The sequence below is a fragment of the Nomascus leucogenys genome, chromosome 5 (assembly GCF_006542625.1).
Source record: "Nomascus leucogenys isolate Asia chromosome 5, Asia_NLE_v1, whole genome shotgun sequence".
Lineage (NCBI taxonomy): Eukaryota > Metazoa > Chordata > Mammalia > Primates > Hylobatidae > Nomascus > Nomascus leucogenys.
In genome coordinates this window covers 110,303,850-110,375,938 of record NC_044385.1, presented here as the reverse complement: position 1 = coordinate 110,375,938, position 72,089 = coordinate 110,303,850, and positions in this window count along the sequence as shown.

Here is a 72,089-nt window from a genome sequence, read left to right as displayed (position 1 = left end):
ATAAGCTACTGAAATTATTTATCATCTTTGTACTACACCAGAACCAAGCATGCATGGTGTTCTTGTTTCTAAGTCATATCATATATACATATATGTATATATATATACTATATATACTATATATATATACTATATATATATACATATATGTGTATATATATACGTATATATACATATATGTGTATATATATACGTATATATACACATATATATAAAATCTCATATATATGAGATATAATGATATATATATCAGATATATATGAGATATATATCATTTAGATGTATGTATGTATATATGTATATATTACACACATATACATAATACATACATATGTATTTCTATACATCATTTGAATTGTTTTTTCAATTACTTTTTGAATTATGACTTCAATTCACTAAGTGTTATTATTTTCAAATTTTCAGTAATATAATATGACAACTAAAGATCTTAATGTAAAGCAATTTAATACAACTTTAATGTGGGGTATTTTCCCCCATTGGACTCCAGGAATTTATAGATAATTCTTGTCAATGACCAAGTTAACATTTATTAAAAAAAGTGAATCCTTCTTTTCTGGATAGAACATAAACTACATGCCGTCTTCAGAGAGCTAAACTTTAATACAAATATTGATTCTCTAATAATAAAACATTTCAATGAACTGTAAGATAATTCCTCATGACTGCTATCTAGACAAGAAAAGAGAGAAGAATTAAATAGTTCTCATAGGTTTTTATTAATAAATTTTACATAATTATTTTGTTTGTTGGGCATTTAGTAGATTTCACAAGTGAAGTTAACCAACTGGATTATTTAACTTATATAAAGCTGTGCTTAACTTTGCTATAAAACGTAGCACTATTTTTGTTCATCTCTGTTGACTTTACACTTTACTAAATTATTTAATTAACAGAAAGTAAAATGTTAAAGTTAAATGAAACAAATTATACCTTTGGTGAATGACTGACAGGTTAATTAAAAATCAATGTTTATGGTTGATTTACTCAAAGCTATGAGCATCCACACTTTTCTCCACTCAATGTACATATAAATTAATTGTTAAATGTTACTTGAAAAAGACAGCAGGTAAAAAACAATGATTTTATCGTTTCAATATTTCCTCTAGCATTCTTTTGAAAACTTTCAACTGTAGATATAGATCATGTGCTTTCCTATTGAAACACATTTGATTTATAATCATTTAGTATTATTTCTTCAGCATGACAAGTTTTTTGGAAAAATAAAGATAATTATCTGTACCTCAGTATCCTTCATAAACTTCCTCTATCCTCCTTTTTATAACATTCATTAAGCTGCAATTAATTATCTTTTATACTAATATCCTGCCACTAAGATCTTTGTCTGTAGAAAATGTCTGTCATTCAATGTTGAAATATTTTATTATGGTAATAAGCATGTGGTAGAAATTCAATAAATGAGTGTATTTTACAGAACTGCCCAGGTATGTAATCACATTTTCAGACTACTTGTAAGATATTGTGTTGCATAATGAGTTCAAATATTGGTTTCCAAAAATATGACTATCTTATAACTTACATCCAAGGCTTAAGTATGTCTCAGACATGCCCCAACATATTTTTATTTCTTTGTTTCTTTTGGAAAAAAACAATAAAATTTCAGCCACTAGCTACGATCAGACAGACAACACCCAGCTTTAATGATTACATATGTGAAAATACTCCGCATATTCTGTATTCTGAAGCTATGTTATTTTTGAAATGTCAAATGACCTGATTAATTGAATTAAAATGAATATGTATCCCTATATTTTTTAGTTATAAGATAAATCTAAAAGAGTTCATATTTAGGAAGACAATAATGAACTGAGTACAGGAATAAATTTACATGTGTCTATTACTTCATGCTATTATAATTTTGTTTTAATATCAATTATGTTACACATATATAAAGTGTTTCAATATTTATATTAGCATCATCATATAGATTTAAAGTCAACCAAGATTATTTAAAACATAACAATATATGATTTGAATTTAGTTAATAACACAAAGATATTGCTTTATATTTAAATCTGTATTTTTCTATGTATAACTATAGCTTAAAAATTGCATTTCAAAAGTCAACTTTTTACATAAAATAAATAATCAGTGCTTTATTCTTCTTTTAAAAAATTTACTTAATTTTTAAAAAATTATGCAAATTATTTTTTAAAATAGCTAGTAGTTTATTCTCTATTTTGATTATTTTTTTCTTTTATGGTACAGTTTTTATACTTCACATCTTATGACAGGTATCCTAAATTTAGCATCATGATTTCTTTAGTAATATTTAATAGCTAAATAATTGTAAGCAATTGTAGTTTCACTGTGTGTTTTAATATTTTTAAACACTTACAAAAAAGGAGCACTTAATATTTTTTTCAGAAGCAAAACCATAGGAAAATGATATACACCAACTTGATAATTTTATACATTAAGAAGGTATCCTATCCTATTTGATATAGCTGACAAATTAATTGGAAGCAAATATTTTCCCAAAACATATTATACAGACCATAGCTCAACTTTTCCAAGAAAAATTAGGTATTTTACATGTTATTATAATTCTGCCATGGTTTATACCTATTTTTGCCATATTTTCCAATTCTTTCAATATCCTTAAATCTGTTAAAAGTAATTTGGTAACACAATTAAGAGATTTAAGTAAAGAAAATATGGTGTACACAGAAGGTATGCCAAATATAAAATGACTATTTTTTATAGTCAATGTGAAATATTAAAATTCAATTTTTTTCAATACCCATAAATACTGAAAACTTATTTTCTTTCAGCAAAACATCCCATTTGATGGCTGTTTATATGTCATGGTTTCTGTCATTTGGAGTGCTCCCCCGTAATCTCATCACTGCATGCTTTTTGAAAATTCTGAATGGGAATTTCAGTTTATTGGAGTGTGCAGTTTCCAGCTCACATCTCTCATTTCTCTACTTCAACTTGTGAATTATCTTCTCCAAATTTTATTTTCTCTTTCTGCCTCAATCCAATATTACTCAATATTACATCCTTATATTTTCCCTATTATAGTAAATTAAGATCAACCATTCAATGATTATTCAATGAATGTCTGTCAAATGTGATGCACTGTTCTAACATGTAGGATATACTAAACAGGTCAATAAGGTGTCATGCAGTTTATATTCTTAATTACCAATTCAATTTCAATGTATTGCAAGGCTTAAAAAATATATAATAACAGACTATTTTCTTTGAAAACATTTAATACAACCTATTAAAATCCAAGGAATAGGCTAGGCACTAAAAACTTAAGTATTAAAAGCATGTTTTGCGTCTAAATAGTTGTTGGTCTACTGGCCAAATCATAAAACTTGAAACAAGATAGTGTGATATTTCTGAATCTGGAAGCTCTAGACTCAAATGCTGTTCTTGACTCTGAGTTCTGCTACTTACTGGATCTTGAGAGAGTTCACTTTACCCTCATCAATGAGTATAATATTAAGAAACATACAGAGAATGTAACAGTGGAATTTAACTTACAGAATTACTGTGAAGATTAAAGGCATAATAGAAGTACTGCATATGGTCTGGCACATAAAATGCGCTCAATAAATATATTTTTGTTGGAATGCTATTGTTAATGTGTTATAATTGTATATATGTAAAATAGCATGCTAGTATCTGTGAGAAATTAACTTACTTCTGTCTTGGCAGAAAGGTAAAGGTTAATAACTGAGTTCAGCATAAATTACAGTGTCTTACATGAACCTTAGTTTTCTCACTATAAAATGGCAGTAACTTAGTATAATAATTAGCAGAAATACTAAAGAAAAGAGTTTTGTGAAAGTGGAATATAAACTCTAAGCACAATATAAATATACAGTGTTACTAATATACTATAATAAAACTGTTAACAAACACCAAAAGGCATTTGAAGATGAGTTACCTGAAGGTTTGGTGTTTCGTTTGCCAATTAGGTGCCTACAGTTAAATGATAACACATTACACATTTTATGAGATAGCGGTTAAAAAGTAGAGAAATTGAAATGTTGGTGCCAGAAACTTAAAAAAAAAGAACTCTCTATATTGTCAAATATTACATTTAATAAACTAAGTCACATGGTCATGCCATCATCATTTATGCCTCTTTGAACCCCAAACCCCCCCATTTATTAATAAAAGTTGAATATCCACTCATTTGATTGATTCGATGAGTGAGGCTTACAATGAGATGATCTACTCTGAACATCAGCTAAAACCCTTGCCTCACAGCAGACACTATAAATATTGTCATACCTCCTTCATTCATTCTTTACATCATCTTGTTCTGGGGGGACAAAAAGAATGACTAGGATACGAAACAGGTTTCATGGAGCCACTTGATTGCTTTCTCAGTACATCACTGTATTGCCAGTATCGAAAGTGCCTTTCTTTTTCTATAAACAAATAATTATTTTCTCACAATAATGTAAAAAACTCTCATAAATTTTGTTCATATTATCTGGAAGTCAAAAACATAGAGAAAAAGTAGCCTGTGGGGAATATGATAAGCTTTATGTGAGAATATATTGCCATTAAAACAACCATCACCAGCCAATATACCTCCAAGGTGAATCTCAGAATAAAATAGTCATTTTTCTAGAGAAATTGGGTTAAGTTAGTTGTTTTCTGAAAAACCATTAATTTTCCCTAGAATTGAAGAAATATCACAAAAATTTATGACTATAGACATAATTGAAATTTATTATTTGTATCATAATATAGCTGGGGCTTATAAATATTTATTTTCTTTGAATTTCTCTGCTCTACAAATGATCAGTGTATGTAATACACTGAACGTGTACTACTGATAAGTCAGGATTACGATGGTATTTGGCAAATTATATGCAGCAGATAACATTTGTTCATTTCTAAGTGCTTGTAGTTTATGAAAGCCCTTTAGTCAAGGTTTATTTTAGTATATAAAATTTTAAAAAAAATCTTTTAAAGCTAATATATATTTTCACCAACTAGAAGACTAAAAGACAATTCACTAAAGGATTAGAATATGTCTGTAATTTTCCTGCAGAGTCTTCACAGTAACCCTTGGAGGCATATACTATCTCCATTTCACAGATGAGTAAATAAATGACAGGTAATGTGGAGATTAAATACATATAGTTGTTCAAAAGAGTATTTGGTTTTTGCACTGAAAATATGTAGTAATTAAAATGACAAAGTTAGGAGAAGAGAGGCAGAGACTATATTCCCTGTAATAAAAGCATACTGAGAGAAGAATCGAAAACAGTATTAAAAGTCACCTTGTCAATAAAACGACAACTCAGATGAACTAAATGTATCATAATGTTTTCACATGCAATTAATAGAAAGCTCAACCAAAACTTTGGATAACAGCAAATGGAAAATAGATGCTACTACTTTTGAATAATTTCATTCAGTACATTTGGATTATCTACACTGGCATTTTGCCAGGCCCCAAATCTCTTATTTTGTCCACTGGCTTGCTGGCTCATGATTAAAATGGCTACTTCAGTATGATGTTAGCTGTAGGTTTGTTGTATGTGGCCTTTATTGTGTTGAAGTGTGTTCCTTCTATATCCAGATTGGTGAAAGTTTATGCACCCCAAAGAAAACCATAAAGTGAAGAGAGCCTAGGAAATGGAAGAAAGTATTTGCAAACTATGCATCTGACAAGGGGTTAATATCCAGAGTATATTAGGAACTCAAACAACTTAAGAGCAAAAAAGAAAAAAACAACCTGATTGGTAAATGGGCTAAAAACCTGAATAGACATTTTCCTAAAGAAGAAACACAAATGGTCTGCAGATACATGAAAGAATGCTGAACATTAGTAATCATCAGAGAAATGCATATTAAAATTACAATGCCATTATCCTTTATCTTAGTTAGAGTGGCTATGATCAAAAAGACAAAAAATAAAAAATGCTGGAAAGGACATGGATAAAAGGGTCCCCTTATACACTCTTGGAGGGAATGTGAATTAATACAGCCATTATAAAAAGCTATACTGAGGTTTCTAAAAAATATAAAAATAGAACCACCATACAATTCAGCAGTCCCATTACTGGGTATATATCCAAAGGAAATGAGAACGAGATGTCAAAGAGACATCTGTACACCAACGTTTATTACTATTTATTTATTACTATTTGACTATTCATGATAGCCAAAATATGGAATCAACCTAAATGCCCATTACAGATCAATGGATGAAGAAAATGTGGTCTATATGTACAACGGAATACTATTCAGCCATAAAAGAGAATGGAATTCTGCTTTTTGCAGCAACATGGATAAAACTAGAGGACATTATGTTAAGTGAAATAAGCCAGGCATAGAAGGACAAATACCATATAATCTCACTCATATGGAAATTTAAAAGTTGATTTCATAGAAATAGAGAATAGAGTTGCGGTTGCCAGAGGCTGGAGAGGGGTGGGGACAGGGGGAACAGTGAAAAGTTGTTCAATGGGTAAACTGTTACAATTAGGAAGAATAAGTGTTGATGTTCTATTATACAGTAGGGTAACAATACTAGCAAACAACAATGTATTATATATTTCAATGTAGCTGCAAGAGAAGGTTTTGAATATTGTCACCACAAGGAAATGATGTTTAAAGTGGTGGATATGGTAATTACCCCATTTGATCATTATGCAATGTATACATGCACTGAACCATTGTGTCCCATAAATATGGACAATTATGTGTCAATTATAAATAAAAATACATAAATAATAATAGTTCTAAACAGGTAAAAATAAAATACTATGGCTACTTCATCTGCAGGACACCCTTGCTTACATAACTTCATCCAAACAAAGAAAAGAAGAGTGTCTCTCTATACATTTTTTAGTCATAGTAGAAAACATTTTCCATCAGACCACCCAGCCTAACAGCCTAATATATCATTGGCCAGAACTGCGTCACTTGTCAATCCCCTTAAATCTATTACTGACACAGGGTAATAAGATTGTTGTACTTCATTTAGTTCAACCATCACTCATCTGTGGGACTAGGAAGAGGCCCATTTTTCCTGAACATAGCGCCTTCAGGCATACCTGAATTACATCTAGATTATTTTTGGCAAGAAAAAAAAAAGAAATGCTATCTGATTAGGCAACTAACACTGTCTGTCATGTTAGGTATGAGTGACTTAGAGGGAAAATATAATATTGAGTTGAGATGTTTCTGATTTTATTCTGTTGCAAGCTGACTAGATTCAGGGACCACTGCATTATACTACTTCAGTCAGCACCATCCATATTAAAATCTATGTGAAAGATGTTTCCTAGACTTTCACACTGTTAAACTTGCGTGGCCATGTGCATCAGCCCTGGTAAGTCTAGTGTCTTGCAATGATCTTGAAAGAGATCTACAAATTATCATGGAACAAAACAATTGCTATTATATATTAGGTACTGAGTGCCACAATACAGCAACAACTGAGTATTGCTAACATACATTAAACAGAATGTGCCACAGACTGAACTAACCTCTAAATATATTTTCTAATTTAGTTCTCATAACAGCCTTATGAAATAAGTACTTTGATTTTCTCCATTTTTTGATGAGATTGAGTGCTTTATAAATCAAGTATCTTTCCCAATATCCCATTTAGTAATTAATAGAGATAAGGCTAGAGGTAATTATCAAATATACAAATCAATTGCTATTAAACAGCATTCTAAGTATCTACGAAATGTAAGTGGAAGAAATGAGACATGATTGATGAATCAGAAATATCAGAGCTGGAATATAAAAATAAAAATGTCGGGCAAATAAATGAGAAATAAACATAAAAAAGTGCACAGCCAAAAAAAACCCCAAGGAATACTTATATATGCAATATTAGCACTGATTATGAAATATTGTTTTCTCTCAATTATGACATGTAAAAAGGTCCAGAATTAGGCATAAAGTTTTCTTAATCCAAATGTAATCAGTCAATATGAACACAATGTTTATGATTTAATTACTTTCTATATTCTATGTGATTACCCCAGAAACAGTGATAGCAGGAGTAGAAGCATTTACTATTTTGTCACATAAAACAACTTATATTAGCAAGGGTTGGGGAATTACAAAGTATATTATCATATTAATATGTTTTCAGATATAAATGACAAAATTCTAAAACACTTGAAGTAGGCTACTGATACAAACTCAAAATTTTTTAAATTGATGTCTGTAAGAATCATTACGTTTGTAGGTTTGTGGTCCTATGTGGAATCTTTTCTTTGTCACATCTTAGCTATGTTATAGTGCAGGAAATTAATTAATCTCCTGAGTTTCAAATTTTCCAACTGTTAAATGTGGGTTAATATATATTTGTCTTGGTAATTTGAGGTTGAAGGTAACAAGTGCCAAGTTGTCTGGCTGCTTGGCACATTCCAGTTACTTAATAGAAAGAAGAACTATTAAAAAATTAACAGTAGTCCTTATCTCTCTCAGTGTATATATTCCAAGACCTCCCATGGATGGCTGAAACCCTGGATAGTAGGAATCCATATATATATATATGGCTTTTTCAATCTGGTAACTAAGATGGCTGTTAAGTGACTAATGGGTGGGTAGTGCATACAGTGTGGATAAACTGGACAAAGGAGTAATTCACAGCCCAAGAGGGATAGTGCAGGATTTCATCACACTACTCAGAATGGCACGCAATTTAAAACGTATGAATTGTTTATTCCTGGAATTTTCCTTTTAATATTTTCAGGCAATAGTTCAAAATTTTTCTGTAGTAACTTCCCGTACGTAACTGAAACTATAGAAAGTGAAACTTTGGATAAAGGGGGACTACTGCACTTAAATTTCTATTTGTGTTTGGTTTTTCTTTAACTCTACATGTAACCTGAATTCAGAAATCAGTTTTATAATTCACGGCCCCTATGCAATTATTAATTCATTAACTTTAGCTCTTTTCAACAGACTATGGTTGCTTGATATGGAGAAGGACTTTTATGTAATTTTTTCAAAAGCATCAGAGCCAACACATGCACAACTCAGAGAGTTATGCTAATTTGTGTCAAGATGGCAGATAATAGCATCAACCCTTGCAGTTTAAAAATCTTTTAAAAATAGCATTTTCAAAAAGTTCTATTTGGTTTGGGGTTTATATTGCTGACCACTTTATTTGATAAAATCATTTTAAATTTCAAACACATTTTAAAGTTTAATATTAAAATATAAACAATGTATATTTCAAATGAGTTATCCCCATACTTTTCAATTTTACAAAAGAGAATAAAAAGTTTTTTTCAAAAAGATATTCTAATATATGAAGTACAACTTCTTATTTTTTGCAAAGCAAATGTTTGAAATGGGGCAAAACAAAGAGCAGCCTCTCAAATCTAATATACAATCTTCTATATAATTCACCACTAAAGAGTTGGCAAGTCATGATCTCAGAATAAGACTTCTAAGATGTAACACCTTAAATACATAAAGAATTAACTATGTCACCATTAACTTTCTCGTTTAGCTTCATAAAAATACAAACTGCAACACATTGGCAGCAACTCCTGGGACTTTACTGCAGCAAAACACTAAGGTGTCCACCATACAAGAAAAGACACCTTTAAAGTTGTAGTGAATGGAGCATATAGTCTTAATAGTGCTTATATTTGAAAGATGATATAAACAGACAATGGCAAAATCAGGTTAAATAGCTTTTGATTAAAATTTCATAGTTTTCTCAAAGAGAAGGATCAGAATTAGTATGTATATATTAATAATTGCAAAATTGAGCAAAATAATATTGAGTAAACAAACTGTTATATTAAACACACTACTGAAAATCCTAATAGATTTGGTTAATTTCTTGCGTGGAAAAGATCTGTTTGTATAATAAAGGAAAAACCATAACATAGTCATCACTATCAAAATGGCAGTGGCCCAGTTTTTGGAAGCAATGATTTTTCTACTTTGTTAGAAGCAGTATTGTATTTTAAGGGTAATAAGTAATAAGCTTTGAGTTCTCCTTGATATAAAATTTAAAGAGTTGAAATTTTGGACAAAGTATATTGGCTGCATTTCAATTCTACTGTATAACTGAAGGAATTAATGTTATTATAAAAAGTTCAAATTCAAATGTCTTTTAAATTAAAAAAAGTTTTTTATAGAGAAGTAGCATCAGTATAAAACTGAAACAAACATAACATATATATTAAATATATTTATGTTTGACATATAACATATTTATATAAATTTATTTATTTTGAGATGGAGTCTCACTCTTCTGTTGCCTGGGCTGGAGTGCAGTGGTGTGATCTTGGCTCACTGCAACCTTTGCCTCCTGGGTTCAAACGATTCTCCTGCCTCAGCCTCCCGAATAGCTAGGACTACAGGTGTGCACCATCACGCCCAGCTAATTTCTTTGTATTTTTAGTAGAGACAGGGTTTAGTCATGTTGACCAGGCTGGTCTTGAACTCCTGACCTCAAGTGATCCGCCTGCTTCAGCCTCCCAAAATGCTGAAATTACGGGCATGAGCCACCACACCAACCCAGAAAAAAATGTATTATAAGGAATTGGCTCATGTGACTATGGAGGCCAGCAATTCCAAAGTCTAATGTGGGCAATTTCTGGTCCAGTATTTAAGAAGCTCAGAAGTAGCTATTTCATCCTAACAAGTAAAATGCTGAACAAACTGAAAAAAGCAACAGCTTTTCTTTAAATGTAGGAGACTTGGAGGTCAAAGGAAAAACTGCTGCCCCATAATTAGAGAGTTCAACAGAGAAATACAGAGAATCGCAACCTGACAGAGCAGAAACCCACAAGCACAAAATTCCTTGGGTACCAGTGCTGGGGTAGAGAAACCTAAATGTAATTGATGACTGGCTAGACGTTCAGTGCAGACAAGAGAGAAAAACTCAGGGGGTCTGGTGATGCCATTGAGGAGTACACCTTTTTGAGTTTTACCTCCTGGAGCTCGAGCAGTTTCTCACAATGAATATCAAAGAAAATTCTTCATGTGCTTCTAACAGATAGAAGGAAAAAAGAAACCAGTTTGAAATATGCCAGAACATTCTGTTCGTTTTTACAAGGTCTGCCCTCAGGAGAAACTCACCAAAGCTTATCCTGCTAGGGTTTTTATTAGAGTCTAACTGACCTGGGGGGAAGGGAAATCTTCAAATCCAGCCCACTCTAGCTATTCTTTCCCACCCTCCACCTGGGAAACAGAAGAACTGAGAAGCAGGGGCACAGGGTCAATAAGAGACTGAGACCTAAACATAGAACTGTAGAATGCTTGCCTTTCCCCGAGACCTTATCACCACATTACTTACTGAAGGACTATTTACAGCACTCCCCTTTTCCTTGTACATCATGTCTAGCATCACACACACACACACACACCATACACACACACAATTCCAGGACATGCTAAAAGGCAAAAACCAAAGTTTGAAGACATAGTGCAAGCACCAGAACTAGACTCAGATATGGTAGGAATGTTGGAATTGTCATGCTGGTAATTTAAACCAAGTATTGTTAATATGTTACTGAATAAAGCAGACAGCATGCAAAAACAGATGGACAATCTAAGCCGAGAGATGGAAATTCTAAGAATGAACAATAAAGAAATGCTAGAGAAAAAAATCACTAGTAGAAATGAAGAGTGCTTTGATGTGATTATTAGTAGACTGGACAAAGCTAAGGAAAGAATCTCTGAGTTTGTGGATATCTCAGCAGAATGCTCCAACACTGTAAAGCAAAGTCTGTAATGTGGGTCAGCAGGAGGATGAGAAATGCCAGTGTCTCAGCTGTGGTCCTTCATAAGCTGTCTCTTGGAGAATTCCCTCTGGATTGGGAAGACCTGTCTTTTTGTTTTAGTCAGGGGTTTAACTGATTGGATGAGTTCTACCTATATTATGAAGAGCAATCGCTTTATACAAAGTCTACCAATTTAAATGTTAATCTCATCCGAAAACACCCTCCAAGAAGACACATAAAATTAACCATTACAGAAGCTAAAGGTTTCAAGTGCAGGAGAGCAGAAAAAATGTATAATTTATTAAGATAAGAACATAAGAATATAGTGGAATTTAATTTTTGCAATAATATAATTGCATTAAAATATCAATGTTGATTTACTTTTTTCCAAAAAAATCTTTATTGTATGGCTCATGATTTAGCTTTTAGTTACAATAAAAACTTCATTATCTTTCTACACACACCTCAGTGAGTGAAGTAATAAAAGGAAAGAGGGTGAAATTTGAATTCACCAACAACTGCTTTTAATGCAACTATGGATTCAGAAAAGCAAATGGCAGTTATTGGCTAAAATAAGATTTGGTGTTATGGTAGATTTTATATTAATCTTACTTTAATAGCCTTAATCATTTAAAAATAACTATTTAACTCTTGTGTTGTCAGGAGATTAAAAGTAGAGAAAAATTCTCTACATATTCATAAACTAAATTATACAATAATATAAAACAACATCTTTACAATGTATTTTAAGAAATGTGAGTTTAAAATGAGAAACCAAATTATGAAATGTCTGGGTAAAGATAAGTGAAGAAACGATGTTTCATCTAAGATCAGAGAAGGATTTCACAGCAAGCCGGATGTCCACGGCCTTCACAGTACTCTTCAACCTTGGATCCTTGCCATGTTATAAATAATGGCAAATCGGAAAAAGAGTGACCTTTTCTACCCTTTTCCAGTGCAGCTCTATATTTCCCTTCTTAATAACAGCTCTGGTAACATTCCTGTAAAACAAAACAAAAACTTCTTATGGTAATTATATTTGAAGGGCCTTGAAGACAAAAAACAACTTATTCTTGGAGAATTTTTTCATGTTTTTATAAAATTTCTCATTGTACAAATCAGGTGGGTGTAAAGAGACCTTATAAGTATTTTCTTCTTACTTTCTTCCTCCTAACTTAATTACTGTTTCTTGAAAGAAAGATATTTTGCCAGAGAATGCATAACACCTGCTTATGACCCTAAGTGGGGTTTGCAGATGGTCAGAAATAAAAAAATGGCTCCCAATGCCCTTGAAAATGGGAGAAATACAGCTGTGTAAAGCCATCACAGGTTGTTATTTTGTGATGATTGTTTGTTTGTACTTCCCCCTTTTGGAAAATTAAGTTATAAAAACAAACACCTGTTTCAATAATTCACAGTGCATCATTAATTCAAATGACTTCAGGGGAAAAGCTATGTTCATTCTTACGAACTGAATTTCCTAATGATAACACAATTCAATCAGTAACAAAACTAAAAAATCATTATTAAAATATAATTTTCAGGTTGCATAGCCTGATAATAGTCAATAGCATTACAATGAAAATGATTATTCAAGTGTCTTGAATATACAACAAATTTTCTAGTACTTCTAGGTAGGGGTTACAGTTATTAGAGTCTATTCTTTGAAAGAAACTGAGCTACTGCTTACATTTGTAGGGTACCCTAATGGAAACCCTTCACATTATTGTATTTCATCTAAATTTTCCAAAAAAAAATGTATACTACTAATCTAAATACACAAGAACAAATGACTTTTAAAGAGGCAGGTGAGCTGTCTACAGATCCTATTGAAACATTGGATGGGATTTGACATTAAGTGATCCAACCAAACCTGGATCTCCACAAAGTTATTATTTCTCAATACTTTCAGAAAACCTTCTAGAATTCTACAGCATCATGTTAAATTTCATTATTTGTATACCATTTATACTTTAAAAATCACAATAGGTAACAAACATATAAAATAGAAGCATTTTTTAACTAAAGATTTTCACTCAAGAACAGGAAAGTTAATAAAAAGTATAATTGTAATTGAAACTTAAAAGGTGATGCTTAATCATTATTTTTGTTTATTTAAAGTGTATAGTGTTCATTCTCCTCTCTAATTTTAAAAGTGGCACCAAAGACTTTTTATGTATGAGTTTCTCTACATGCATAAGTTGGAGTTTTGAGTGGTTAATTTTGCATAAGTCATACTCAGAAATTTCATATTTTCTAAAAAATTGAGAATGAACATAAATTTATGACAAATAATCTGAGTCTACAATCCTTTTAGTCTTTTACAAGCTGCCACCCTTTTACAGTCATCTCATCCACTCATAACCACCAAGAGACTTTAGTAATTTCCCCTTATTGTTTTTTCATGGTCTTCATAGAAAAAATTATTATTTTATATGGTAATTTGTTTATAAAATAGTTAACTAACGTATGTGAATGTAAAAACGAGCAACTGGCATTAACAGGAGAAAACCCAAGCAACCAACCTTAAACATTTAGTTCAGCTGGGAGGAAGTGATTGCAGAAATGTTGAGACATTCTGGAGGAACCTTCCACCACCAGCATCCACCTCCATATAAAAATCAGTTAACATGTTGGGAGAAGCATTGGAAAATGGCTGAAATTTGATAAACAGACTTTCTAATGCATCTTGATCACTAACTGTTTTTTCAACGTAGACTTTGATATTGGGGAATCCAAATAAAGCAAATGAATTATGATCACTTGCTCTTCTTTGGAGCAATGCTTACCAGAACATATTTCAGTAATTCAAGAATATATTGATTATGGCATTATGCAATATGTTTTTTTCTAGTGTGAATAAGTTAGTCATTCACAATCTCTCATTGATGCATTCTTATTCATCCAACCAAATTCAGCTCCACTGTATCTTTCCTGACCCACTCAGGCAGAGACCAGTGAAACTTCCATTTGCTCTAATTGCACCTCAAATATGATACCCTTTAGCAGAGGTAAATCTGTTGAAATGTCCACCTCCAAAATCAGAGATGAGCAGCTCATTTGAATCTTTTGTGGCTGATGATGGAGGAGGAGCACCATCACTGATAGAGTATATTACCATAAAAAATTAAAATATAGTAATCTTCCATGTTGCTCTGTATGGTAACTTTTGTTCAATTAGTTTCATGGCTTCACTGGAGCTTCCAATCAAATGTGGCACAAACTAATAGTGTAAGCTCATATGTTCAAAATGTAAGAATACACTAAATTCTAATTAAATCAGGTTAAATTATAAAAAGATATAATTTATATATATAAATTATGTATATATACGTATATGTGTGTATATGTATGTGTATATATAAGTTTTGAGGCAGAGTCTCACTCTGTCGCCCAGGTTGGAGTGCAGTTGAAAAATCTCGGCTCACTGTAACCTCTGCCTCCCAGGTTCAAGTGATACTCCTGCCTCAGCCTCCCAAGTAGCTGGGATTACAGGCACCCACCAATTTTGTATTTTTAGTAGAGAAGGGATTTCTCCATGTTGGCCAGGTCGGTCTTGAACTCCTGACCTCAAGTGATCCACTTGCCTCGGCCTCTCAACATGGTGGGATTATAGGTGTGAGCCACTGTGCCTGGCCAATATTTTATAATTATAAAGAATGGTATGAGAAAAATTGTGTTCTTAGGTTAAAATTATCCAGTAAAATATTCTGGTTTTAAGTCAATATAAAAATTTGAAATATATTTGAAAAGTTATTTTCTTTTTCAATTTCTGATGTAAGAATAGTATGAAAAAAATAAATGGTAGGATACATAAGCAATGGATTTTTAACATAAGAAACAATTTCAAATATGGTGATAATGGCTCTCCTCAGATCTGAAGAACTGATTTGGAAAAAGTGCTTTTCTTCATATTAGTGGGACCAAAGTTATAGAAGTTGGTGGAGACATTGGGTAAAGTTTTAATACTGTCAGATAGAGGTAGTTCTGAGAAACAATTTGAGAGCTTCCAGGAAGTTTTCTCTAGAGTAGTGATACTCTCAGCCAAGATTAATTTGGCACCTTCAGGTGACTTCTAGCAACGTCTGCAGATAATTTGATTGTCACAATGGGAGGAGATCATGCTTTTAGTATCTAAGTGGATAGAAGGTAGGGAGGTTGCTAAACATCCTATAATGCACAAGATAGCCAGATACTGCAACTTGTAAAATAATAATGAGAACAAAGTGTCAGTAGAGCCCAGATTGAGAAACTCTGCCACAGAGGTGATGAGGATGAAAATAATGATTACCATTATTATTGATTTTACCTCAGAAGACCATGTTATGAAGTTTTCCTACTACTATGGTTATAATGTTAAAAATGAATTAGATTTTAAAATTTATTATTCAAATATGAATTCAAATTTATTTACTATTATTCCATAAGAAAATATTTTTATACTCAGATTCTAATAACATTTTTTGAGTGAGAAGCAAATAAGTGAAATTGTAAACAACTTATCAGGAATTGTACATAGTCAAAATGTACTCTTCAGTCCTGTGAACACTACTTGACATGCAGAAAACAATTTGTTTTATATCCCTTGTTACTTGTTATTTTCTATGAATTATGTTAAAAATTTGTAAGAGTTTCTATTCTTCTGCAATCAGACTTCTGAAAGATGGCTGGATTCAGAAGTCACCTAACTCTACTTTTATACACCATTTTTTGACATAGCTTGTCTTCAGCGTATACCTACTGTGATATTTCTTCTCTCCTTTAACCCTGTTCATGTTACATCTGCCAGTGTGCATCTATTAAATACTCCCAGGCTCCATGTTAACAAACCCGTATAAGTGCTTTGTATACAATGCTTATACATTTGAAGATTGTAGAACTTCTTAGGAGATAAAAAAAAATTGATGCTTTGAAATAACAATTTTGTGTTATAATCAGACTTTTGTGTCATTTTTCTTGAATTTTAATATCCCTTATTAAATTAATATCTTTTATAATTGAGAATAAAAGAAACAAGATTGATGATTTTTAGCATTACGTGGGGCACAGTATTTAGGATACACATATTCAGCAAGAGATTACATTCTTTTAAATACCTACTCCATAAAATTATATCCAAATTTTGTGCTTACATATGATTCAACTTAAAAATTCAGTTTATTAGAGGTACTATATGTAGTGTGCTGCAACGAGTCATTTAAAGGTTCAAAATCAATGTTAAAATATTTTATCATTAACCTAATGAGGACGTTATGAATGTTTTTATTGATTATCACATAATTTTGGCTGGATAAACATAGACATGAGATTTGAGTAGGCTAGTGCCTACTAGTCAGACTGGAGTCTGACTTTGTAACTGCAGGTCAGCCTTGGCTGAATGCATTCCTAACATACAGGTGAAGATGTTAGGGCATTTGAAAAGCAGTCAGGAAGTGAAGTAACAAGGAATCTGCCTCAGTGGAGTTTACAAATTTCCCCAAGAGGCAGAGACAACTCTTAGAATAATGAGAAAAAACATGTCTTTGGTCTTTATCATTGTAACATCCAGGATAATTCCTCTTTTTTTTTTATTTTTGAGACGGAATCTCACTCTGTTGCCAGGCTGGAGTGCAGTGGCATAATCTCAGCTCACTGCAACCTCTGCCTCCCAGGTTCAAGCAATTCTCCTGCCTCAGCCTCCCGAGTAGCTGGGACTACAGGTGCATGCCACCACGCCCGGCTAATTTTTTGTATTTTAGTAGAGACGGGGTTTCACCATTTGGCCAGGATGGTCTCGATCTCCTGACCTCATGATCTGCCCGCCTCAGCCTCCCAAAGTGCTGGGATTACAGGCATGAGCCATGGTGCCTGGCCGATAATTACTTTTTTAATGTTGTTCTTCTTTAACCACCTGATCTTTAGGTGTACTTCTTTATCAAAGTTAAGATATTTATAATGACAAGATAAAATATTTCCAAATATATTGAGAAAATTGTTTCTCTGTATTTTTTTGTTAACTTAAGAAATGAAGATATTCTGGCTGTAAATTTCATCACATGTCTTGCTAATATCACATTCTATCATAAAAGAGGGAAAAAGCCATAATATATGGTTTTTATGTTTATCAAACACTGATATCTAGGGACATGAAAAATTTGCTCAAATGGGTGAAATATTTGTGAATTTATTTAAAAATATTCATTGTGTGTAGATATATATTATGTATCATATAGAGTATGAAATTCAATAATCCCATATTTTAACAAAACATTCACAGGCCTTTACAAAGCTTAACTCTACTAGCGATTACAATCTTTAAGCAAATATTTATGATAAACTGTGCTGAGTGTTATAATGAGGAGAATGTCCTAGGCAGAGAAAGCTATATAGGTAGATACAGGAGGGTAGAGACATTATGATGGATTCGAGAAAAACCGTATATCTAAGAAAGCTAACAACAGAGAGATACAAACAGATGCAGGGAGTCGGAAGTATAGCTATATTAGTAAGACAGCTACACTTGATTTTATATCATATTTACTGTGAAATGCACCCAGAAAAGATCAAAGACCTTTATAACAATGCTCATATTTAATACATTTTGCTTAATCTTAGTATATGATATACTTTGAAAAATTACCATAGATAAATTTTGAAGTTTAAGAGTTGCAAAACATATTCCCTACTACTATGATACCTAATATACAATGAAGAGAATAGAGACATGGGGAGTACAATCAACAGTTAATGTTGGAGCTGGATTGGAATCTGTAAAACAGGGCTCATATTAACACACTGTTCACTACTGTGCAATTCAAGTCTTCACAGTGTTTCAATTCAAATAATATCTAAATAACTTAGATGTTCTTTATCATCCATCTATGTAATATCCCATATTTCTTTCCCCACCATCATTAAACAGCCTATGCAGAAATATGTGCTTTGTCACAGACACCAGTTAAACTTGTAGGTTCGGAGATGCATGGCAGAATTCCATCCTTTTAACAACTTACAAAAGAGCCGAAGCACAGATAAGTTACCAGTCAAGCAAAAGTGGAGATATTAGGAGAATGGCAAAAAAGATGATAAAGCAGCATCATTTACTCTGTTGATTATCAGAAGATGCTTTCCTAAGAAATTCATGTCTGCAATGAAACTTGAAGAACAAATAGCAGAAAATCAGTAAAATAAGGTCGAAAACACATTTTAGACAAGGGAAAGATCACATGTCAATGTTGGGAATTATGAGAATACATGATAAATGTAGAGTAGATATAGAGAAATAAATTATTTGTAATAATTTTCAGGAGATATTAAAAATGACACAATTTTGGAATTGATTGGTTTGTTAAAGATTGAGAAAATAAAAAAGCCTAAGATTTTCCCCCAGTCTTGGTAAATTAGAAAATAAATGGAATCATTCATTAGAACTGTATTAGTCAGAGTTCTCCAGATAAACAGAACCAATGGTGGTGTGCATTAATATGGAGAGGGCGAGAGAAAGAGAGAAGACAAAGACTTCAAGAAATCTGATTCACAGGACTGTGGGAGTTTGGTAAGTCCAAAATCTGACCGGGGAGGCTGGCCAACTGGAGATTCAGAAAAGAGTTGTAGTTCAAGTCCAAAGACAGTCTGCCGGAGAATCAGGAAAAGCCAGTGTTGCAGAGAAAGTGAAAAATTCCTTCTTGTTTAGGGGAGGTCAGTCTTTTGCTCTATTCAAAAATTTGAATGATTGAAAGGGCTCACCCACATTATGGAAGAAAATCAGCTCTACTCAAAGTCTACCAATTTAAACATAAATCTCATATACAAGCACTGTTACAGAAATACGCCGAATAATGTTTGACCAAATATTTTGGTTCTATGGCCTAGCCAAGTTGAGAAATAAAACTAACCATCAAAGGAGGGGAATACTAAAGAAATTGTAGCCATAGGAGTGAGAGCCATCTAATAGCTAATTGATATGTCTTTTTAAAAAGAAAATTTATCATTCTAACTTTCATTATTTTAACCACTGCATTTACCAACTGTTAGTAAAGAAAAAAAAAAATAGTCAAAGTACATTCTTGACCAAATCTGAGCAGCTGATATTCTAGATATTGAGAGGAACATTAAATATTTTGTCACATTAACAGTATTAGGCATTTAAGGGAAAATAAGAAAGAATTTAATCCATATATTTTACTTTTATTAGGAATATCCTGTATTTTTTTTGACACTCAGAAATCCAAAGCTCTCCAATCCATGACAAAAATGTTAAGAAAAATCCTCAGCCTTAAGTTTAGTAAATAGTCTAGAACACTGAAAATCAATTCCTAATTCTTCTAATATTTTCGAAAATGCCATTTGGTTTTCAACTTACAGTACTTCCAGTTACTTCATAGCCCATATATAATTTTCTTCTATTGTGAGTAGAGAAAAATCACAAAAATTCCAAGTCAACTTTCCTTATTGGTGGAGAGATCCACATGACATATAAAATACTTGTAAAAATTCTCTTTTAGTTGCTCTTTTTATAAAATTAAACATAAAATCTATCCCTGAAATCTATTGCTTATCAAGCAGTCTATTTCATAAAGTTGTATTAGATAAGTTATTCTTTTTATCTTTTTTTGAGACGGAGTCTTGCTCTGTCGCCCGGGCTGGAGTGCAGTGGTGCGATCTCGGCTCACTGCAAGCTCCGCCTCCCGGGTTCACGCCATTCTCCCGCCTCAGCCACCCGAGCAGCTGGGGACTACAGGTGCCCGCCACACCACGTCCGGCTAATTTTTTTTTTTGTATTTTTAGTAGAGACGGGGTTTCACCGCGTTAGCCAGGGTGGTCTCCATCTCCTGACCTCATGATCCGCCCTCCATGGCCTCCCAAAGTGTTGGGATTACAGGCGTTAAGCCACCGTGCCCGGCCTTTTTTTACTTTTAAAGTTTCTTGCCCTATTATGCTCTACAAATAAGGAGAACATATGCATTAAATGATTCAAGTCTTCAGGTCTTATTTTAGGTGAAAAGCGTTGGCAACTGACAGTACAATTAATCCAGGAAAACTAGAATTAAAAAAAAAAAACAGCAGCAATAAACAAAACAGCAGCAATAAACATTACTGTAAGTATAACCCAAATTAGTTTATTGCAAGACCTATTTTAATTCAGGTAAGCAACAGCTCTCTGCTATCTTGTGAGACTTATTATATTCCCTGAAAAATTATAGATATTAATATTATAAAGCCTACCTCTATATTTAAGAAAAGATTAATGTAATTTTCAACATCTTTTGTCTTGTTTAAATAATGAACACTATGTAAATAGTCAATAAATATTAAAAAATATTAACAGTTCTAGTTACTTCGTAGCCCACCAATAATTTCCTTCTTTGATGAGTAGTAGAAATCACAAAATTTCCAAGTTAACTTTTCTAATTGGTGGAGAGATTCACATGACAGGTGAAAGATTTTTACAGAGTGTTTAAAGACTTTTAGGGAGTTATTAAACATTTTTCTCTTGATTGGATCCAAACCCGCTTTTCTTTCCACTTTCATTGTAGAACTGGAACACTTCAAAGTACATTTCTTTGTGACCAGTTGATTTTTCTATTAGGTTAGGTTTTGACAATAGTGGATATTACAGGGAGGCTGCCAGGTGAAAGATGGATGAAGGGAATTGCTCCTTTCATCTTTAATGCTATTCTTTCTCACTTCGCAAGCAGCCATTGGTTCTGGTTTCCAGCTTGTTCTCAAATCCCCAGAATGAGCTTCATGGCACCCTCTCTGAATACCAACACAAGTGGGCAAAATCTTCCTGGTGGGCCCAGGCTGCAGCTCTGCGGCTCCTCCTCCAAGCTTCCAGCTTCTGCCAAGCGCAGCCAGTCCTCTTAATTTCCCCAACAGCATGGGTACAGCTGCCCCCCGCAGTTAGTATTTCTACCATTTTGATTTTTACTTTTACTTTTTTGTAGTCTTTCACTGTCTACTTGATCATTTCTTCTAATATATCTCCCTCTTAACATAATTAATATGGTGTTATCTCTCCTTGCCTGGACTTAGACTAATCAAGATGTAGTCCAGTGTAGCTCTAGAGCCCTTCTGAGAATCAGTATGTCCAGTGTTAGGAACAGATGGGAGCATGAGAGGTGACTTCTGTAAAATTTTTGTAATTATAGATTCCTGAAAAACACATACAGTAAATATATAGATCTTATGTAAGTTGAATTATGCATATCTGGAACTTTTTTCTCACTTAGCACATAACATTTTTTTTAACTTGCCACCTTTTTGATAGACAATTCAACAGATTAAAAAAAAAAAACAAGAACAGGAAATGGGTGTTCTACAATCAGAGAAAGCTAAGTTTCTTTATGCTCATGAGGTGCTTTGTATACTTTTATTTTCTGAATTCTTGTTTTATCTCATAATTGCATTTTTTAGGATTCTCACTTACTGGATGTGAGAAACTTAAGGATAATGATTTATCTTTGTATCTTTATGCCTAGCATAACACATATACAATTTAGGGGCTCAAAACATGTTGAGAAACATAAATTTAGTTTAGCACATTATAAGTTGTTAAATGGTGTAAAAAACATAAACTGCTATTATTTAAGTGTTAGCAGAAATTTACATGTGACTAGAAAGTTGAATCAATTTATATTAAGTATAAAGTAATACACATAAGACATTTTTATATGAAGACTAAATTATTTTCTGCCTGGTAAAAGTGTCTTTTATTGTTTACCAGAAAAATTATTTTTGGGAGATATAGTTTGTTATGTATTATTCATTTTTATCATCCATAACATGATCTGACTGATGGGCGAAAAGTAATTATCTTATAGATCAATTAAGATTTATGTACTTAATATACTGTACAACAATAGATCTAATGTTATAGTGATTATTTATGTAACTTTCATATTGGAAGAAAATCATAGCCATTAAAATGCCATTCAGTTTCTTATATGTAAGCATACAACTTTCAGTGCATTTCTCATTTATTTCCTTTCCTTCCTTCCTTCCTTCCTTCCTTCCTTCCTTCCTTCCTTCCTTCCTTCTTTCCTCCTTCCTTCCTTCTCTCTCCCTCTCTCTCTGTTGTCTTTCCAAGACGATAACCTCCGTTCATACATTTTAAAACAGGTAGAAATTTTTTGTCTCTCTTACAGTTAAAATGTTTGCCCCCCCACCTTTGCTGCTGCTTATGTCATTAGTGGATGATTAATCTATAATATTTTCATTTTTATCACTCAAAAATGTGATGTTTCCAACTGATACAACCAACCATATATATCATATACATCACAAAACTGCGTGGAACAATATGCACTGCAAAATTAAACTGGACAGAATAAATTCTTTTCACAGCATCCATATTGGAAGAAACTTAATTACTTTTGCTAAAAGCCTCCATGTATTTTTCTACCATTTTTTGTTCTTCTTGTCTTGGGAAAACCGTTTACCAATTTCTTAATTCTTCAAAAGTTCTCTTTCATTATTAAGTCCCCTCGTCCCACTAATAAATGTGTTTCAGTCTTGTTACATTTAAGCAAAACAAACAAACAAACAAAAACAAAAAACAAAAAAGCGTATCACTAAGAATTGCATACCTTGCAAATAAAAAATCAGACACTACTTCAATTATGGTCCAATACCTTAGGAAAATTCCACATTTTTTATTTGTCATATGCTTTAAATCAGCTACCTGGATTTCAACGTTTAGGGCTCAAAACTTGGAATGGGGAATTAAGCATTTCTGTAACAGCTCTCCCAGAGCACAAATTCCAGAGCACAAAACGATTCTGTTCTCCAGTGTGACTAACAGTGTGTTATGCCACATGTTGAAAATAATATGTCTTTACTAAACTGATGATAAAATCACCATAACATATATAAGTATTGCACCCAGGATATTCTGTCCCCTACTGAAACAGACATTACTTGTTCAAGCATTTCTGTCATAAGCAAGTAGATTATATTTCCTTGTTACTAGATTTGTGGTTAGAGGCATGATCTAGACAGCAGGGAACATGAGTTTTGAGTTATGTTAGTATTTTTCTTTACTGTTATAAAAGTCCCTTATTAAATAACTAGGGATCATATTTATCTTTCTATCTGGCGTTAAATGCGCTTACAAATTCTAGGTACGAATTTCAATCCCGAATGTTAAATGATGAAATTAAGCCTGACACACAATTCTTAAGCATTTATTTTGCAAAGCATAAATGTATTTGAAAAACAGTATCTTCTCTTAAATTGTATTTTATATTTGTTGGTTTCAGGTGATGTTGAATTAAATAGCTGACTGATATGGATAATAATATCATGTCAGAGTAGATAATAATCATAATTTTTAAAGTGAAATTAGTATACATTTTCTGCATTTTCATTATATTTGGAACAAACATTCTATTTTACATTGTTGTTTTGAATTTAAAACCTCTTTTGGCTTGCATGTGTCTCCCTCTGTCCCAAAATTTAGATTTTTAAAAAAATGATAGACTCCTAGTATGATCTGATGAGCTACCCTCACATACTTCTTCAAATTTATCCTCTACATTGTTTTACTTTATCCATTTCTTTTTCCAGTGAGTGCCCAAACCCTTTTAAAATGCCATTGTATTCTTGCTTAGATCGCTTTACACATATTGCTCCCTCTCTGAAAAAAATTCTTCTCCTTGCTTTCTTATTCCTAAATTATTTTCATTTGTAAGCTATATACTCTAAAGCTTCCCATTTTCAGCCTTTCACAAATGATCTGATACGAAATGCCACTATTTACTCCATTCAACTGCCATCCAATTTTTCTGTTTTATTCTCTCATAATTCCACTATATGAAATGCATTTTTCTTTCTTTCTTTTTTCTTTCTTTCTTCTTTCTTTCTTTTTCTTTCTTTCTTTCTTTCTTTCTTTCTTTCTTTCTTTCTTTCTTTCTTCTTTCTTTCTTTCTTTCTGTCTGTCTTTCTCTTTCTTTCTTTCTTTCTTTCTTTCTTTCTTTCTTTCTTTCTTTCTTTCTTTCTTTCTCTTTCTTTTCCTTCCTTCCCTTCCCTTCCTTCCCTCCTTCCTTCCTTCCTTCCTTCCTTCCTTCCTTCCTTCCTTCCTTCCCTCCCTCCCTCCCTCCCTCTCCCTCTTTCTCTCTCTCTCTCTCTCTCTCTCCCCCCCGGCTAACTCTCTCTAATTCACTCTATCTAATCCCATTCATTTATATTTGTATCATTTTGCTTATTTTTTTTTTTGTTTCCCTCTATCTCAGGGAATACTTTCGTAAAAACAGAAACCATAGTAGGTGTTTTGACAGGGAATTTAATACAGAAAATTACCTTGAAAAGTGTTGGGAAGGCAAAAAGGCAACCCTGAAGCAACAAAGGCATTGCAACTGTAGGCATCAGCTCTTAACTCACATAGCTGAGGGGAAAAATGGAAAATGTAGGGATTACCAGAACCTGAGAAATGATGAACCTTGTGAAGGTAGGCTCAAACTTCTGAGAAGACACGGACTGGGTAGTGGTAGAACTTTTGGCTCATGGAACTGAGGTTCAGACTGCTAAGCATGGGACGCTGTCTGGGCAATGCTAAAGAAACTGGAGAGAAAATCAAACACTGCAACATGTAGCCCCTTTTTGAATGACTCTAATATTAACATTAATGGGGAAAAAAGTAGCAAAGCAAAACAAACAACAAAAAATGAGAAAGCCCAGTCTTCATTATTCCTCATTCATAATCAATCTCTAGTAGTCTTCTGTCAAGACTTTCTGTTTAAAATACAGTAGATAAAAGATAAATATCATTTGTGGATCCTCAGTCCCAGCACCACAGAGCAGAGAATAGAATGGTGAATTGAGACGAGGAAGACAATAGGTTGATTATCAGCGTACACCTTTCCTTTGGTTAGCCTGTATCTTTTCAAACACTTGCCTTAGTGAATTACAATATAATAACAATTGTAATATTTTCCTTTTGCTTACAAAAATTCAACTATTTTCATTACCCTCTCTTCAAAACAGAACACCAGGTACTCTATTTTTTCTAACTCTAAGCAAATATGAGGATATCTATTTCTGAATTGTTGTAATTAGTCTACTAATTGTGTTATGATCACCATATGAATCTGAAGGTTATGTGTAAAGTTAACCACTGACAAACAATTTCTCTTTTGTACAATAATGAAAACAAGAGGCAGGAAACAGAAATTGGATAATATATCCACTTGTGTGCGTGTGTTTCTGTATAAAAAATAAAGAAGAGATTATGCATATCTGCTACAATATTTTTTTCCTCCAATAATGAGTCTATAGTTGATATTTTAACTTCTCTGTTCAATTACCAATTACTTGTTCTCAGCAGATTGTGTTTTTACCTCAGGAGTTTACTCAAAATTATTTCTAAAAGCTGTAATATTTGAGTAATATGGCCTTTAAGAGTTGTTTCCATTAACATTTGCTATTAGACATGAAGTACTAAGTGACTAGTACTTACTGTGGATTTTAAGCATACTCTTTCCTGTCATCAATGTATGTCAGCAACACACCTATTTCGTAAGTATCATAATAAATCATGTCAGACCATAACTAATTTATTCTTTGTCAGATCAGTGGAGTGAGGGAATTGAAATGGCCAGGTGATGACCTCAACCTCCAATTCAATCATTTTTCTGTGCCCTAATAGAAAAACACAGAACCCAACATTTTTGGTATAGAAGCGAAAAATACTTTCTAGATGGGTTATTGGTGAAATAGTATAATAGACAGAATTCTACATGTATTTACTCCCACCACAATTTCCATCCCTTGGTTTTTCAACAAACATTAATCTAGTAATTAGACTTCTTTGAAGGGAGTTTGACATTGAAAGTAAGGCTATTCATAATATGGCTTCAGGTTAAGGGTATTATCCTAGATGATCTAGGTGGGTACTGTGTAGTCACATGAGCTCTCAAAAACAGAAAATTAAGGCAGGGAGAGTCAACAGGCTGTGAGACTGAGGCTGCAGAGGAAGTAGCAGAGGAAAGAGGGAGCAAAGTGGATGTAAAATGAGATTTAAAGAAGAAGAAGAACACAATTCATCATTGGTGTTTGTGAAGATGAAGTCACAAGGCCATGAGGCAAGATCTGTTGACAGCCTGTAGAAGATGAGAAGAACATCTGGCTGACAGCCAGCAAGGAGATAGGTAAAAGTCCTACAGTCTCACAGAACTGAATTCGGACAACAATCTGGACTAGCTTAGAGGGGGATTATTCTTCAAAGCCTGCAGAAAAAAAAATGGCAACTTGCTGAAACTTTAATTTCTGCTTTGTTAGACTCTAAGCAAAGAAATTACCAAGCCCACCAAAGTTCTGACCTACAGAACTGTGAGACAAGATATATGTGCTGTTTTAAGTGAACAATTAAGTTTGTGATAACTTGTTAGGGCAATAATTGAAAACTAATGAAAGAGTAATTTAATCCTCCTCATTTCACTCTTGATTGCATGATCTATGTTTTCTGACAATGAAAAAATATAAATAACCCTTATGTTGAAAGTTAACGCATAGATCACCTCTTTCAAGACAGAACATCATACTTTTAGTGTATTATTTCTCAACTAGCACTATAACTGAGTCTTCAGTCAGTCATTCCTTCTTTCTATCAGAGAAGCTGCTTGGCATGATACAGAATTCTATGGCATATGCCTATTTCCACACTTATTTGCTACAGAATAAATCCCTTACACAGAAATCACAAGTACATATATAGTGGTGCTAACAAAAGCATTATGTGCAGGAATGTCAATTTCATAAATAGAGTATCTTTCTAAACTAGTGAGGACAAATCATCACTCTTCCCCAAAGATGAAATCCCATGAAATCCTCCCTGGCCAAGGTGTGATATTAAGCCTTCAACATTATTCTAGGTGATGGCAAGTTAGACACTCAGTAATTAAGACAGCAAAGTGAATTGTGTGATGTTTCACATTGTTTAGCCTGTGTAGAGCCTTCATCTCTTCTTTTGTGGCTAATCATAAATAAGCCCATTGCTCAAGCAAAAAGGTGGCTGGAGAGTTCGCAACCAGCCTGGGCAACATGATGAAGCCTCATTTCTACTAAAATACAAAAAATTAGCCGGGCGTGGCAGCGTGCACCTGTAGTCCCAGCTCCTCGGGAGGCTGAGGCAGGAGAATTGCTTGAACCTGGGAGTAGGAGGTTGCAGTGAGCCGAGATCACAGCACTACACTCCAGCCTGGGCGACAGAGGAGACTGTCTCAAAACAAACAAACAAACAAACCAAACAAACAAACAAACAAAAGCAAAGTCGCTGGAGGAAGAGGCTAACTGATGTTCAAGGGCAGGTCATGTTGTCCAGATGATTATCGGAAGTTTTCTCTGAAACAGATATTCCTCTGAACTCATTTTTTCCATTTTTTCAATTCTGTAATACAGTCATTTTCCAAATTTCTGATTGTACAGCCAAATCATTAGCCACTGCCTCAAATTAATATAGATCGATCTATCTATCTATCTATCTATCTATCTATCTATCTATCTAATCATCATCTATCTATCTATTTCTCAAAACAGACTAAGAAATCTAAAATGTTTGGCCCACTGGGAGAATTTTCATTCACACTTGTCTTTCAAGGACACACTTCTGATTGAGCATCTAATGCTGCAGTAGTCCCTTGTAAGTCGGATTTATCATATTGACAAAAGACCTAAGTTATTTCTTCTTCTGTCAATTTGTTATAAGGTACTGTGCAAAAAAGGTCATAGGAAGAGGAATGGCAATGCATCAAGAGATGGTATCAAAGGAATCTGAGCCACCTGCTCATTCAATTTACTTGTATTTTATTTACCTGCCTGAGCTTGATCTCTTATGCATCATCTGCAGTGATGATTTATGGCTTCTGGGCATGCCCTGCCTCATAATTTGGTTGGTAAAAAAAAACAATTCAAATAGTTTGGTCAAGCCACATGATCTCTTGATGTCTTATAATCAAATTTTTAAATTTATATAGGGCCCAATAGCAAGTCAGAAAGTGTTTCTCATAAGGAAATAAAAAAGTATATTATCCGTGAAAAAGGGAAAGCTGTTGCTTCAAAACACAAGGAGTCTCCTGCGTCTTATTAGACTTCAGCAGATTTGTCACATAATTTTATATATCAATGTAACTGCTGTAAGGAAGTTTATATGGCAACATAGCTTTTATTTTTATTTTTTTATTATAATTTAGGTTTTAGGGTACATGTGCACAATGTGCAGGTTTGTTACATATGTATCCGTGTGCCATGTTGATTTCCTGTACCCATTAACTTGTCATTTAGCATTAGGTATATCTCCTAATGCTGTCCCTATTGCACAATGGACTCCTAAAGAGCTTTCCCTTGCTCTTGGCCTCAACATTGAGAGTCTTATTTGTTACATAAAACATGTGTAACATATTGTTTTTGAGGTATATGATGCAATATGTATCAATCCATTTTAGGCATTGGAATGATTATCTTTATATTGTACAAAAAAAAATTTAATGAGGTGACAAGGCCCTTAAGCTCTGTGAGGTTTGACTCTAATCTCTGGTTTACATTTTCCTTACTGTGATTTTGTTTTTTTGGTCGTTGATTCTTCCTGTGTATTATATTCAGCAAGCCAGCTGTCATCAATGTAGTGAAACAGTGTAAATCATTCTGTGGGATGTCAATACTGATAATATTCCTACTAGATAGATTGTTGATATAGAATTGATATAGCCTTGAAATACTGTATGAAATTTAAAAATGTATCCTGTTGTGCCTGCTAAGCAAGAGAGTATGACTTCTCTTGAACCTTATATGTTGAGAAAAATAAATAATGTATTTGATCAATAGTTGTGTAGATTTTTTCTAGTACACACAGCTCTGAAAAACAGCTAAAATTCGCTTTCATTTTCTCAGATCCATCTGCCTCTTCACAGGCCAAACAGGTGAGTTAAATGGAGATGTTATATAGAAATCACCAACACTGAATTTTCAAGTGTATGATAGTGACAGTAATTTTGGCAATTTTCTAAGAAATATGATATTACCTCCAATGTCAAATATATTTACTGATTTGTCCTAACTGCTCATTAGGGAAATTATGCCACCTTGCCTCTTGCCATTGAGTGTTGCCTTTCAACATCATCTTTGTGAGATGCTATCTCTGATGCCATTGCAATCATTAAGTTTATCTTAAGGACACCACCTTCTTCCATCATATCCACCCTTCAGAAAACAATTACCACCAAGATTTTCCGGATTCTAGCAATCTGCTCACAAATGTATTACTTAGCGCTGTGATGGGCTCATATGGTGAATGAGTGGGTGACATAACATAACTTATGATAAATGCACTACAAAATATCTAATTCTCTAAGCCCAAATTTATTGGGTGTAGGACACCAACATGTCCAAGTTTCAGTCCAACAATCAAGTCAACTCTTAAGAGCCAATCCATCTGTACAAGCTAGCATCATAAATTCGTGTCTGGTAAGTGCACTTATATAAAGGTGGCATACTCTAGAGTTTTATTCCATCCCTTTGGTCTATTCCCATTCAAATTCATTCCTAAACACATTCATATGTGTCTTAGGTTATATAGTAAACTAATCTGGAAATAATTTGGTAGGTTAACCTGAGTCAGGTAATGTACTTATCTTCCTAATATATACATTCGGTTATTTGACTAGAGGATATCATGAAAGAACAGGTCTGTTTTAGCAAGAATAAGCACTAAGCACATCTTTGCTAATTGGCCACCCATGGTGAGGTAAACAAGGGTCTTCAAGGAAGGCAAGACTTGTTTCCTTAGATATTGTGTGACAGAGGTCTCCTTAGACAGAGCAGACATCCTTCTGCTAGCAAAGATAACTCACAGAGATATGGGAATTCAGTATTCTCAACCTTATCTGATTCTCTCTCATTTCCTAAAATCTTAGGGTCCTACTGCCTCTAAATCAATGTCATAACCTTCATGTAGGAGACTTAGTGAGTCAAGGAACTCAGTATTTGTTGTTCTTCTGCAACCTACATAATTACATTTGTGTTTGACTTACAGTGGTCCTTGTCCTAGAAGAAATGAGATTGTTAGGAGATTATTTTAAGTCTGCCATAGAAGCTCTGTTTCTCTGACTATTTGGGCTGAGAATGTGAGAATGTAAAGCTGTAAGCTTGTAATTTTTTCCTGTAAGCCCGTAATTTTTTCCTGTAAGCCTTTTAGAGCATTTGCAATCAGATATTTCACCCCATAGATCCTGTAGTCATCAGTAAAAATTTAATAGTTATATACAACAGCTAGTCCCCCTGCCTCCAAAGACATTTGCTTTTTAGTAAGCATTGTTTCACAATCAATGACAGGTGTTAATTTAATGCATTTTATATTCAGGGCATCCTATGATCAAAGAGATTATTATAGTTTTCAGGACAAAGAATAATCAAAATTTCATAATACAATTTTTGAGATTTTTTAAAATAACTTCTGGGATCATTAAGTAGTGTATCTAATGCCAAGTAGAGACAAATCAGGGGAAGTGAAACTACATTAGGTATTTCAATAGAGATAACTGGAGAGAGGATATTGAATAGGTGGTAGATGTCTGGAAAAACAAATGAAAACATTTAAGTAAAATACAGCTATTATATGATCTATAGTTATATACTATCATCCTGAGTTCATACCTTGAGGAGGGCACGCTTTCTGGTTTTGCTGGTACGTCAAAAGCTAAGAAGGGGCCCTGGCTGGGTACAGTGGCTCACACCTGTAATCCCAGCACTTTGGGAGGCTGAGGTTGGCAGATCCCTTGAGCCCAGAAGTTCAAGACCAGCCTGGGAAACATGGTGAAACCCATTTCTACAAAAAATAAAAAAGGTAGCCAGGTATGGTGGCGAACACCTTGTGGTCCCAGCTACTCAGGAGGCTGAGGTGGGAGGATAGCTCTAGCCTGGGAGGCAAAGGTTGGAGTGAGCCATGATTGTGCCACTGCACTCCAACCTGGGTGACAGAGTGAGACCCCCATACCAAAAGAAAAAAAAAAAAGAAGAAGAAGGAGCTCTGAGCTCACAGCTGGGCTCTGAGTGGGGTCTAAGGTCTGGATGGTAATGATAGTTCTGAGAAAGTATAACAAGGTTGGTTTTGAGTGCTAAAAGATGCCGGAAAATAGAACCAAATGCTGCTTGCAGGGTGAAGAGTCAATAATACAGTGGCACTCAATGGAATAATAATCAAAGAAGAAAGAAAAATTACCTGTGTTTCTTCTTAACTTCCTATAGTGCACTCATTTGAATGAAAATATCAGAAGTACCTGAAAAAGAAAAAAAAAAAGAGTGATTTGAAGAATCTTAGCCTAAGCATGAAAAAGGAAAATATAAAGGTAAAATTTTGGAGTGACAAGAGCTTAATTCCTGACACATTCTGAACTAGAACATATGTTGTATGATAACAAAGCTATGTTCCTAGAACCTTGGGACTCTCAACGGAAAGATCTCATTACTTGTTGTTGAGTCTGTGAATTAAACACCACTCTACGGGCAGGATGATAATATCAGCCGTCATGCAACAATGTAGATCCTTTTGTTGGAAAATGATGGAGTGTAACAATTAATATTAAAATAGTAACAACAAAATCTGTACCACAGTAGCATGTAGCATTTAAATACAACCTTTAAAATGGACTGTGTCAGTCTCTCATGAGCCATGTTGATATTTCTTGCAGAACTCATGTCTCATTATAGGTTGTAAATAAGAAGAATTAGCAAGCAAAAGGCTCAATTATTAGTAGAACTTGATGCTATATTCTGTGAAATCTTTGTGTCACAAACAGGTAGAACTTGGAATGTTTCAAGTGATCATATGGTTTGGAAAATGGTGATGATCTCTGTCTTCCTTAACTCTTCATATTTGCTCCCTTCACTTATAATGTTCTTACTTTTTAAAAAGCTGGTAGAGTTTCAAGATGGCTGACTAGTGCCGCTAGGAAGTGCTGCTCCCACCGAAACACACTGAGATTTAGATTAAACCAACATAATTTGAACATATCTTCGGAGAGAAAATGCCAAATGCGGGCATGGAAAAGACTCACATGCTGAAGCTGAAGTGGGTTGAAGCTGAGAACTCTGCATAGGATAACTGAACACTAGAGCTGGTTCCAGGGCCCAAAGGGTGCCTGGGAAACGGGCTATGGTAAAGAAAACAGCATGGTACTGGTACGAAAACAGATACATAGGCCAATTAACAGAATAAAAAACTCAAAAATAAAGCTGCACACCTACAGCCATCTGATTTTTGACAAGGCCAACAAAAAAGCGATGGGGAAGGGACTCTCTTTTCAATAAATGATGCTGGGATAGCTGGCTAGCCATATGCAGAAGATTAAACCTGGACCCTATCTTTTAGCATAAACAAAAAAATAATCCAAAGGCATGAACGATTTAAATGGAAGTTCTCAAACTATAAAAATTGTAGAGGACAACCTAAGAATTACTCTTTTTGACATCAGTGCATTAGTCTGTTTTCACAGTATTATAAAGAAACTACCTGAGACTGGATAATTTATAAAGGAAAGAGGTTTAATTGACTCACATTTCTGCATAGCTGGGGAGGCCTCAGGAAATTTGCAGTCATGGCAAAAGGTGAAGAGGAAGCAGGTACCTTTTTCAGAAGGCGGCAGGAGAGAGAATACTCAGGAAAAACTGCCACTTTTAAAACCATCAGATCTCCTGAGAGCTCCCTCACTATGACGAGAACAGCATGGGGGAATTCACCCCCCTGATCCAATCACCCCCCACCAGGTCCCTCCCTCAACATATGGGGATTACAATTTGAGATGAGATTCGGGTAGAGACACTGAGTCAAACCACATGAATTAGCCTTGGCAAAGAAATTTTGGCTAAGTCCCCGAAAGCATTTGCAATCAAAACTAAAGTAGAAAAGTGGAATGTAATCAAACTAAAGAACTTCTGCTCAGGAAAAGAAGCTGTCAACAGAGTAAACAGAAAACCTACAGGATGGGAGAAGATATTCACACACTCTGCATCCAGTGCATATCTAATATCCAGAATCTATAAGAAACTTAAACCATTTGACAAGTAAAATCAAATAACCCCATTAAAAAATGAGCAAATGACATGAACAGACACTTCTCAGAAAAAGATATACAAGTGGTCAACAAACATATGAAGATATTTTCAGCATCATTAATCATCAGAGAGATGCAACTCAAAAACCACAATGAGATACTGTCTCACACCATTCAGAGTGGCTAATATTAAAAAGTCAAAAAATCATCAGATCCTGGCAAAGCTGTGGAGGAAGGAGAACTGTTATACTCTGTTGTTGGTAATGTAAGTTAACCACTGTGGAAATCAGTCTGGTGATTTCTCAAGGAACTTAAAACAGCTACCATTCGAGCCAACAATCTCATTACTGAATGTATACCCAAAAGAAAATAAATCATTCTACCAAGAAGACAAATGCACTTTTATGTTCATTGCTGCACTATTCACAATATCAAAGACTTGGAATCAACCCAGATCCTCATCAGTGGTAGATTAGGTAAAGAAAATGTATATTTTTATAAGTATATTATTATATGTTATATGTTATCATACAACATATGTTCTAGTTCAGAATGTGTCAGGAATTAAGCTCTTGTCACTCCAAAATTTTACCTTTATATTTTCCTTTTTTATGCTTGGGCTAAGATTCTTCAAATCACTCTTTTTTTCCTTTTCAGCTACTTCTGATATTTTCATTCAAATGAGTGCACTATAGGAAGTTAAGAAGGAACACAGGCAATTTTTCTTTCTTCTTTGATTATTATTCCATTGAGTGCCACTGTATTATTGACTCTTCACCCTGCAAGTAGCATTTGGTTCTATTTTCCAGCATCTTTTAGCACTCAAAACCAACCTTGTTATACATATACATATACATACACACATATATATATATATATATATATATATATATATATATATAAAATTTGTGTGTGTGTGTGTATACACCTCACACAGACACCATGGAATACTATGCAGCCATAGAAAATAATGAAATCATGTTTTTTGCAGCAACATGGTTGCAGTTGGAGACCATAATCCTAAGTGAACTAACACGGGAGCAGAAAAGCTAATACTGCATCTCTCAGTTATAAGTGGGAGCTAAATTTTGAGCACGTTTGAGCATAAACATGATAATAATAGACACAGTGGTCTACTAGAGGTGGGAGGGAGGGGGTGTAGGTTGAAAAACTTCCCATTGTGTACTATGTTCACTACCTGAGTAACAAGATCCATACCCCAAACCTCAGCACAAGGCAATATTCCCATGGAACAAACCTGCACATGTACCCCTATATCTAAAATGAAAGTGGAAATTTGGAAAAAGCTTACTTTCTTACTCCTCGTTTTCTTTCAATATTTGCTTCAGGATCTTTTTCTCCACGAATATTTCCCTGATCCTTTGTTGCATTTGTTTTAATTCTTCTAAACTTTCAAAAATCCTGGACTGACTTCTACCAAATCACATATAAATTACATATACAGTTTTATTTGTCTGCATCCCCACAAAACTTTAAACTTTATGTGGGTAAGAATTGCATCTTTGATTTCTGTTCCCTACTCACTTAGGAATGAAACTTGGAACATGTAAGTCTCAATATCTGTGATGAGTATATAAAGGAATACTTAGGTAGTTACATTGAATCATGTAGGTTATAGAAAAAATAGCAAGTAATATATCTAAATGTTAAGTTTAGAAAATGATGTTTAGCAAGATATTTCTGTTGCTACCATGTAGATGGAGGCATTTTATGAATAATTTTTCCTCGTGCATTTGTTCATGCAAGATTTGTTTTCTCTCTCTCTTTCCTGCCTGTGGATTTTCTAAGCCAATTATAAGTGCCACTACTTTTGTCGAACTATCACTATGGCCAGTTGGAAAGAGCTGATGCTTTCCTGCATCCCTTTATTATTTTATTTGTGTTTGTGTTATATCATAGTCTCTATCATGATTGCTTTATAGCTTACCAGAGGATAGCATAGTGGTTCAGAGGCAGTTGAGCATGAATGATTAGATACCACTACTCGGAAGTCAAACAAACCACTTTGAACCTTACCAAAGTGAGAGATTATCTAGGGTACTTGGACAACTTACTTGACCTCTCTATTTGTCAGATTCTTTGAAAATAATGGCAGCTACTTATTTGGGTTGTTGTAATGATTAAAGGCTGTAATGTTTACAAAACACTTCATATCATTACCAAACACATAGCAATCTCTGACAAATATGTTAAAGACTGTCACAGATTTATTCTCATCTCTAAATGGTGAACTCTTTGAATACATAAATATTATTTTGCCTTTTTATTATGCAATAAATAATGCAAATTCTATCAAAGTTTCATTTTTTTGCCATTTGGTCTCTGAAACATCTTTTACTTATAAAGTAGTAGTAATTTTATTTTTTATGTTTTTCTAACATTGTTTCTTTTTTACTTTCATAATATCTAGGGTTTTAAAAATAAAAACTCAACAACAATACTTTTTCTTTTTTAAACTGGGCACACTAAGCCTTCTTAGTTAAAACTGTGTTGTCTTATTATAGCTATGTCTACATAATGCCTTTGTGTCTAAGCTCTTGAGTGTTGTATGCTGGCATTTCAATAATTTATAAGGAAACAAAATAACATGTCATTAACTTTCAGAGAATGTTCGTTCACCAGAACAGTTCTGAAAGCTTTGAACACTTGGGTTATTCACTGAAGCTTTGACAATCAGTGCACCCAAATCCATTCATTCTTCATCTTTGTATTTGCTGTTACTGAGAAGAATGGTCCAAATAGGGAACTAGAGTACTCTAAAGAATAATGAAATGAAGGATTACGTTCCAAGAGGCTGGGGACAAGTCTCTGGCTCTGCCATTAATTACCTGTCTGAACAAAGGAAAAGGAATTAAATTCTCTTGGTCATAAAAGCTTCAGCTGCTAAATGAGGAGAACTTGGCTTAGCTGTCTTCATATTTTTTGAACAAAGAAATAATGTAGAATGGATATCAGTATTTTTTGAAACGTTAGTAAGCATTATTTGGATGCCTATAGAAATACAAACGTATTCAACACAAAATGTACTTTTTGTCATATCAGTTACCAGTTGTATTTTTTTTTGTTGTTTTTATTGTTAGAAGGATTAATGAGAGTCATGGGAGGCAAAGATAAGTGTAATAATTACTACACCAATTACTTCTAAGATCTTTTATATTTTATTGTAAAGATCTAAGTGCCTTTCATTTTAAACACTCATTCAATGCATCCATTTACTTGTTCGTTCAATGCATAATTAATGAAAATGTCTACATTATTATTAGGGCTAAAAAAATGCATACAGGATGGCTCCCAAATTTGAGATGCTTTGGAAACAGCACTAGTTAAGACTCAACATAATGCACAGAAAGAAAAAAAGATGTCCCTGAATACGTTCTGTGGATATAAGTTACAATGTAGCATCAAATGTAATACTTTATATCTCAACTCTCTCAGTAGCTCTCTAAAGCAAGGAGTAGGGCTATTTATCCCATAAGAATTTCTGAGATTCAGAAAAAGTGAATAATTTTTATATGTTATATTCAAGAAGATGTTGGATTTAAAGTTTCTGCCAGGTAATTCTAATCTCAAAATTCATCTCTTGAATAATCAATATGTCTCCGTAGCAAGGAAAACTTACTAAGATACCTATAACACGTTACAGGTACCTCCATGAAGCCTAAAACAACTATAACAGGAAGTTGTTGTTTTTTAAACTTCAATTTATGACATCTATGTTATTTCTTTAGTTTTCCTAGGAATTAATAGCAAGCTTTCCAATGAGGTTTTATGTTTAGTGGGCAATAAAATGAGTGCTTTTTAATCTTGATTTATAGGAATCAATTAAATATCCCCTTTAAAATTGCAAAATTCTAAAGATATTATTATTTCTACATCATTTTATAGACAACCATAGGAGTAACACTGTCTACTTCATTTTTAAAATTTGTTTACCAATATTAAAAGCAAATTCATAATCTAAAAGTAGTTCAGTTCTAATTTTAATCCCAATTGTCCACTTTAAATCTTCAAATCCCCGGGGGGTTATAGGCATGTAACATTTAGGTTTTAAGCCATTTTTCATTGTCTGATTAGGGAAATAAAGCACTATGCAATTGCTTTCTTTCATTTTATGCACACTTCAAAATCCTACTTACTTTATTCATTGTCGAAAATGGAAATTTACCAAATAATGTGGAATAGACAAATCTTTTAGCAGCAAAATAATGTCTCCAGGATTTTCTGTAAAGTGAGAACAAAGTGCTTCATAGCCCTATTTGACAATGGTTAATAAGACATAAATGTAATAGGCTTCACTGCATTTTAACTTCAAAAAAAGTGCCAATATCTTCAAATGTGAACCTTGGATTATTGCCTCTGCAATTTGTTTAGGCAGCCAATGCACTACAAATCATTTCCAGCCTACAAATTGCTTTGTTAGTGGGAAACGGACTACAATAAAGCCGGATTTCCTAATGCTTTATTGACTCTTGATCGAGTAGATGTTGAGAATTCTTTTGTCTTCTTTCAATGACTTTCTCAAATATTCTAAGTGTTTTCAAAATTATAGCCTCTTTAACTACTGTGAATTTTTTTGAATACCATTGTAATTTTTTTTGGAGTTTTTGTTTTCTCAAAATGGTTTACTTTTTTTTTTTTTTTTCCCAAATTGCCTATGTTTGTACAGATTTTGGAAGTACTTTAAAAATAACTATTTCTCTAAATGTAGGTTAGGCTTTAGTGACAATACATCAATGTTCCTAAATGTCATGATTATATTGTTATATTCTGATGGAAGTAAAATATCACAAATGAGTTCTCATAATTAATTTAAAATGTGTCATTTTAATATGTTTTCTTCGGCTGCATTTTGCATTACTTTGTAAATATTAAATAGTCTGATGAGTATGACCAGCATGTAATATGGTACTCAATGACACCAAAATCATTAATACCTCCATCACTCTTGGATGTCATAAAATCTTCTAATTAAATATGTTTTAATAATTCCTGTATGTTAAGTAAAAAACAATATACAGGAATCAGTGAACATCAGTGCTACTACAGAAGTATAGGTCAAATATGTTTACATCTTTTCACCAAATGTCAAACTACAAAAAGGTTTAAAGTCATTTATTTTATAAGAATTTTTATTTGGAATATATAAATCACTGTTTATAACAATTTTTATTTTACATGTGAAAATATTAAAATTAACATTACCGCCACTGAACATCTTTTGTGTTAAAATTATGATTGCCCTTTAAAAACAAACATCTATAATGTACAAATATTACAATATTATTATATCACATTGCTTCAGTATCTCAAAATGCTATCCCTGCAGACAAACGAATATATTGGGTTTGCTTGTTTTCTAGTACCTGTAGTACTTGAGGACGATCAGCATCCAACTTAGAAGCAGAATCCAGGTAAACTGTAGGGCTAAGCTACAGGGAATAACATATACAAACTCCAGGAGTATTTTGAATTGGGATATAAAAGGTAAAGCCAGCAATCAAGAAGAAAGGCTGATGTGAAGTTCAATGAGTAAGAAGGGACTGGGAGCCAGCTAGACAAAAATGTTCTTCATAGGTTGCATGCTAAGTCCTTTTGATAAATGCTGCTAAACCATGCACATGTTCATGTGCCTGAGTTAGCTGTTCTTTGTCCTGTGCATTGACTCTTACCTGAGGTAAATCCTAAAAGATGGAGATATAATTGATAAAACATCAAAATCTTTGTTGTCAAATAAATTATGCATAGAAGTTCAGATCTGACGAGTTAGCTATAGTCCACATCTTCCTAAAATAGCCCAGTAGAGTGGAACCTGATTAGTACTATAGTTGTCTAAAGGAGATTTGAAGGTTTCAAGTTTTTATTTCTAGGACATATAGCAGAAGTTTAAGAAGAAATCCTATTCCTAATTTGATAATTCCAAAGCATCAATGAGACTTACCTTTGAAGCCAAATGCTGTTGGCAGTACATTAAAGACCTTCATATCAATATATCCACCTTATATTTACATTAACCCAGAGGACTCTCAAATAAATATAAATGTCTTAAATTTATATATAAGCTAAAATTAAAGACTTAGGTGAATTTTGAACATTTGAAGACAATAAGAGATTTATCTAAATGTGTTGATGCTGTTGTTGAGATGGAGTCCCCTCTGTTGCCCAGGCTGGAGTGCAGTGGCGTTATCTTGGTTCACTGCAACCTCCACCTACCTGGTTCAAGAAATTCTCCTGCCTCAGCTGAGTAGCTGGGATTACAGGTGTGCACCACCACACCCAGCTAATTTTTGTGTTTTTAGTAGAGACGGGGTTTCGAACTCCTGACCTCAAGTGATACCCCTGCCGAGGTCTCCCAAAGTGCTGGGCCACCATGCCTGGCCAATCTATTTGCAAATGTATTTTTTGTATGTCTCAAAAAATGAAAATGTGTTTTTCCTGAGAAATGGCCTATAATGAAAATATTACTTCCCTTGGTCATTTTTATTCATACATGTGCATCTATGTATGTATTCTAGTGATTAATGAATGGATAATGATTGATTAATGGATATTAACAAATGGACATTAAATATCAATAATATATATCAACTAACAAATATTAATATTCAGTAAATACAACAGAAAATCAGAGACTACCTAGTGTTAGTATGAGCAGTATTTTCTCATTTGTTGTCATTGTAAAGGTAAAGATTACAGACTTTTGACAATACATATCTACTGAAATAAAGATGATGTCAGAATTCATCTCCCAGACAACATTCAAAGTGACTTTTATTGTCACAAATTCACCAATTTTTAAAGTCTAGCCCTAAGGTTGGAGGCTTAAAGACTTTAATTTCCTGATTTATTGAGAATATCTGCATCATTTATAACTTGTGCTTGACATCCCATCATATAAACTAGATTTATATTTATTCTATATTCTATAAATTAGAATTCAAATTTAAATATTTAAATATTTACAATATTTACAATGAACAATGTGATAACAATGTGAATAACTTAGGTACAGAATAATCTCACCTAAGTTATTCACCCCTTGGAATCAGATTTCATTAGAAATCTCTTTGTGTGGATCAGCTCTAAGAACTTATCTCAATAGAGATACACTTAATACCAGAAATAGTGAAATCATCTGCCATTTTACCTCCCTGAGTGGAGATGGACACATACCATAATATGCAGTATTTATTTTATGTATTTTGCACTTAATTATCCTTCAACCTCTTCCTCTCCTATTAGCACATTCTTTGTTAAATAACATGCATTCATTTAGTAAGACTGATTCCTGTCAGGGAGACATTCTGTGTTCTTTAAGTGATTTGGCACATATTATAGTGATTCTCAAAATCCTCAATCTTCTTTAGAAGGAAAATCTTATTTCTAAATTCTATAGGAATAAACAAAATTCTATAAGAATAAAGCCACTTTCTGTTTTTTAAGAAAAAAATGAGAATTTTATCATTTATTTGCTTGACTCATGTTTTCAAAGAGCAAACTTGTAATCTGTGAACATTTAGAAAGTATATCAAATCCATCCTAGATATTTGTATCTTATACTCTGCGTCCACATATCAAAATGTGTTCACTTGTTTCCCTCCCTTTATTGAAAATGCAGAACTTTTCAGATAATTTAAGGTTCATGAGATGAAGAGATGATCCTGGATTATCCAGGTGCACCCAATGTAATCCCAAGTGTCCAGATAAGAAAGAAGCAGAAAAGTCAGAGTCAGAGAAGGAGATGCGACCATGGAAGTGGGGTCCTACTTATGTCACTGAAGATTGAGAAAGGGCCCAGGAGCCAAGGAATACAGGTAGGCTCTAGAAGCCAGAAAACACAAGGGAACAGACTTTCTAGTGCACCAGAGAAAACAGCCCCAGATTTTATTCCAGTGAAAACCATTGAAAACTTTCGTCCTCCAGAACCATAAGATAAATTTGAAAGATAATATAAATAAATTTGCATTATATTAAGCCACTAAGTTTGTGTTAATTTTTCATAGCAATAGGTATCTAATACTGATAGTTGATGAGAATAAGTTTTTAGAAATGTAATTTCTATACAGAACAAGAACATAAATAAAAAGCATTATCTCAAGCAATAATAACTACATTATATCAAAAATATACATTTACTTACTCAGTGCTGAATAACTATATGTTGAGTAATGTTTAATCATGATGACCTATTATTTTTGAATTCCATCTCTCTAAATTTAGTTTTTGACCTTACATGAGTTATTTACCACCTGTGTACTTGAGATTCCTTTTATTATACAATGGACAAAATAGTTATCAAAAGGGGTAGAAAAGTTCTTGCACATTGAAAACAATAAATATGTTACTCATCAATTTGTTTAACAAAATCATTGATGGTTATTATTACATTTTTATTATGTACCTTGCAAATAAAAGTCAATTGTAAAATATGACTTAAACAGTGACTAAATTTCATTCACTGTTCAGTCTTCCAAACTGCAAATTTCAAAGTTTTATGAAAAAAATAGACTATAATATCTAATTATTTTGTGGCATCATCATAATCATTTCATTAACATGGGAGCTACATAATTATATCACATTGATAAGAGGAAAAACATAATTCTCCCAAAATCAAAAACAAGACATAAAAAAGTGCAATAAGCATTCTAAACAAGTCACCTTTTGTAGTATTAGTATTGCAGTATGTCAAGTCTGAATTAACAACAAAATCTAAATGCCTATTTAATGGTCTCTGAAAATATTCAATCTGCTTCATCTCCTAGCTTAATAGAAATCAGATATAGGGATGGTGTTAGACTATAAACTGAAAATCCAGAGGCTTAAAATAGACTGATAAATTTCTTTTTAGCACATGCTACCATCAGAGTGGTCAATAACAACTGTTTGTAGGAAATTGCTTAGCCTTTCCTCAACTATACCCTGAAAAGTAATTTCATCTGAAATTATTGTATTTTATCTGACACTAAGGACCTGTCTTAGTAAGTCTATTAAATTCTTATGTACCATGGAATTGTACTTCAGGGTAATTTACAAACTATATGTGTGATTGGTGATTAAAATTACCTTCAAAGACAGAGTTCTATATTGATAATAATTTTCTACCTATTCAAAAAGGAAATGAACAATCAGAAAGGCAATAAGCTATTCTTATGTGTGTTCTTACACAAAGATACTCAGTAGATTTCTTCTCAAGAGAAGTGTGGTCAATTCAATTATACATAGATAATCTGTTTAGTTAAAGTTTTTATTTTAATTGTTATTATCATGGTGATTATCATTATCACTATTATTTTACTTTGTCTCAACAGTAGATAGTATTCTGTCCCTATTTTGGTCTCTCTTTTTTTTTTTTACCAAGGACATAATAAATGAAATAAATTTTGGATAGTGAGTTAATTTTATATGAAGTTTTAAAGCAATTAAAAAATTTAGTTATGACAAGATAAATATATAAACTATCAATCATTATAAGATAGTAGTTAAAAGTATGGCAATGACATTAATATCTAAATATAATTTTCTTTAGCTACTTGATTTTAGAGAAGTTATGTGTCATTTTATGTCTTCGTTCCTGGAAAATAGAAGATGGTCTGTATGTCCCTGTTGATCTCTTTGTCTCTCTTTGTACGCCTCTATCTCTGTCTTTTTTATCTCTCTCTGTGTGTGTACACATATAATATATAAATCTAAGCTATATAGTAAGATATACACATACATATACACTTATAGGTCACCATATATTTTATATTATGTATATAAATTTTGTGTATAAATATATCTATAATATATATACATATGTTCACTGAATAAGTAAATGAATATGTTTCAATTTCCTGTAACATTATTTATGCCTTGTTAGAGATTGAACTTTCCTATTTTGCTAGCAATTTTTCTAATATTTCTCCATAAAACTAAAACAAACACAATAAAGATGAAGCAAACTTTAAGAATCATATCAAAAATAATAGCTACAAAGAGAAAAACATAAAGGGAGGCAAAGACATTACAGCCCTTCTCCTTCCATGATCTTTTTTTGAAGTTGGCCTTCTGAATCATAGCCACGAGTTAATAGTCGAGAGCCCAGCAATGTTTGTAACGGAACAAGAAATGCAGTAAAGTAAAGGACAGCCTGACCGTTAAAGCTGAGTGAAGAAATAGCCTGGCAGGGTTGGGAAGTAGAGGAGGATTGAGCAAAAATATAAAGACTTGGAAAAAAACAGAAGTAAAGTTTCTCACTGTCAGAGAAGGGAGTTACAAATAAAGAATCAGAGACAAATGGACTATATGGTTCTGGAATAAAGTAGGAGGTATTGGTATGAAGTAATGGTTTTCAATACATGTAGATAAGTGCAGACAGAAATATACTAGTGTGTGTGTGTGTGTGTGTGTGTGTGTGTTATATCTCCTTGGTCTGTCCACTAAGAAAGTCTGGAAGTAGTAACAACCTAGTAACAATGAGAAAATCTAGTGCTGAGATCTTGCATTTCTAAATATTTTTTCTACCATAAGAAATAGATTATTTGGAGAAATGGCCAAATAAGAAATAAGATAAACCTGAAATATTTAGCTGTGTCAGAAAATAATCAAATTGTCAAAGAATGAGAGACACATGCCAAAGGACATGAGAGAAGAAAAAGAAATCCTTCCATGCCTAATAATAAAGGTATAGGCATTATGAAATTAGAAAAATCACAGTTTGGTAACCTATCTAGCAACAACTGATAGGGAATAGTATCTATGGATGCCCAAAGTAATGGGTGAAAATGTGAAGAACAGAATTTTTATGTAGTCACAGAGTATCTCTCCACAAAATACTTTTAATTTGAAAAAAGACAATGAGTAAATTAACAGTGAGGAGACCTAGAATATATCACAGAAATTTATTGATCAAAGTGAACATCATCCATAATAGGGAAAATTGTTATCCTACATCAGCTGATAATGTGGAAGGAGAACACACATCATATCTGTGATATTCTTGCTACAAGTGCTAAATGGAATGTAATCGTGATGAAATATCAAAGTCAAATAATAGGAGCATTGTCTAAAATATTTCAGTAGTCCCAAAAAATTAAGTTCATGATAATAATGGGAAGACTAAAATACTATTCTTGGTTGTATGAGTAAAAAGAGTTTATAAATAAATGTAATGTGCGATGTTGTATTGGATCCCTTTACTATGAAGGACATGATTGAAACAACTGGTGAAATTTAAATAGGGTCTGCAGGTCATCATTAGTATTATTTCCAAGTTAATTTCCTGGTTGTAGTATTTGATGCCTTTTTTCATAAGTAATAGACATTAACTTATCCAGACTAATGGGTCACCGTGTCTGCAAACTACTTTCAACATGAAAATAATATAAGTTTAAATAGTTAGATCATGGGCAACAGATAGAAAGACGGGGAGGTACACATAGAAATAGAGATACAGATGTAGACAGATACATATTAAATGGGAGGAGTTCCCTTATTCCCCTCGAGGGGCATGCGACAGGGTTGTGGCTTGCTTATTTGGTGACCTGCTGCTTAAACCCTTCAGGGTAGCATGCAGATGGGCAGGTCGTCGGGACGATTTTTTGGGCTCCGACCCCACGGCAGTGTCTAGGGTTGAGTGTTTACAGCTCTGGAAGTCTCAGTGGGCATGTTACAGTGTGCTTTTGCAGCTTTACTGTCTGTAGGTAGCTTGTGTTAATCAGCTCAGTTAGATCCTCTGCCTTATTGCAAGGACAGATGGCTTTCTGTATCCCAGGTCCTTGCCCTAGTGTACCAGAAATATTGGATCACACTTGGGCTTGGAGAATGACTGCAAGATTTTATCGAGTGGTGGAAGTAGCTCTCAGGAGGTGGATGGGGAACCAGGAGGGAGATGGAGTGGAAAGGTAGTCTTCCCCTGGAGTCTGGCCGCCGAGTGTCCAGAACCTCCTCCGACTGCCACCAGTCAAATTTCCATCTATGTCTGCAGCGTTCCAAGGTAGATGGCCTGCCAGTGTCTGCTGCTGTCTGTTGATGTGTTCTTCTGCTCCTCTCAACATCCAGCCACTTGTGTGTCCCCGCTAAGGTCTCTCAGGTTTATATGGGCACAGGATGGGGGGCAGGGCGGGCCAAAAGGCAACTTTTTGGGCCAGAAATCAGAAATGCCTCTCCTCATTTAGGTCCGTGGGCACAGGCTCAAGGGTGGAGCCCCTGTTGGGGACCCCACCCTTCTCTACCCAGCACTTCCCTGCCCCACTCTCATATCATATATATATATATATATATATATGAGAGAGAGAGAAAGAGAGAAAGAAAAGAGAGATATATATAAATATAGATATAGCCACAAATTATCATCTTTGCCTTTTATTGACCATTCTAAATCCTGGGAATAATGGTATTTTGTTTAGACATTCAAGGCCACATGCTTTTGTGGTCAATTCTATAGGTAGAAAATGAGCATATTCATCCTTTGTTAGTACCTTATGAGAAGAGGGTCCTCTCAACTATCACAAATCTCACTTAGAAAGCTGGAAAACATACCTATTAATAAAAGTGAATATTTTATCAAAATGTGATTAAGTCTGCCTTGCTGCCTTCATCTATCCTACTATTTTTTCATAAACTCAAAGGTTGTTCAGTTGCACATAGAAAGTGCATGGAGACCATCCTGCGTATGAATGCCATGATTCCACTTGTGGGTTCAGCCATGTTGTTTATTTACAACAGATCATATAGATCTGCTTATTCTCTATCACTGAATTCACAATATAGATCTTTCATATTCTCTGTCACTGAATTAAAGATATTACAGACTTTATCAACATAATTAGACAAATAAGCCCATAAATAAACACTGCCTTATTCATCAGAAAATCAATTACTAGACTACATAAATCAAAATACAACAGTTAATGTCTTAAGTCAATCAGCCAATGAGCGCAAAGTCTATTCATTCACCTTATCAATATGAAAGTTATTTTATACATATAAAAACATAGAAAATGACAAAACCTAAAAGAAATCACCAATTTATAGGGTTAAAATGTAAAAAATAAGGCATGAGTTTTTTATAAAGGGCAAAATGTTTTCATAGGTTAGAAATATCTGAGGCAATCATCCAGTAATATAAAACTGTAATATTCTATTGTTTCTATAAAAGTACTTAGGTTTTAGTGTGTTTCTTTCAAGTTTTAGTATATTTATCTTTGCACATGTATTAGCTACGGTATGAAAAAATTGTATGTGTCTTATCACACTTAAAGATTTTCTTGTCAGGCTCTCCCAGTCACTTTGGCATAGGAGATAACAAATAAAATTTTAAATGCAGATATTTACAACACATAGCCTAGTGAAAAACACCTCTGTATTCTGATTAATAGTGGTCTTACATGTCCATAAGAAATGTGATTTTTCTATATCCAAAACAAAGCCAGGAGACAGCCAGAATATGTTTAAAGAGTAAGAATTTTAGAGCTGAAAGTAAATTTACAGTAATGCCCTAAACATATCACATAAAGAAACAGTTAACATTATAACAAAATCTTTTGGAAAAAAAAATATCTTTATCTTTCAAAGATATGTCAGAATTATTTTCAAAGGTAAATTAAGGGATGTTTACCTGCAATAACCAAAGCTCTAGACATTATAAAAGAAACCAAGACAGGGAATGGTTATATGTCTCCTTTAGCTAGAAAGAGGAACTAACATAATTAGCAGAAATATTTTGTAATGGCTTATATAGAAAACATTTTGATTGACACTTTGACATTTACATATTACACATCATCTGGTTGCTCTAAAACAATTATAATTACCTGGGAATTGTTCACCTAAGACAAAATTTCAACCAATTAAGGAACAGGCAAAGTCTGAAGACGGATTCTGAGAATAGAACATTTTTAGCTCTTACAAGAAATTCACAAGAATTCAAACTCCCAGTTTTGCTGAGTAAGTGTGAAGTGTCATCTTGCCCCAGGTCTTGATGGCAACATGTTGTAAATAAATGAAAAGCCAGGCATCAATGTACACTGTGGCTGGCCAAGCAAAGAGTAAAAGAAGCTGGATTTTTGATGTTTTTAAGCTATAAAATCATTTCCCCGGAAGTCTTTCCTACTTGTGTCTCTTATGAGCAAACTTATAAATAATGCAAAAATAATACCACTACCATATTACCACTATCAACAATAAAAACCATGTTATTTATTTAAGAAAACCTGGAGTATAAATTTACTCACGAGAAGAAAAGTGATTACAAAAAAGTTTTTGAAAGAATTATTTACTAAAATTTACTGTTCGGTTAAAAGAGGTATGTTATTACACTAATCAACACTTCATCACAAATATTCACTGTCTTGTAATGATTAAGACATGCATGCTGAAATCTTCCTTTTAACAAAAGTTGAAATAGTCTTTATTTTTCTAGCGAAAAGTATTCCTACTATCTATATACAGAGAGGGTGGGTCTGCTTTATCAGTTATGCATATAGATTTACTGGTAGCTTTAGTTAGAGTTCGAGATCTATACCAACCTTCTAAATGCATAGAAGGACAAGGAAATTATACTCAGTACCTCAGTGCAAGTAGATATTTGAGGATTAAAGTTAGGTCTTCTGGAAAGTTTAGTTTAATACTCTAAAAATGCTGTCACTTTTATCGAAGCAAATGATAGATTTTTCTTACAGTGTTTACACCAGGCCATGCACCTGGAACCTGCGTCATGAGCTAGAAAGGCTCATGAAAGAAATGTTTCACTAACACATATAGTAAGACATTTTTAAAAAAGAAACCCCTAAAAGGTAATAATATAAATAATATAATAAAATAAGAAATTGCAAGGGACAAAAATAAAATTAATTAGATTTTGCTTGGGGCATGTCAAGTGAATTAGATCATATGGACATTTGAAAGAAATATCATTGGGATAATTAGGTATGGGAGAAAAATAAATTTTAATTTATCCACAATAAGTAACTTTACTTGATTAAAATAGATAATTTCAATGTTTCAGAAACATTGAATTGGGAAGCATTATAAATACACTTTGCTAACTTGTTTTCATTATTTGTGTATCTCTATTTCTTCATCCATCCGTTCTTCTGTTCATCCATCTATCCATTTATTCATCCAGTCTGGTTTATGTTTATTTTCTTCTTTTGCTTATAATTCTACTGTTTCTTTTTAAAATTGGGATATTTTATGAGTTACATCTAACTTGGGGGAAATCTCCCCACTTTTCGTAGATTATACAAATTGAAATTATCTAGGAAATAATTTGTAGTAAACTAAAAACTATTTCACTAATATAGTTCATCTACACACATGCGTGTGTGAAGTATGTGTGTTTGTTCATATAATTTATCTTCATGTTCATGTTATTTGTAAACTTGTCTTGATATTTTCCCTTTTTTTCTGAGTTGTTATTTTATAAATGCCAGTTACAACATTGTACATGATTATCTCTAATAAAATTAAATCAATTCCCAAAACCTTTTTTTCTTTTATTACATTTACAGAATGACACATTTGCAGAGGGATTATGAATACTTAAAAATGAAGCAAATAAATTTATGATTAATTTCTGCAATAGCAAAGGATAAATGTCAGTATAAGAAGAAAGTTTGCTTACATCAATTTCATAATATTAAATTATGAACGTAATTGTATTAATGATAATAAATTATCAGCTCTGAAAACCAAACTGACATCAGCCTTAAGAGCTGTACTGCTTTCTTATTAATTGGAGTCAGATTGTTAAGGCTTAGTGAATTTTATTTCATTATATTATATTGAAAGAAATTTTGCTTAGCAAGGGCTGACAAAGCAGCTTTCATTATGAATCTTGTTATTTGGTGTCTAAAATTACTTAAATTGTAAGTTTCCTGCTTTATTCTGCACAACCTTATGGTTATGCATCTGAAGAATATTTTCACAGTCATCAATAAATCTGTCATTTAGATTGGCTTGAAGGGTGGATACTCAGTTGGAAAAGTTGTTGAGATCTTTCACATGTTAGATTAATCTAACACTTTGTAAGGATTAGTTTTGGTTATTTTGCTCTTTGGGACTAGATCATTAGCTTCTGGAACTGCACATGGCCATATAGCTTCTCCACATAACCTAGCTCCTGAGTTGCAGCTTTTGCAAATTAAAGGAAACAAAATGATGTATTCCCTTTTTTTAGTCGATATGACACCTCAAACATTTTAAACTTCCAATATTTTTGCAAAAATCACACGGAGTTTTGTGACTTCTGAATTTTCAGTAATAATAAAAATAACAACCTGGGTCTTATATATACTTTCCTCTGTATCAGGCATAAGCTATTCACGTTTAAGGCTTACTTTTATATTTTGTTAATTTCTCCAAAATTTTTAATTATATTTAAGATTATCCTGGAATTTCTCAATAGTGAAGTTGAAAAACAGAGTAGTCTTTTTTTTTTTTTACTGTTACTTTTCAAATATTTGCAATATTTCTAGGTATCTTCTGTTATATATTTTAAATTAAATTTGATTGTGACCCAAGAATACACTCTTTATTATTTCAACCATTTAAAGTGCATTAAGAACTGTTTGATGTCTAGATAATGGGAAAGACTCAGGGTGTGAGTCTCTGGCAGTGTGCAGCAAGGGCTCTTAATTTCTTGTTGTTGTTGTTTGTTGTTGTGTCTACAAGTGTCATGTAAGTCAATTTGATTGGATGTTGATCACGACCTCTGTATCATTACTGATTCTGTGTCTATGTGTTTTAATTACTAAAGGAAAACTGGTGAAATAATCAACTGTAAATTATAGTGTATCTTTCTTTTCAATAATATCAGTTTTTCTTTAAATTCTGAAGTTCTGTTTTGACTAGATAAAAATTGTGAATGTGTAAAAATCAAATAGACCCTGAGTCTTTCCCACTTCTAATATAATAAACTTTCTTTCTTTATCTTTTATAACACCCTGTTTAAATTCTACTTAATCTAATATGAATGTAACCAATATGACTTTTGTGTGCTTACCATTTGCATAGTATGTCAACTTTCATCCATATGCTTTCAACTTATTTATTTCCTTATATTTAAATTGTATATATTGCAAATAAAATATAGTTTAATCTTTCTATTTTGCTGTTTTCTGACTCTTTCATTTGGAGCTCTTAGTTTATTAACATTTCATATATTTGTTATTATATTGGAATATACGTCTACCTACCAAGTTATATTTTAGATTTCTTTGTTCCTATATATTTTATTCTCTTTGCTACTCTCCTGACTTCCCTTCCATTAACTGAATGCTTTTTAGAATCTTAATTTTTTATTGGTTTTTCGCTATATTTATTTGCATTAATTTTCTCTAAGGATTACCCTATACCCAAGTACATTTTCAGAGTCAATTTGAAGATAACATTTTTCACAACATAAAAAATGTAGAAAAATTACAAAACTACAGGTCCAATTTCTTCCTCCCTAATCATTTTGTTTTCCTATGTATTAAATCTATTTAATAATTTCTACAGTGCAAAATTATGTTTTGCATTTAAATGTTTTTTTATATTATAAAACGCATATAATAAAAATATATTAGTCTCTTTATTCACATTTTTCTCTAATGTTGCTTTTCCTGTTGATATTTTTTTTTCCCTGAAGTTATGTGGTTCCATTGGATTTATTTCAAATCATACTGAAAAGCTTCCTTTAGCATTTCCTATAGTACAGGTATGCTGAAGATAAATTATTTTAGTATTCATTTACTTACAAATACAAAAATGTGTTTATTCTCTTTGGTCTTGAATAATTTTTTTGCTAAATGTAGAACTGTTGGTTGGCAAGTTTTTGTTTTTCTAGTCAACAGTTTGAATATATTGTTTTACTGTTGTTCAGTCTCCATATTTTAAGATGATAAGAAGCTGGTTGTCTTGATTTCTGTTTCCCTATATGTGACGTTATTCTTTTCTGGTTGCTTTGATGATTTTTTTTATTGTTGGTTTTGGCAGTGTGATAATGAGGTACACTCTTTTTTAGTTATGCTTGGGTTTGCTGAGCTTCTTCAATCAGTGAATTCTTGCTTTCATCTCGAGGAAATTTCTGACGTTATTTCTTCAGATAGTTTTACTGACACATTTTATCCTCAAATTCTTGGTTTCTAATTGTTTATTTGCTAAACTTTTAAATGAAAGTATTCTATATGAAGTAACTCAGGAATGGAAAGCAAAATATCATATGTTCTCTTAAGTGGGAGCTAAGCTATGAGCATGTAAAGGCATAAAAATGATACAACAGACTTTGGAGACTCAGGGGGAAGGGTAGGAGGTGGTGAGGGATAAAATACCACATATTCAGTACAGTGTACACTGCTCAGGTGACAGGTGCCAAAAATCTCAGAAATCACCCCTTAAGAACTTGTCCATGTAACAAAAACCACCTGTACCCCAAAAACTATTGAAATAAAAAAATTACATTTTTTATTAGTCTGATTGGGCTGACATAATTGAAAACACAGACTGCGTGGTTTAAATAACAGAATTTTATTTTCTCACGGTTCTGGAGGCTAGAAGTTCAGGGTCAAGGAATCAGAAGAATTGTTTTCTGGTGCAGCTTTTCTTCCTCTCTTGGGCACATACCTCTTCTAATGATGTACTCACATGGCCTTTCCTCTGTGTGTGCGGCGAAGGAGAGAGAGACAGACAGAGAGAAAGAGATCTGCTAATTTGTCCTCTTCTTGTAAGGACACCAGTCCTGATGGATTAGGTCTCTACCCTTTTGACATCATTTAACCTTAATTACTTTCTTAAAGCCCCTAATCCCAATTACAGCTATATTGGGGGTCAGGGATTCAATATACAAATTTTGAGGAGAAAAAATCAGTCCATAATATATTGTCTTGTGTTTTCTTCAGAAGAATTTACTTAGCTTTTCAAAATTTTTTTTCCTCTCTTTTTTTCAGGAAAAAATTATTTCTATTGATCTTATGCTAAATTCACTGAAACTCTCTTCTGTTATCTCCATTCTTACTGCATTCATTCAGCGAAGAATTCTGGCTTTTTTCCTTCCACATATTGTATGTTTTCAATTCCAAAATTGCAGTTGGATTCTTTGTAAAATTTCTATTACTGTGCTGTAATTTTCTGACTGGGTCATCTAAATTCTGTCTTTATTGATTTTCTTATATTCTGGATAGTCATATTTTCCTTTGTCTTCAGTTGCTGACTAATTTTAACTTCTATCTTGGACATAATGAGGGATTGATATTCGATGGAATCTCTGGGCTCTGGCACGTATGTACTTTCTATAAATATTGATTTTGTTGTTAAACAAAGATTTGCCCGAGATGCAGCTTTATCTCTGCTGTGTTGACAAAAGCTCACATACCAGTTCATTCCTTTTGGCCTTATCTGTGGTGCTGGGTGAGGTATACCACAATACATCAAAATGTAGGGATTGCTCACAAACTCTGGCAAAGTTTACAAACAGATCTGGTTCTTTTCCTTTTGAGTGCTCTCCTATCCAAGAATTGTTTTCCTCTCACTTTCAGTGACTCCGGCAGAGCAAACTCTGTCTTCTGTTTCTTTAAGGGTTTAAGCTTGTGTGTTCTTAGTGTTATTCTGTCTCTGTTGAGAAGACTGGGATCAAACTTTAAGAAATACATTTGGAAGTAATACTGCTCAATTCCATCTTTTCTTCCATTTACCAATATCTAAGTGCTTTTGGGGTTTTTTTTGTACATTTAGATACCTTTTTGTTTACAGGAATGTATAGGTTTTACCTGTAGAATGAGTGGTCTAATAGGATTTCTTCAGCAATGGCCAGAAGCTCCACTGATCAAGCACTTTTATATAAAAAAAGAAATTAGTGCTGTATTAATATATGTTCAATATTTTTGACACTAAAGGGTGTGCACTTCATACTCCAAACATATAGTGTAAAAATATCTACAATATAATCATAATTGAATTAAGGTAGTTACATAATACATAGTTGTAATTTGATTTTATTTAGTTCTACCAAGTATGATTAAAATGCCTGAGAAAATAAACAGTAATGATTCACTGTATATTTTCTTACATTTTAAATCATATTAAATATGTTATATTTATACCATTTTGAAACAATTAAAATCTAAATTATCAAAAACAATAGAATGTAAAAAAAATCACTAAATGTTGAGAAAGTTATTTAGTTATTTCAATATTCCAGAGTAGAAAGAGATGGAAATACCCTAAATTAGGATGGTGGGAGTACAAAATAATATGAATATTAGAGAGCCAATAAAATAAAATCAGAAGAAATAGTCATCAATTGAATGGGACAGTTGGAAAAGAGGTTAAGTGACAAAGATGATGGAAGTTTTACTCATGGTTTGTAACACATACTGAATACAGAATCTATTCCGTGGAAGCCTAAATTGGAATAAGTCTGATAGGGGCTCCCATGGTACTAAAATGAATGGTGTTGTTTTGTTGGTTTAGTAAGGTGTGCTGAAGCAACAATCATGCATAAATTTTACCTGTTAGTTGGAGATTCAATCTGCAGCTTAGATGTGTGATAATTGCATAGAGGTGACATCTGAAGCTACTTAATTGGTTTAAGGCCATTGAGGGGAAAAGTACAAAAAAATGAAGAAACCCATATCTACACATCCATTTATCCTCTAAAAGAACAAAATTAAGCATTCACATGCAGGTGAGCTATATGAAGCTGAACAAGTACATGCACAGTACCTGTTATTGCTAGATACAAAGTTAAAAACCTAGACCAATTATAGACTGCTATAATATGACATATGAGTAAAGGAAGATTTTTTTTTTGAGACACTTGCTCTGTCACCCAGGCTGGAGTGCAGTGGCACGATCTTGGCTCACTGCAACCTCCACCTCCAGGACTCAAGCAATCCTCCCACCTCAGCCTCCCGAGTAGCTGGGATTACAGGTGCACACCACCACGCCCAGTTAATTTTTGTATCCTCAGTAGAGGCAGGATTTCAACCATGTTGTCCAGGCTGGTGTCAACCTCCTGGCCTTAAGTGATCTGCCTCGACCTCCCAAAGTGTTGGGATTATAGGTGCGAGCCACTGCGCCTGGCTACAAGATAATATTTCTAAAATTCAAGGATTTTTGCTCATTAAAGTGTTTAAATTGTGAATTATAAAGTGTCCTTATTTTTCCATTTTGCAATGAGGAACAGAAAGTGTCTGGGAATGGAATAGAAAGGAGGACAGTCACAGTAGAGAAAAGTATAAAGAGCTTCAGGTACAATAAGATTTCTTCTCAAGATATCTAGCTACCCCAGAGACAGTTTGGAAACCACAGCGAGCTTCATTTGTGTATATTTATTTATGGTCTATCCAAGAACAAAATTTTCCACACACTTATCTCTGTATATTGGCTTTACTTATCTCTATCTCATCAGGGGTCCTTCAGTGAAACTTAGCTGTTTTCCTGATGGAGTACACAATCTATTTCCAAGCTATACATCTCACAAATGGTAAGGAGTAAATCAGTCACTTTATGTTTAATTGAAGTACTATATGTGTATTCATAGGTATTGCAAGTGAAATATTTTAGCAGTGCCAAGTACTTCCTGAAAGTGCCATTCAGACATATGGTACAATATGTTTATACCTATTGCAGACCATCTGTTGTCTAGGCTCAACTGAGTATTTATTTTACTTTTAATTCACAAAGAAAATGGAAAATAGAACTGGCCCATGTACCATAATTTGGCAGAGTTTTAAGCAGGTGCAAATTCAATAAGAAAACATACTTAAAACTACAGAAACCTCACTTATTCTGTCCCCTTGTGGATATATATTTTTTCCAAATCAATACAAATTTTTTAGCCCTTTATGCTTAGGTCTGTTGCAGTGTGTAATGGAGTCAGATGGGATGAAACTGATTCAGAAAGCAGAGAACTATATATGCTTTTACTGAAAAAGTAAGTAATGTCTACAATAATATGTGCAATGCAATTTTATTGGTGTATCAAAAGTGTTATATTTATAGGGAAGGTAACGGTTATGAAGACTATTATTTTTAACCAATTTCGCTTTTGCTTTTAATATTTTACACATACATAGAATAAAATATAATGTAAAATTTTCATAGGCACAGTCATCTTATTTAAAATGTGGGTATTTATCAGAAACCAAAGCATAGATATACATCTGAACAAAGAAAATGAAAGAATATATTCACAAAGCAATTAAAGCATATCTCTCAGTAATTACTTTAATTCCTAACTTTGATATGAAAGTATTTTTAATGACAGTTATTTGCAGAACTGATCAGATGCTCTTCTAATTACTAAATTTCAGTAACTATCTCAAGTAATATTTTTGGCTGAATTTTGCTATATTGTAACATTATCTATAGAGTCATTGTAATACCAAGGTTATTGTTGCTGCCGCAAATTATCTGAGTATTTGACTTGAACTCTCTTGAACCTTACATTGTCTTCATCATCCGGGTTCATTAGGTAGGAATTGTTGAAGACATTTTCACTGAACAGAGTCCAACTACATAGTGGGTCAATAGGAGAAACTTACTCTTTTCAAAGAGTTTCTATACCATTCAGTCAATATTATTAAACATCTTACTTTTGAAAGGCACCATGATAAAGATAAGTTGATATATAAAATATAAATTATGAAAGATTTTCTCAAAGCCTGATGTCTAATTGAAGGTATACATATATATATCTTTTTATATATATATCTTTATATATATATACTTTTATATATATATCTTTATATATATATACTTTTATATATATCTTTATATATATATACCTTTATATATATATTTATAGGGTCTCACAAATAAGTAAAATGCATAAAGACATAAATGATATTGCATAATGAAAATATAGATACATTATCAAAGAGCAAGTAGAGTAAGTTTGTTTTAGCTCTAAAGTTGGGCACTACCACTGTGATAGAAAAGAGGAGGACTCTAAAAAGCTTTAAGAAAATCTACTGTAAAAGAGAGTTTTGAATGAGTGGTTGGATTTTGGCATGCTGAAATGGGGAAAAACATGTTTGGGATAAGAGACCATGCAGATAAAAACATTAAGAGATTTTGTTTTACATGGTGCACTTAAATAAAAAAAGAAACACCTTTGCATTGCTTTTAATTCTAAGTACCTCTGAAATTTAAAATGAATCAGTAGTTGAGTATGTAAGTAAATAATGAGTGACACATTTAAAAACAGTGCCAAATCAAGGACACATTAATATAATCAGGACAGCAAATGGGTTTAATCTCATGGCCAGCTCCTGTCAATTAGTGGTCTCCAAAAGCACAATCTTGAGAATCATTTCAGGTTTTTTTGTTCAATGAAACTAAGCACAGTGATCGATTAGTGTTGTTTTCCAAGGTCACTCAGTGCATTTTTCAATTCTACCTTTAATTTACAGCTTCAACTTTTCCCCTAATAATACTGAATATATATTTGGCATTAAAAAACTGAGCTTCTTTTCATAATAATTTATTTGCATTCAACCTTAATCAAAATGGGCTCAGAGGAATCACAGAACAGATTAAATCGATTAATTAAACATCCTGACTTTTCAAGAGACTGTTAGTATGTAAGTGGATTCCTCTGCTCTTCTCTAAAGTGGCCATTGGGGAGTAATTCAAGGCTTTAGCTTAGTTCTAGGTACGAGAATAAAAAGATAGGGCTGGAACGTTTTTAGTGACAATGTATCTGAATTGTAGTTATTGGGAGATATTGGCTTGATCATTTGCTATTGAATCTCTGTCTCTGAACTGAATCATAGAAAAGACTGTTCTATTTTCTGCCCTTTTCTCTATACATTTTACTTATCCTATAATGTGTGTTTGCTCATATTATTTTGTAAAAGTAACACATCTAACAAGAATAAGACATTATTTTGGAACTTGATTATTCAGAACTTTAACTCAGTAATCTTGATGTGTATCCATATAATAGAGATATGTATGAGTTTAGCTGGATGTAAATTCAAAGCTCAAATAAAACAAATTTTAAAAAATAACCAAAATTTCCCCAACTGTTTCCCCAGTTGAAAAATGTTGATAATCATAATACCTCCTTCATGAGAATGTTGTGAGAATTAAATAAGCTTTAAAAATCCTTAGAATAGTACTTGACACATAAGTAGCACTCAATAAAAGTATAATATTATTTTTATTGTTATAACTGGGGCATTACAGCGCAATGGTTAACAGCAGGGACTCTGGGGCCAAACGCAAGGGTTCAAATCCTGCCTCTTACTACATGTGTGACCTTAGGCAAATTTAATTTAGAATTAAATTTAGAATAACTCTTACTGTAGAATTAAAAATACATATAAGTAAATATATATATATATTTAAACTCAATAGTTTCATATATTATATTTAATTTATAAATCATATCTAAAACCTACACTTATGGGTATACATGTAGCATGTGTGATTGCATATACAAGTATATACACATACATAGCTTACAAATCTTACAACTATATATTGTATATATAATATAATGTGTATATTATATAATATACATTGTATATATAATATATAATTATATATAGTATGTATAGTATATTGTATAATATATACACAATTATATAATACATTATATATTGTACTATAATATATATTATATAACACATAGTATATATAATATATAATTGTAAGATTTGTAAGCTATGTATGTGTATATACATGTATATGTATATACAAGGCAAGTCTTTGGTCAATGTAATATTTAGCTGTCTATAGGTTATAAAAATACCTTTCTGAATATTCAGCCTGAAATTGATTTTTTAAAAATCTACATTTCTCATTGCCTATTGATATATTTTTTGCTGCCCTTAATGGTTGGCGTTAGAACTTTATTTTATACAATATGGGTATCATAAAATTTGAAGATCCCTGTCAAAATTATCTAAAATGTCAGACATTCCCAAGGGCAAGCCTCAAGCTTATACCCACAGAGACTACTGCTCCTAAGATAAAAGGAATTAAAGAGGTTCTTCTGCCTTTCATATATACGTTCGTCACCTACTTTACGCAGAAGATGATCTCTCTCATTGCCACACAGAAGTGCTCCGTTGTGATTGCTTTACTCATAGCTGTAATTTATTGGGAATCTTCTATGAAGCAGTTGCTGGGCCAGAGAGTTTAGAATGATTTTTTTTTCTTTTCATACTCTAACTTGTAATAAAATCCTAGCTTGTGTTGTCATAGGTTTTTTTTTGTTTGTTTGTTTTTTTGAGACGGAGTCTCACTCAGTCACCAGGCTGGAGGGCAGTGGCCTATCTTGGCTCAAGGAAACCTCCGCCTCCTGGGTTCAAGCGATTCTTCTGCCTCAGCCTCCTGAGTAGCTGGGACTACAGGCACGCACCACCACGCCCAGCTAATATTTGTATTTTTAGTAGAGACAGGGTTTCACTACGTTGGCCAAGGTGGTCTCGATCTCCTGACCTCGTGATCCACCTGCTTCAGCCTCCCAAAGTGCTGGGATTACAGGCATGAGCCACAGCACCCGGCTGTATTGTCATAGTTTTTAAGGCTTAATTTTAGGTTATTTAAAAAGAATTCTGTTATGTTGTATCAAGAATAATGTGTGTGTGCACCGGTGTGTGTGTTTGTATGTGTGTGTGTATTCTCATTAATAGAGAAAGTCATCTACGATCAGTACTCGCTATTGTTTCCTGCTTCAGGAAATTTTTGGTTTTTCCTGTCTAGAATGTCTACTCTCTTTCAATTGTCTTTTGTTCAGCATAATATTACAAGCACCGTCGTCCTTAGATCAGAAACGAGTGTTAAAATATACTATGAATCTGTACATTTTAGACTTTAATTTGTATGATCACTCAAAAGTCTATTACATTTATCTTTAAACATTGTTCCACTGCCTTCTCTTGTCCTTGATTACAAATGTCTACATTGATTAGAGAAGGCTGCTTTTCTTTCCAACACGTGCGCGTGCGCGTGCACACACACACACACACACACACAGAGTTCAGAAATACTTTTTGCCATTTTTCTCTATATTTGGGAATTTCAGAGGACAAATCTATGTATTTTCATTTAATTTTTATTAAATTTGCTAGAGACTTGGTTAATCCATTCAGCTACCAGTTAAAATCCTTGTGCAAAGTATTACTCAATTATCCTTATGTCTCTTGTGGAATTCCTTTTATTCACACACTGTGTCTCTTATTCACACACTGTGTCTCTGAGATCTGCCTTTCTAGTGTTTTCATTTGTTTATTTTACTTATTATTTTTATTTATTTCACCTAATTCTTCAGGATTATGTTGTTTGCTTACTTCCTTTGAGAGCCAGTTTCGCCTTTTACTCTTTCAGAACAAAAATTAATTCAAAGCAGAGACCTTCTCTTTTAAATTACCTAAGTTTTAAATGAAATATTTCTTCAGTTCTACACACTGGTTTGGTATTTGAATTGCATTCCTTTAATAGTCATTATTTTTGAAGACGTTTTTTCGTTAGTTCCACTTTAACAGAAGCCATCTGCTGTGTTTGTTCGTAAGAGTCCCCCATCTTCAGTTTAAATAAATTGCAACATTTCCTGCTTTATAATTACCTTAGCATAAGTATAGTAAGATTTTTTTTCCAGATATATTCATCATAAAATAAAATGCCTACATGGTTTGGAATGAAATTAATTATAAGCATATGAAATATGCACATATTATTATTCCCTAAATAATTAAATAACAATTATAAAAACATTAATAACCAGATTATAAACTACAATGTGCCATGATCTGCTTTTTTAAATTCATATCCACTATATCAACATTCTACCTGTATAATAATACATAAAATCAATAATATTCCTATCTTTTTATAGGTGACAAATGGACAAAGTTAAATAACTGGAATCAAGTTCCATAGCTAAGTATGCAATAACACTGAAATTAAATTAGTACAATATCACTCCCAATTTCATGTTCTATCTACATAGAATATTTTGCTATTTCTTACTGCCTCTGTTGCTGTTGCTATTGCTATATACGAACATATTATTTCATTTATAATAGGTATAGTTGCAAACATCATTTTTTTTCTAGAACAATGAGAGGAGTCTTCATAAAATGTGTACTCCACATAGTGTTCTTTATATATATATGAGTGCGTGTATGTGTGTGTACCTATACACACACACAGTTTTATATAAATATCACTCTCTCCTAAAGTTAACTAGGTAACTGAGAAATCTAGATAAAGGATGTTTTCGTATTTCATATTGCAATGTTTTTCTTCTACACAGATATTTCTCTTTTTGCCTTTAATGACTTTGGGCAAGACCCTTTTTCAAATATATATCACAGGAATTTTGCAAGAATTAAAACAGATTCTTTACACAATGTCTGCCATGTAATGAATGCCCAGTAACTATAGGTTAAAACCAATATTAAATTAAAAGTAAAATATTTTCCAGCAAAATGTTCCTCTAATGTCACTTAACGTTATTCAAACTAATTCTTCCATTAAAACAACAAAGTATACAGGATAAAGTGCCTGTACAAATCTTACCACAGCCATCAAGGAGATGACAAAATAATAAAGAATTGTTAGACAAAAGCTTAAGAGTAAGCAACAGTTTGGAGTCTTAAGCAGTACATAGACCTTCAGGGTATGTGCAGACCTTGGAAACATTGAGCCCTTACTTTGGAGGGTCTAAGAGGGCAAGGAAGGTAAAAATAAAAGCATGAGTCCTGCCAAGGTGATGGATACAAATGGAGACTCTAAATTCAGGATAGCATCATTTGGTATGCTTGAATTAGAAATAAACCTACACCAGTCCCAGCATCAGAAACTTATAGACAAAGACTAACTCTATACTGTTTAGAACCCTAAAGGAAACATATTCTTGGAGGGTTGAGAGAATTCAACCATTGAATTTGGTTGACGAAGTGTCTAAATGATAGTGCCATAGGCACCTGGCAGAAAGAAATGTCAAATCTTTCTGGAGGAGGTACGTTCATCTCAGCTGTTCAGAAGTCCAAAAATCACTTTTCAAAGATAGCGACTAATATAAAGTCAAAGATAACCAGTCACACAATTGACAGCATAACAGAGAATGAACAAGTAGGAAAACAAGTACGAAAAAACAGGCAGCAAAAATTCACCCACACAGTCATCATACGTATTGGAATTATCAGACTAATTACGAAACAAAAATTATGATGTTAAAAATAAGGCAGGCTTGAAAATATGTGCAGGAATCAGAAAGTGTTATATGACTAAGATTATTTGAGAAAGATTCAAATAAAATCCGTAGAAGTGAAAAAAAACAAAATAAAAAACAGTGACCATTATTAAAACTTATTCGATAAGTTTGGGCCCAGAATTCTTTAAAAACCATAGAAAATTAGGAAGCTGAAAAGTAAGCCAAAATAAATTATCTAGATAGATCCCTCAAAAACTATGGGGTAGTAGTAATGAAAACATGGAGGACACAAAGAGGAAGTCTAACGTGCTTTAATGAGAGCCATAGAGGAAGAGAAGGCCCGAGAACAGAGACAATAGGAGAAGAGACAATGACCAAGAATTTTTCAGAAATAATTTTTAGAAATAATATTTTCCAGCCACTTGACCTCCCATAAATCATCAACTTCTTATTATTAAAGCCAGCTAACTTTCTCCTTGAGTTTCTGTATCCTCTTTCCGTTTGACCTCGGGCATTTCTCCAGATACAGTAGGATATATTTGCAATTGCACAGATTCCACTTACAAGAAGGAAGTCTAGGGCAAATCTATCACCCATAAAAACCCTGGCCTGGCCAGGCACGGTGGCTCACGCCTGTCATCCCAGAACTTTGAGAGGCCGAGGCCAGCGGATCACTTGAGGTCAGGAGTTTGAGACCAGCCTGGCAAAGATGGCGAAATCCCATCTCTACTAAAAGTATAAAATTTAGCCAAGTGTGTGCCTGTAATCCCAGCTACTTGGGAAGCTGAGGCAGGATAATCCTTTGAACCTGGGAGGCAGAGGTTGCAGTGAGCCGAGATCATGTCACTGCACTCCAGCCTGGGTGACAATTGGCGACTTCATCTCAAAAGACAAAACAAAACAAAACAAAACAAAAACCCTGGCCAGTGATTTGAAGTCAAAATGAATACTTTCAAAGACCCAACTGGTGCAATTCATAACTTGAGATAAAGTAAATAAGGGGTAAATTTGGAACCATCTTTTCTAATTAAATGATTTCATCACAGGAATAACCACTCTCAGGGCTAGCAATTACCCTTCCAGGTAGCATTTTGTTACAAACAAGTCATACCAAAAAAAAAAAAAAAAATTAAAATGATGTTTTGGGAGAAGAAAAATAATCCAAGATGAAAATGCAGTAATAAAAGCTAAAAATTGAGAAAAGAACATTATATTATTTGGAGAAACGCAAGCAAATGCTGACTTGTATAGCAGCAGTCCCCAACTCCCAACTGACTGATACCAGTCTGTTGCCTATTAGGAACCTGGCTGCACAGCAGGAGGTGATCAGCGTGGCAAATGAGAGAAGCTTCAAGTATATTTACAGCCGCTCCCCATCACTCGCATTACTGCATGAGCTCCACCTCCTCTCAGATCAGCACCCTTATTAGATTCTCATGGGATCACAAACCCTATTGTGAACTGCACATACAAGGGATCTGGGCTGTGCACTCCTTATGAGAATCTAATGCCTGATGATCTGTTACTGTTTCTCATCAACCCCAGATGGGACGTTTAGTTGCAGGAAAACAAGCTCAGGGCTCCCACTGATTCTACATTATGGTGAGTTGTAAAATTATTTCATTATGTATTACAAAGTAAAAATAATAGAAATAAAGTGCACAAAAATGTAATATGCTTGAATTACCCCAAACCATCCCTGCTGGTCCATGGAAAATTTTCTTCCACGAAACTGGTCCCTGGTGCCAAAAAGGTTGGGGACCGCTGCTCTATAGAACTTTAATAAGGTTTTATGTGGTTAAAAATATAAAAGTATAAAACATACCAGAAACATGTAATCCTACTAGAATAAGGTACATGAAAATACGATATCCTGAGTCACTCATATTACATGACTTCAGTCTTTGGCATAAAAACAAATAGGTCTAATTAAGAAATACCTACAAATATGTAGCAACAAAAAAATTAATATACTATAAAATCTTAAAATTCTAAAATTATTACAAGAGATAAATCAATAATCAAAAGTGTGCAAAGACAATAATGAACAACTCTAGGCCCTGTGGCTTTGCCTGACCTAAATAGATGAAAATGTATGACATGTTACATGAAATAAAAGACTCAATTCTATAAATATCTCATTCTCCTCAGATTGTTTATAGATTCACAGCATTTCCAGCATCTGAAATAAAAGTGTAAGGCAAGAGTAAATTTTTAAAAAAGCATTTCTAATCTAAATAACATTTTCTGGGTATATGAGTGAAAGTTGTTAAACTGGTTCTAAATTTACATAGAAATAAGCAAGGACATTTTTAATCAACACACCTTAAAGAACAAGATGAGAAATGTGGAGGATTCTCAATAACAGAATAAATCAATAGAACAAACAAATGAACTATGATAAATTCATAAAAATCAAGATTAAAGCAAAAACAAAATAGTATATTTTAATGTAAATAAACTACAGTTACAGAAAACAACAAGAAAAGATTAAAAACACATTGCTAGGTGAAAGAACAAAAAAAAGACTTTTTTATTTTAAGTTTCGGGGTACATGTGTAGGGTGTGCAAGTTTTGTTATGTAGGTAAATGTGTGCCATAGTGTTTTGCTGCACCTATTGACCCATCACCTAGGTATTAAGCCCAGCATGCGTTAGATATTTTTTCTGTTGCTCTCTCTCCCCTCACCCACTCTGACAGACCCTATTGTGTGTTGTTCCCCACTCTGTGCCTATGTGTTCACATCGTTCAGCTCCCACTTTTAAATGGGAAGATGCGGTGTTTGGTTTTCTGTTCCTGCGTTAGTTTTCTGAGGATAATGGATTCCAGCTCCATCCATGTCCCTGCAAAGGACATAGTCTTGTTCCTTTTTATGGCTGCATAACGTTCCATGGTGTATATACACCACATTTTCTTTTTCTAGTCTATCATTGATGGGTATTTGGGTTGATCCCATGTCTTTGCTGTTGTGAAGAGTGCTGCATTGAACATACATGTGTATGTATCTTTATAATAGAATGATTATATAGAAATAGAATGATTTTTATTCCTTTGTATACCCATACTGGGTTTACCCAGTAATGGTATTGCTGAGTCAAATGATATTTCTGATTTTAGGTATTTGAGGAATCACCACACTGTCTTCCACAATGGTTGAACTAATTTAAATTCCCACAGTGTAATATTGTTCCTATTTCTCCCCAATATCTGTTGTTCTGTTGTTTCTTAACTTTTTAATAATCACCATTCACCACCATTCACCATTCTTTTTTTTTTGGAGACAGAGTTTCACTCTTGTTGCCCAGGCTGGAGTGCAGTGGCACGATCTTGGCTCACCACAGCCTCTGCCTCCCAGGTTCAAGTGTTCTCCTGCCTCAGCCTACCGAATAGCTGGGATTATAGGCATGCACCACCACACCCAGCTAATTTTGTATTTTTATTAGAGATGGGATTTCTCCATGTTGGTCAGGCTGGTCTTGAACTCCCGACCTCAGGTGATCCACCCACCTCAGCCTCCCAAAGTGCTGGGATTACAGGCTTGAGCCACTGCACCTAGCCAATAACCCCCATTCTTAACTGGTGTGAGATAGTACCTCATTTTGGTTTTGATTTACATTTCTCTAATGATAGTGATGTTGAGTTTTTTAAAAAATTTTTCTGTTGGTCACATAAATGTCTTGTTTTAAGAAGTGTCTGTTTATGTCCTTTGCCCACTTTTTATTGGGGTTGTTAGTTTTTTCTTGTAAATTTAAGTTCCTTGTAGACTGTGGATATTAGATCTTTGCCACATGGATAGATTGCAAAAATTTTCTCCCATTCTGTAGGTTGTCTGTTCACTCTGATGATCGTTTCCTTTGATGTACAGAAGCTCTTTAGTTAAAATAGATCACATTTGTCAAGTTTTGCTTTTGTTGCAATTCCTATTGACATTTTCATCATGAAATCTTTGCCTATGCCTATGTCCTAAATGGTACTGCCTAGATTTTCTTCCAGGAGTTTTATAGTTTTGAGTCTTACATTTAAGTCTTTAATCCATCTTGAGTTAATTTTTGTATAAGGTGTAAGGAAAGAGTATAGTATAGAACTGGCTAGCCAGTTCTCCCAGCACCGTTTATTAAATAGGGATTCCTTTCTCCATTGCTTGTTTTTGTCAGGTTTGTCAAAGATCAGATGGTTGAGATATGTGGTCTTATTTATGAGTTCTCTATTCTGTTCCATTGGTCTATGTGTCTGTTTTGTACCAATATCATGCTGTTTTGATTACTATAGTCTTGTATTATAGTTTGAAGTCCAGTAGTGTGATGCCTTCAGCTTTGTTCTTTTTGCTTAGGATTGTCTTGGCTATTTGGGCTCTTTTTTAGTTCCATATGAATTTTTAAATAGATTTTCGAATTCTGTGAAGAATGTCAATAGTAGTTTAATGGGAATAGCATTGAATCTATAAATTACTTTGGGCAATATGGCCGTACCGATTATTCCTATACATGAGGATGGAATGTTTTTCCATTTGTTTGTGTCCTCTCTGATGTCCTTGGGCAGTGGTTTGCAGTTCCCCTTAAAGAGGTCCTTTACTTCCCTTGTTAGCTGTATTCCTAGGTATTTTATTCTCTTTGTAGCAATTGTGAATGGAAGTTAATTCATGATTTGGCTCCCTGCTTCTCTGTTGTTGGTGTATAGGAATGCTTGTGATTTTTGCACATCGATTTTGTATTCTGAGACTTTGCTGAAGGTGCTTATCAACTTACAAAGCTTTTGGGCTGAGACAATGGGGTTTTCTAAATATAAGATAATGTCATCTGCAAATAAAGACAATTTGGCTTCCACTCTTCCTATCTGAATATCCTTTCTTTCTTTCTCTTGCCCAATTGCTCTGGCCAGTACTTCTGATACTATGTTGAATAGGAGTGGTCAGAGAGGTCATCCTTGTGCCAGTTCTCAAGCGGAATGGTTTCCAGCTTTTGCCCATTCAGTATGATATTGACTGTAGATTTGTCATATATACTCTTATTATTTTAAATATACTCTTATTATTTTAAGGTATGTTCCTTCAATACCTAGTTTATTGAGAGTTTTTAACGTGAAGCTATGTTGAATTTTATTGAAGGCCTTTTGTATGTCTATTGAGATAATTGTGGTTTTGTCTTCAGTTCTGTTTATGTAATGAATTACATTTATTGACTTGCAAATATTGAAGCAGCCTTGCAACCTGGGGATGAAGCCAACTTGATTGTGGTGGATAAGCTTTTGAATGTGCTGCTGGATTCAGTTTGCCAGTATTTAATTGAGGATTTTTGCATCGATGTTCATCAAATATAGTGGCCTGAAGTTTTCTTTTTTTGTTGTATCTCTGCCAGATTTTGGCATCAGGATGATGCTGGCCTCATAATACGAGTTACAGAGAAATCTGTCCTTTTAAATTGTTTGGAATAGTTTCAGAAGAAATGGTACTAGCTACTCCTTGTACCTCTGGTAGAATTAATCTGTAAATCCTTCTAGTTCTGGGATTTTTTTTGGTTGATTGGTAGGCTATTTATTACTGCCTCAATTTCAGAATTCATTGTTGGTCTACTCAGGGATTCAGCTTCTTTCTGGTTCAGTCTTGGGAAGGTGTATGTGTCAGGAATTTACCCATTGCTTCTAGATTTTCTAGTCTATTTGCAGAGAGGTGTTCACAGTATTCTCTGATGGTTGTTTGTGTATCAGTGAGGTCAGTGGTGATATCCCATTTACTATTTTTAATTGCCTATTTGATTCTTCTCTCTTTTCTTCTTTATTAGTCTAGCTGGTAGTCTATTTATTTCATTTTATTTTTTCAAAAAACGGCTCCTGGATATGTTGATTTGTTTAAGGGTTTTTGATGTCTTTAATCTCTTTCAGTTCTGCTCTGACCTTGGTTATTTCTTGTCTTCTGCTAGCTCTGGGGATTTTTTTGCTCTTGGTTTTCTAGTTCGTTTAGTTGAGATGTTAGGATATTGATTTGTGATCTTTCTAGCTTTTTGATGTGGACATATACTGTTATAAATTTCCGTCTTAACAGTCCTTTAGCTGTGTCCCAGAGATTCTGGCACATTGTCTCTTTGTCCTCATTAGTTTCAAAGAACTTCTTGATTTCTGCCTTAATTTCATTATTTACCCAGGAGTCCTTCAGAAGCAGGTTGTCCAATTTCCATGTAGCTGTGTGGTTTTGAGTGAGTTTCTTAACCTTGAGTTCTAATTTTATTGTGCTGTGGTCTGAGAGACTGTTTGTTATGATTTCAGTTCTTTTGCATTTGCTGAAGAGTGTATTACTTCCAATTATGTGATTAGTTTGGAGTAAGTGCCATGTGGCACCAATAAGAATTTATATCCTGCTGTTTTTGTGTGGACAGTTCTGTAGATATCTATCAGGTCCACTTGATCCAGAGCTGAGATCAAGTCCTGAATATCTTTGTTAATTTTCTGTCTTGATAATCTATCTAATATTGACAGTGGGCTGTTAAAGTCTCCCAATATTATTATGTGGAAGTCTAAGTCTCTTTGTAGGTCTCTAAGAACTTGTTTTATGAATCTGGGTGCTCCTGTATTAGGTGCATATATATTTAGGATAGCTAGCTCTTCTTGTTGAATTGAATGCTTTACCATTACATAATGCCCTTCTTTGTCTTTTTTTTTTTTATCTTGATTGGTTTAAAGCCTACTGTCATAAACTTTGATTGCAACCTCTGCTTTTTTCTGCTTTCCATTTGCTTGGTAAATTTTCCTCCATCCCTTTATTTTGAGCCTATGTGTGTCTTTACACATGAGATGGGTCCCTTGAATACAGCATACCAATGGGTCTTGACTCGTTATCCAGCTTGCTGTCCTGTGTCTTTTTTTTTTTTTTTGAGACAGAGTCTCACTCTGTCACAACGCTGGAGTGCAATGGCATAATCTCGGCTCACTGCAACCTCCACCTCTGGGGTTCAAGCAATTCCCCTGCCTCAGCCTCCCGAGTAGCTGGGAGTATAAGCATGTGCCACCACACCAGGCTAATTTTATATATATATATATATATATATATATATATATATATATATAGAGAGAGAGAGAGAGAGAGAGAGAGAGAGAGAGAGAGAGAGGTGGGGTTTCACCATATTGGCCAGAATGATCTCAGTCTCCTGACCTTATGATCCACCCTCCTCAGTCTCCCAAAGTGCTGAGATTACAGGCATGAACCACCTCACCCGGCGCTGTTCTGTCTTTTAATTGGGACATTTTTTCCATTTACACTTAAGGCTGATGTTGTTCTGTGTGTGAATTTGATCCTGTCATCATGATGATAGCTGGTAATTTTGCAGACTTGTTAATGTCGTTGCTTCATAGTGTCATTGGTCTGTGTACTTCAGTATGTTTTTGTAGTGGCTGGTAAGTTTTTCCTTTCCATTTTTAGTGCTTCCTTCAGGAGCTCTTGCAAGGCAGGCCTAGTGGTAATGAATTCTCTCAACATTTGCTTCTCTGAAAAAAAATTTATTTCTCCTTTGCTTATGAAGTGTAGTTTTTCCAAATATGAAATTCTAGGTTGGAAATTATTTTCTTTAAGAATGTTGAATATTGGTCCCCAATCTCTTCTGGATTGAAGGATCTCTGCCAAGCGATCTGCTGTTAGTCTGATGGGCTTCCCTTTGAAGGTGACCTGGCCTTTCTCCCTAGCTGCCCTTAACGTTTTTTTCCTTCATCTCGACTTTAGAGAATCTGATAATTATGTGTCTTAGGGTTGATCTTCTCACAGAGTATTTTGCTGGGGTTGTCTGAATTTCCTGAATTTGAATGTTTGCCTGTTTTACTAGGTTGTAGAAGTTCTCCTGGATAATATCCTGAAGTATGTTTTCCAACTTGATTCTGTGCTCCCCATCTATTTTGGGTACCTCCCATCAGTTGTAGCTTTGGTCTTTTTGCATAATTCCATAGTTACCAGAGGTTTTGTTCATTCATTTTTTTTCTTTTTTCTCTAATCTTTTCTGCCTGTCTTATATTTCAGCAAGATAGCTTCAAGCTCTGAGATTCCTTTCTCTGCTTGGGCTATTCAGCTATTGATACTTGTGGTTGCATTGTTACGCTCTTGTGTTGTGTTTTTCAGCTCCATCAGGTTATTTGTGCTCCTCTCTAAACTAGTTATTCTGGTTAACTGCTCCTGTAAAGTTTTATCATGGTTCTTAGCTTCTTTGCATTGGGTAGAACATACACCTTTAGATCAGTGAAGTTCATTATTACTCACCTTCTGAAACCTACTTCTGTTAATTAATCTATCTCAGCCTCAGCTCAGTTCTATGCCCTTGCTAGAGAGGTGTTGCAATCATTTGGAGAAGAGGCACCCTGGCTTTTTGAGTTTTAACCATTTTTGTGCTGATTCTTTCTCATCTTCTTGAGCTTATCTACCTTCAATCTTTGAAGCTGATGACATTTGCGTGGGGATTATGTGGGGTCTTTGTTGTTGCTTTCTGTTTATTTTTCTTTTAACAGTTAGGACCCTCTTCTGTAAGGATGCTGTGGTTTGCTGGGGGTCCACTCCAGACCCTATTTGCCTGGGTTTCTTAACAAAGTACTCTGGCTGCCCCTTGGTGGAGCATGTGCACTGCACTGTGGGGAATCCCACTCATCTGGACTGCCTGGCCTCTTCAGGGCCAACAGGCAGCAAAGACTAAGTTTGCTGATTTGGGGCTCTGTCCCATGGAGATAAGAGTTCTATCCATAAACCCCTCACTGGAGTTGCTCCAGCCCCGCTCTGTTGGGGGGAATGGATCTAGGTCCCACCTAAGAAGCAGTCTGGCCATAATCTGCCACAGCCACTGTGCTGCATTGTGGGAAATCCCGCCCTATCCATACTGCCCTGTCTCCCCAGCACTGGCAGGGGAAAATGGCCAACTGGAGCCACAGTGATGGCAGCTGCTTCTCCTCTCAGGAACACAGTCATCTTAGACAGTCTCCAGTGTACTGCTACTGGCTGCAACCTGAGCAGCTGCCAAGTCTCACAGCTCTGCATTTGGGATCCATGGCCCTAGTGGCTTGGGCTCACAAGGGAATCTCCTGATCCAAGGGTTGCACAGATGTGTGGAGAAAGCATGGTTTCCTGGGCAGGGTGGCACAATCGCTCACTGCCTCTCCTGGCTGGTGGTGGTAGCTCCCCTTGCCCCATGTCACTCCCTGGTGGGCTTTCACCCTACCCTATTTTTCCTTGCCTTTCGTGGGTTGCTCCAAGTGCCTAGAACCTGGATACCTCAGCTGGAGGTACGGGATTCACTTACCATTTTTGTTCTTCTCAGTGGGAGCTGCCAGTGGCAGCTGCTTCTAGTCAGCTATCTTGGCCTCTTCCCCTGAAAAAAGACTTTCTGTATGTGTAATGTTCAATATCAGACAAAACTAAATTATAGTGTTTACAAATGTATACATAAAAATACAAAGACAAGTAAGAAAACAAATATCATGGAAGTCAATATAGCGATGATTATAACAGAGAAGTTTGTCATTGGGAGAAACATGAGATGTGGGAAAGGACTATAAGTTACAGGTGATACTTTGTTATTTCTTGATCAGGGCAGTATTTAAACAGGTGTTCACATTATGATTATTCATTAAGCAATGCATGGACATTTTATGTTCTTTTTTATGTGTATAAAACTTCATTTAAATAATGTGATCCAGGTTAATAATGTTTTCTTTTTATTATTCTTATTATTCTATTTAAGTATAATCCTTCTTGAATAAATTAACGTCTCATTGCTGTTAGCATTTTATCATGTATTTTAACTATAATGTATTTATTTATTTTGAGACAGAGTTTCATTCTTGTCGCCCAGGATGGAGTGCAATGGTGTGGTCTTGGCTCAATGCAACCTCCACCTCCTGGGTTCAAGCGATTCTCCTGCCTCAGCCTCCCTAGTAGCTGGCATTACAGGCATGCACCACCACGCCTGGCTAATTTTTTTTTTATTATTATTTTTAGTAGAGACAGAGTTTCTCCATGTTGGTCAGGCTGGTTTCAAACTCCCAACCTCAGGTGATTCACTGGCCTAGGCCTCCCAAAGTGCTGGGATTACAGGTGTGAGCCACCCTGCCCAGCTTACCTATAAAGAGAACATTACAGCATGAAATCCATAGAGAATCACTGCAGAGCACTAAGACCTCAATTTTTCAGTGGGTGTTTTGTGTGTAAAACAATACCCAAAG